This window comes from Octopus bimaculoides, chromosome 11 (assembly GCF_046866305.1).
Source record: "Octopus bimaculoides isolate indiv1 chromosome 11, ASM4686630v1, whole genome shotgun sequence".
Taxonomy (NCBI): Eukaryota; Metazoa; Mollusca; class Cephalopoda; order Octopoda; family Octopodidae; genus Octopus; species Octopus bimaculoides.
The window spans coordinates 67226509-67281508 of NC_142938.1; the positions used below are offsets into that span (position 1 = coordinate 67226509).

Below are 55000 nucleotides of genomic sequence, written 5' to 3' on the forward strand. Positions count from 1 at the left end.
CACAGAAAGTCAACATTTCCATCAAGTTTGTTATTGGTATACTAGTGCGTTCTTTTAGATGGGTGTCTGTCACTAGTTTTTCTTGAATCACCGATAGTGCTTCACCAGTTGGGACTTTGGTGAATAGACTTATCACATCTAGACTCACCATCTGGTTGGATTCAATGGGGGTATCCTTGATCAATTCTGTGAAGTGGATGGAATTCTTCACGTATGATGTTGACTTTCCTGCTAATGGACTGATTATATCCACCAAGAAGCGGCTCAGTGGATGACATGCTGAACCTCTACAGCTCACTATAGGTCTTAGTGGAATACCTTCCTTGTGAATCTTAGGGAGACCGTACATGTATGGTAGTTTACAGTAGTGTTGAGTCAGCTGTCTGTACTTCATTGGTGTGAAGTGATCCTTGTTCTTGATCAAGATCTGTGACAACTTCCTCTCTGTTTTCAGAGTTGGGTCTTTCTTTACTCTACTGTAGCTACCATCACTTATAAGACTTGCCAATTTTTCGGTGTAGTCAGACTTGTTCATCACCACTGTAGCATTTCCCTTGTCCGCTGGGAGAACTATGATGGAATTTTCTCCTTGTAGCCTTTTGATAGCGAACTTTTCTTCCTTAGTGATGTTTGGTTTGGGAAGTTTCGCTTTCTCACCTTATTTCATCTCCCTGAGCTTTCGGTATCTTTACCGCTATCTCTTCAATAGTATGGAATGCGCTTGATGGTTGTCGCAAAGTTGAGACCTTTGTTCAGTACGGCTTCTTCGGAGTCTTCCAGACGTCGGCTACTGCTTTCACAGGTGGGTGATGGACTTCAGTCTTCATTCTCCGACCTTTGAGTTTCATAAACTTCTTAATCTGGCGTGTCTTCACTGTTTCAAATTCTTTCATGTACGATTTTCCTAGATCTTGTTGGATTCTCTTTCTGTCGTCATCTCTAGTTATTTTCCTAAGTAATGAAGATTTCGTTATTTTGTTGATGTTTTTTCCAACGGTTGTAATGGATCCTCTTCTAGCTTTATATGAATCTACTGGTGTCATTATATTCAAGCCAGGTGGTATTAGCTTTATGTCTCTACATCTACACAGGAAAGTTAGATGGTTTGAAAGACGAGCTAGTTGTTCTATATTTAAGAGATGAGGAATTATTTACATTTGACGGATATTCGTCCTCATCTTGTTTGTTGTTAACACAACGTTTCGGCTGATATACCCTCCAGCTTTCGTCAGGTGTCTTGGGGAAATTTCGAACCTGGGTTCTCATTCCTATCGATGTTACTATTATTATATTATTATTATTATTATTACTATTATTAATTAGGTCGCTGCCGTGAATCGAACTCGGAACCTTGGGGTTAGTAGCCCGCGCTCTTAACCACTACGCCATATGCCCGTGGGCAATTATGGGGTGAATTTTAAGGCTTATAAATCTATTATTTTTCTATCCTTCCTCAATACCGGTTCCCATATGCTATTCATATCTGCACTCCGTCTGCTTAGGAGGTTGTTGTGTCCTAGCATATGTGCTGCTTCTTTTAGTTTTCGTATTTTCCAGTGTTGTTCCCTGTCTATTATTTTAACTTCATCCCACCGGGAGAGGTGGTTTCCATTTTTCCATACATGATCAGCTATACCCGATTTATCGATATCTCATCGTGTCACAGCTTTGCGATGTTCTTCTACCCTTATTTTGAGGGGGCGTCATGTTTCGCCTTTGTATAACCTACCACAGCTGCATGGGATGGAGTACACGCAGATTTTTGGTCATATTCTCTTCTGTTAGTGGTTTTACCCGAAGGAGATATTTGCGAAGTGTTGTATTGCTCTTGAATACTGCCCTGATGTCATATGTCCGAGTTCGATTCACGGCAGCGACCTGATTAATAATAGTAATAATAATAGTAATATATTAATAATAATAATAATAATAATATTAATAGTAACATCGATAGGAATGAGAACCCAGGTTCGAAATTTCCCCAAGACACCTGACGAAGGCTGGAGGGCATATCAGCCGAAACGTTGTGTTAACAACAAACAAGATGAGGACGAATATCCGTCAAATGTAAATAATGTAAATAATTCCTCATCTCTTAAATATAGAACTAATAATCGGTGACCATAAATTTCATTTGAAGTAGCTTCGGTTTAGAAAAGTACTTTAGTGCTTTACCTCGCTCCATCTACAACGTGAAAAGTTGTGGACTATATATTATTCGTTTTTGCTATATTTTACAACACGGTTGATATAAATTGTTTGCTGCACTAAAGAAATGCTAAGTAGATTTCCTAATGGTCATTTTTTTTTTGTTCGATGTGTGCAGTAGCTACTTGTTGAAATTTGAATGCGATGCTAATGTCAGGAACCTGTTGAATGTCTAACGTTTAGTTCTTCTGCAACCCCTCGATTTATTTTGTGTGAGTCTGTTACAATAATGGCTACCATGTGAAGGCGCCTGGCTTAGTGGTAGATTACTCGGCTCACGATTGTAAGGTCGTGAGTTCGATACCCGGTGTTACGTTGTACTTGAGCAAGACACTTTATGAATGATACCTGTGTTTCAAAGGGCCAGCCTTGGCACATTCTGTTCCACTTTGAATCTCCCAGAGAAGCATGTTAAGGGTCCGCGTGTCTGTGGAGTGCTCAGCTACTTGCACGTTAATTTCACGATCAAGCTGTTCCCTGGATCGGATCAACTGGAACACTTGTCGTCGTACCCGACAGTGCTAGTTTAGTTTATATATTTATTTATTTTTTTTTTTATGACCACCATAATTAATCGTTGACAGTCACGGAAACCGTGAGGGTTTGACAGATTGCAAAAGGAAAGTGGAATTAGAAGTCACAGTGATATTAACATTTGTGTGCAAGCAAAAACGCACATACAGACATATACGCAACCTTTCCCATTTTCAAAGCTTTCATCTGCACTACAAAACTTTTGGGCCTGAAGTTGAGTAGTTAGTTAAAAGCCCTCAGTAGTTTCCATGCCTCATAAAATAAAATCTCTTTTGTCCTATTTCAATTTGACAGCCTAAGATATGCAAAAAGAAAAAAGAAAAGCAAAACGTTTGTCATGAATCAACAGACTGAAATATATGCTTCCAACTTGTAAATTGAAACGCAGTTTAACAGATTTTTTTTTTTTTTTAATAGATATAAAAGTTTAAGATAACATAACACTTAACTACGTCATAAAACCTGAATGCCTTCCATAGTCCTCTTCGATAAGAACTAGAGCGAAGATACAGAGCAACAAAGCTATATTGATTTATTAAAATAAAGTGACAACCATGAGACATATAATGTTTATTAAGTAAATAAATGTGAAAAGTTTGTCATTCTCAGTAATTCTTCTTGAAGTAAATATCAAAGCGTTAATATTTGGTTGACTACGGTCATATATACACACTACCATCTTCGCAGACCAGCGTATTGCATGTAGGCATCACTATATATAAGGTTTGATTTTGAGAAGAAATATATTTAGCCGTGATCGTGAAAGTGACAGCAACATCAGAACTAATGATGGGTGCCTTCATATTTCAATATTTTACAGAAATCATTAATGTTCAGTGCTTTTTAATCGGATTAGTTACTCTTCTCATCGCACGATGGTTTATGGCACGATCAAAATGCACCTACAATCTACCTCCGGGTCCAACATCTTTTCCAATAATAGGAAATTTACCTCAGATAATTACAGTCACAGATCTTAGTGTGAAAATGAAAGAACTTCGAAAACAATATGGAGGCATTTTCAAAATCGATGTCGGTTTTGACACTATGATAATGGTATGTAAAACAGAATGGATTTTGGAAGGATTGGTCAAGAAAGGAGATCAACTAAAAGGAAGATCCAATTGGTTCTATCTTTTTGATAAAGTATTTCAAAAGAAAGGCAAGTCATACATTTAACAAATGTATTCTTTCTTTTTTTCTCTTCATATGTATATATCTAGATGCGTGGACCTTCCGATTTCTCCAGTCCGATCCTACCACCCTCTTTGTTTTCTCTAAACCAATTCTCCCCTCCTTCAAACGCGGCCGAAGTCTACATGACGTACTAGTTCGTAGCTCCCTCCCTCACTCCCACCCATCTTGCATCTTTCCCCTGCTCCGGACCTCTATTCAACACCTCTCTGTTCATCACCAATATCACATCTGTCACTGGAACCAGCCAACATACTATTCACATCCGTAACTCATTCTCTTGTATCTCTTCTAATACCATCTATTGTCTCAAATGTACCTTTTGTGGTTCTTTACATGCTGGACTGTCTAGCCGACAGATCTACAGAACAATTACGAGATATCCGCCTTCAAAAACATACCCACGTCGCTCGTCACTTCTGCTCGGCCAACCACTCCCCTGAACACCTCAGTGTCTTCGGCCTGGTCTTACACCAGGGAACTACCACCACCAGACTTCGCTAGGTGCAACGGTACATTTTCATGCTAAGAATCCATACACCGTTTGGACATTACAGCCTTCTTGTAACAGCTTCCAACTTCCTTCTTCGTTCTCCTTTTCTCTCTCCACTTACCTTTCACACACTTCCACACACCTACATAGGTAACTTACAACTCCAGCACTCAATTCAATATACATATCTACTGTACACAGACGTACAAGAACATTTACCTATTATCATAAACACGTACAAAAAAGCTCCTCATCGACACAAATACGCAAATACAGACATACACTCATACACACACACACACACACGTACAAACAGCGATGCACACACATTCACCCGCACATTACCCATCCTCTCAACCCCACGTCCGATTACTGCTGAGTCTTACACTGTTATTCCCTTCAGCTACTAACCTGTTACATCTATTCTTTCATACATAAACACAAACAAACACCCGCACATATACTATCATTTCACGCAGCACTCGCTAACATACAAACACGCTACATGAAACGCGCGCACGCGCACACACACACACAAAAGACGTATATACACATATACACACACACACTCGCACACAATGGTCATTTTTAGCACTGTCTTGTCTTCAAAGACTACATTCCCTATCTCTCCAACTTCCTGTCAAGATAGAAAACTAGGAGTGAAAATGAGGTTTCGAGCTTAGCTCTTCGTCGGAAAGAGTCCAGTTAATGTAACAACGCATGTGCTTTGCTCCAGACTATTTGCTCCTACCGTTATTTCCTCCTCTCTAGAATTTTCCTCTTTCCGACGAAGAGCTATGCTCGAAACGTCATATTCACGCCTATCATTTCTTTCTAAAACTTTCACTGAACATTAATCTAATACATTCCTCATGTACGTCCAATTGATGTGTTTACCTATCTGTTGTTTTGTTTTGGTGGGGGATATTTGCCTATATATATATATATATATATATATATATATATATATATAGCTTACACCTATTGAAGTTCGGTAAATAATTTCTTGTTTCCCTGTTTCCCTGACATTAATATAATCCCTGATTTCACTTTGTACTTAGTTAACACTTTTTTCTGAAGCTTATGGATATTGACATCTGATACCAAGTTATTAGCATTGCTATGCCTAAGCAAAATATTAATATGTGTGTGTTTGAATGGACTCATTTATATGTATGCGCTTTCTTGTATTCTTATGTCCTTTCAGTAAACAAAGCGTTTGCTCAGCATCATAACAGAAGAAATATTTCATTTTTCGGAAGAAAATAAATATACTCATCTATGCAATACACAATTCGACATTTCATCATAGATTCATACAAACACACACACACACGCACATGATATCCTGCGAGGGTGGAAAGATGTGATATTTCCAATGCAGCGCTCAACCTGAGCCTGAGCCTATCTACACTCTTTAATTGTAGTCTTAAGTAAGATCGAAATTTTCAAGGTGTAGAAAATCCAGGTGTCACAATGGTAAAACCATTGTGTGGGTTTAGGGAAGTGTAAAATATAATCTAAACTAAAGGACAAAGAAAGAGTCTAGCACATCTTTAATGACCAGTTACATTTGTTTCTGTACCAACTCTATTTTCAAAGGCAGTGTGTGTATGTATATTTATATTCTCTTATTCTTTTATACGTTTTAGCCATGAGGCTTCAGCCATGCTGGGGCGCCGCCAGTAAGCTAATAGCCACATTAAAAAAATAACGTAACTCAGTATATTATACAGGGTGTCCACAAAGTCTGGGTACATGGAGTAAATAAAATCATAACATAAACAAATAAATATAAGAAATAATAATTTCTTAAAGTATGTGTTAATCCACATGTACCCAGACTTTGTGGACACCCTGTAGTACGTGAATTCCTTCGAATTACGCCTTATTAGGAAATGACTCATTGGTTGGTTAATGTAATTCTGTATATTAAAAAAAACAGAAAGGCCATAAATATGTGTTTATATATATGTAGTTAACACTACAGATAGTAGTAATCTACTATCACAGCGAGTTGGAATTACCATGCCTTCACAACGGAACGAAAGGACCACGTGCGCATGCAAGAAATAACAGTAAACTATGAATGTCATTCTCAATTTTAATTTCAATTTTATTTTATTAATAGCCCTCTTCTCTTCTCACATATTTTATACTCACTTTTGATAAGGTTTAAAAAAAAAACCCAAAACATGTAATGTAAATTAATTAAACACCCAAAAACGTTTTTTTCAAAAAAGTAGCATTTTCATTTTTATTTATCTTTAATATCTACTTACTCGTGTGGTACTTTTACAAATCTTTTCAAATATATATATATATATATATATATATATATATATATATATATATATATATATATATATATATATATATATATAACCGGCCGAAATTGCAAGGAGAATCTGGATCTCGACTGAAGAGAGAAAACTCCGAATGACCTGTCCGTGTTTTCTTTGTATCGTCTATCTGGATGTTTTGTCCCTTTCTTGTATCACCTAACTGTCTGGAGGTTTTGTGTTCTTGTCCCATTCTGTATTATACGTATATATATGATGGATTCTCTTGTCGTGAACGACAAACGGGGCTTCAATAACATAAAGCGTTAATGATGTTCTATGGACACGAATGTGTCTCTTGGGGGCCTGCTGGTGTCTTGCAAACCTTTTGGCAGATAGAACAAGTAGAAGTCTCAGTTTGCTTGTGTGCTTGTGGATCATTTACTATGTATTTTCTTGAGTGGACAGCAAGGCTTGCTTTGCATTACGCCAGAAAACCACAACGACAGGTAAGGTTTTCATTTAGAGAAGTAGCGTCATATATATATATATATATATATACATATGTGTGTATGTATATATATAATCACAAACCAGAAGGAAACTACTAAGAAGGCATTGGTTCTATTATAATTTAGGATTTGACAAGTTGTAATTCCAAATCGCTAAAACTCATAAACGTCACTCATGTCTATTTTCTTATATAGTACAAGTCTTTTCTGAGCAAGAAAAAGAAATAATCTTCTGTACATATTTGATACATACATTAATCTAATATCCATGTTTGAATTTCCCTCTTGTGCGTAATTTATTTATATTTTCTAATTTTCTTATCAGTTTTAAAAATCCACCCCACCAAATAAATGTTTGAACGTTCTTTTCTTACCCTCATAATTGTTTCAGGCATATTCTTTGGCATTGGAAAAGAATGGAAAGATGTAAAGAAGTTTACCGTTTCAGCGTTCCGAGATTTAGGAGTGGGCAAGAGAAAACTAGAAGAACAGATATATTTGGAAATTCAGGAATTGGGTAAAGCTTTTGCCTCCTATAATGGTAAACCGTTCTCCTTGAAAACACAATTGGCACAGTTCACTTTGAGTATTATACATCATATAATATTTGGTGAAAGGTGAGTAATATTAAAGGTCTTGAAACAGAAATTTACTTGCTATAAATAATTGTTTCAGTTACATTTCTTATTCACGAAATAGTTCACCCCTAGTATTCCCACCAACACACAGACAGAAATGAAAATTCTATTCAAACAGACAAACAACAAAAAGAATTTTTGATACCAATAAAAGAATAGTTTGGAAACCGGTTTTTAGCAAGAAACTCAAAACGGGTTCAGTCCCACTGCGTGGCACCTTGAGCAAGTGTCTTCTACTATAGCCTCAAGCCGACCAAAGCCTTGTGAGTGGATTTGGTAGACAGAAACTGAAAGAAGCCCGTCGTATATATGTATATACTAGCAGAAATACCCGGCGTTGCCCGGGTTAAAGAGAATAATGAAATCTAAAAACGCCGTCTAGACTACGCATCATCTTTATATATAGAGATGTATATACACACACGCACCCAAACACACGTATATATATGTATATCAATATAAATATATGAAAGTCAATGAAGTTTCGTAAAAGAAGGTGATCATGTACATACTTTCTTGCTGTTGTGATTATAACACCTCATTGTAAACTATGTTCCTTGTTTTTCCTTGTGGAGCATATACAAATAGGTTTTTTGTTGCTGCCCACTCTTGAGCAGCCAACATACAGTTGTCCATGTGAGAAGCAGGGTTCTTCCAAGAGAAGACCAGCTACAGACAGTGTTTGACCCTGATATTTGTTTATGGACATGGCAAAAGTCACACGAAGGGGGAATTGTAGTCTTCTGAATGTAAAAGGAATGTCTGCTCCTGATGGAGTAAGGGGAATTCTTGGAATAAAGACGTCATCCCCTTTTGCACATCCAGAAAGAATGGTAGCCTCGATAACGTGTGACATCATTTTCTAAATAATGCTCATCTGTTATGTTCGGGTTAAAATTTCATCAACATCAAAAATATATGAATTTTCATGGGAGTTATGGCCGTTATGCAAAGAATATAATTTCCAAATTTCATAAAGATCCATTCAGTACTTTTGACGTAGTTTTGGATAAGAAAACAAATGACTAATGTGTGTGTTTGTGTGCATGTGTATGTGTGTGTGATGGGTGTATATATGTATAGATATCTGTATGCATGTATATATGTATATATGTGTACATATTACATGTACATCTATATATATATATATATATATATACATCTACACATATGTATACATATACATGTATGTATAGATTTATATATATATATATATATATATATATATATATACATATACGTGTACATCTATATGTATACATATACATCTCTCTCTCTCTCTCTTTCTCTCTTTCTCTGAAAGTATCTGTCATTACAGTATCGAAATGGTGTACATATACATCTCTCTCTCTCTCTCTCTCTCTCTCTCTCTCTCTCTCTCTCTCTCTCTTTCTCTCTTTCTCTCTCTGTGAAAGTATCTGTCACTACAGTATCGAAATGTGATTGTTTCAGTTAGTGGAATAGTTTCTTTTTTAAAGTGAAAGTATTTGACATGAGTGTTTTTGTTTCACTTTTGACACGTAATACTTAATTAGTGGAGGAGATATTATGTTGCCGTGTGCTCGAACTCTGCAAGAAGTTAATAATTTTTTTTTGACTAAAACACAACTGGAACCCTAAGTAAGGCATGTGTAAAATTTGAATGAAATTGGTTGCGTAGTTCTCGAGTTTTAGGGATTCACACAGACAGACAGACAGACACACATTCTCATTTATATATATATATATATATATATATATATATATATATATATATATATATATATATATGTGTGTGTGTGTTTGTATATGTTTGTGTGTCTGTGTTTGTTCCCCCAACATGGCTTGACAACCGATGCTGGTGTGTTTACGTCCCCGTAACTTAGCGATTCGGCAAAAGAGACCGATAGAATAAGTACTAGTCTTACAACGGATAAGTCCTGGGGTCGATTTGCTCGACTAAAGGTGGTGCTCCAGCATGGCCACAGTCAGATGACTGAAACGAATAAAAGAGTAAAAGCGTAACCTTCTACGTCAATAAACCACTATCGTTCATGGAAGCTGTTCTTTTTTATACCTTCTACAGACTGCTGGAAACTCACTAACTTCCTAAACTTTGATCATTGGATTTTACCTTTGCACACACATACACACACACACACACACACACACACACACTCACACACACACGCACACACATGTGTGTATGTTAGTATATACACACGAGTAAGCACATAAATGCAAAACAAGGTGGAAAAAATACTACTCAAATACCGGAAGATTTTTTCCGCTTTATATATATATATATATATATACATATATATATATATATATATATATATATATATATATATATATATATATATATATATATGCTGGACCGCTGAAATCTACAAGTTTTTTTTTTCATCCTTTTTCTCTTTATTTCTCATGTTCCTTTCTGTTGAAGAGCGTAGGTTCGAAACGTAAAAGACCTTTTTCATTTTCCCCGAGCGTCAATCTAACACATTTGCTTGTTGGTAATACACCTGTCTTCATCTTTCGTTTTTCTATAAATTGCAACTGTGTATGTGTGTGTGTGTGTGTGTGTGTGTGTGTGTGTGTGTGTGTGTGTGTGTGTTAGTGTGTGCGTGCGTGCGTGCGTATATTTATGTTTATATTTTGTTTATTTTGCATTGGAAGGACCAAATTTGGTGATATGGAGTTTCAGAAAATCCTTGATGACACTAAATTCTTCTTCGAGAATGTTAGCGCATTTGTACCAGAGAATTTCCTTCCATTCCTGCGATTTCTTCGATGGAAATCTCCTGTAAGTATAAACATTTCATAAAGTTATTTAAATATTCCTAAATCAATTTTTGAGCCCAGATGATGTGTTTTCAAGAGCCATGATTTTGTTATTGTACTCCGACAGTGCCGGAAGAGTACGATTGTCAATACAAGCGGCCGAAATGAGGTTCTACCGAAGAATCGCTGGACTAAGATTTCTCTCGAGAATGCGTAGCTCTAAGATCAGAGATTATCACAAGGTCAAACCTTTACTTTTTTGCATTGAGAAGCCACAGCTGCGATACTACTGACGTGTCGCAGGAAAGTGTCGTAAGACAGATTCTTCAAGGCGAGCCAAACTGCAGGAGACTTAGGGGTAGACCAAAAATGAAATGGATAATATCCACTTAGTTGGCCATGTTTGAGAATCCTGCAGGAAAATGTAATGGCTGTTGTTTCTAATATGTTTGAGGTACCTGAAGTACCCCAACGATCCCACCAGAAATAGTGACGGAAAAGATGGATGGAGTGTAGTGATTTAAGGGGAAAACTGCTCAGTAAAAATGATGTTAGTTAATAGGAAAGAATTTCATATATTTTCCATCAACACTTTTGTTATGTCATGCTTTTCTCAATGAAAAACATGACATAAACAAGTGTAGATAGAAAATATATCATTCTTTCATACTAACTCCTAACATCATTTTATCTTTAAAGTCTCACGTCCATGCTATATTTCTTCCATTATAATTCGACATCGCCTATCAGAATAATGGAATATTACATACTCTCTAAGGTTATATTTACAAGGACGTTGGGTAGAAGCATGAATAACTGAATTAGTCTTTAGTGGAAAAAGTTTTCAAGGTTTTATGCATACACTTCATATTCTTCATTCACCGACAGCACAATTTATTTTTTTATATCTAAAAGTTCATTGTTAAAGACAGTTATAGGGCTTTCAATGATGTGGTGTAAGAAAATCGAGGTCACAGTTATTGTTAGTGAGTGGATATGGTCTTTGAATTCATACAGTATAATGATTGAATATATTTTATTGAGGGAGAAAAGTCGACTCTAACTAGATTTAATTTCAACTCAGAAGGTAGACTGATGTAACAAAATAATGTAAAATATTTCTTTGAATTGAATACATACATTAGCGTTACTTATAGGTAGAACAACTTATCCAGAACGACAAAGGTCTCCGAAATTATACAAAAGAGAAAATCGCAGAACACAAAGAAACGTTTAATGCTGAAAACATAAGAGATTTCGTTGATTTGTACTTGCTGTCTCTTGAGAAGGAACCAAACAGCGAAACTTTATCAGGTGAGTTATATATGAACTGTTAATTACACTGTAATAGTTTCTTTCATCAATTATATTTCTGTTATTCCTTTCATCAATTATATTTCTATAATTTCTTTCAATTTTTAATTAGCTCAAATTGACGCTTATAATTTGTCTCTACACAAGCACCTTATTTATCTCGTCTCTCAGAACATGATTTATATTTTCATAGCTATTTAACCATCAACTGGATCTACAAAGATACTTACCATTCTCGTGTGAGAGACGAGATACATAAGTAACATGGTATGCTTTCTGAGACGAATTGGGTTGTGGGCGTTAGCGATAGTCGGCAATCGTCTCTACGACAGTAATTTCTGTCATCTTTCCAATCTAATAATGTTACATGTAAAAGCTAGAATCTCTATTTTGACAATAAGTCTCGATTATGCAATTTGCATTATGTAACTAAAACATCTTATAAATAATCTCTCGTATTTATATATATATATATACACATCACCGAGGTATTTCATCTACTTTGCTTTGTGTATATATATATATATATATATATATATATATATATATATATATACATACCATACATACATACATACATATATATATATATATATATATATATATATATATACAAATATAAATAATATATAAATATTATAAATATATAATCTAAAACTAGAATTTCCGTTTATAGACACAAGATTGTATAGGGATGACGGCCTTATAGTCACCCATAATTTAAACGACCATGAATTAGATAAGCTTAGGAAGGATCTAATCGCTTTCTTCCAAAGGATAGGCTTGCGGATTACAATAGATACTAACCTAAAAAAAAAGTAGATTTCTTAGATGTAAATTTAGACTTGAACTCAGGTATATTTAAACCTTACCGTAAGCCTAATGATAAACTATCTTATATTAGCAGAGAATCCAACCATCCGCCAGTTATTCTTAGAAACTTAGTAACGGAGGTAGGCGAATATCGTCAATTTCTGCGGATGAGGCAACATTCCAAACGGCAGCACCTTATTATAATAGTGCTTTAAGGAATAGTGGATTCTCTGGGAGGATCCAGTATACCCAGTCTAATGCTAGCAGCAACGCAGCACGTTGAACTAGGACTAGGAAAGTTCTGTGGTTCAACCCAGCTTTCAATATGGCCGTAAGAACTAATATTGGTAAGGAATTTTTAAAATTAGTCTGAATATTCAATAGAAGAACGCTTAAGATCAGCTATTCTTGCTGCAGAAACTTCGCCTGTTTGATTAGCCAGCACAACAAGATAATTGCCAAAAATCATAATGCCGACTCTTTCCTAAAAAGCTGCAATTTCAAAGATGGAACCTCCTGTCCGTTGAAAGGGAGATGTCTAGAAAAGGGTATCGTGTATAGAGCCAAAGTCCAGATAGAAGGCTCACACGATTATAGAATTTATACAGAGGCTACGGAAAATTGATTCAAAACCAGGCTTTATTCGCACAAGAATTCTTTCAGATACCCCGAAAATAGAACAAAGACTAGCCTGACAAAATACGTCTGGCAATTAAAAGAAAACGAAGTCCGATATTTCAACGTGACATGGAGGATTTTAGGTAGATCATCACCTTACAGGCACGGTGCCCATAAAAGACCAATTAAATGCGAGTTGTGTTTATTAGAAAAATTCCACGTTGAGACCTAAAAGTATTTTATGTGGATGTCTGTGTTGTAGCAATGCATATGTATTCGTATGTGTGCGTCTATGCTTATGTATAGAGCCTATGTTTATACTTGCGCACATACATACATCATTTTGTGTGTGTGCGTCTTTGTGTATGCATGGGTAAGAGTGTATGCTTATATTTACACATACATACATTTATTCGTGTATGTGCGTCTATGTTATATATGAGAATGTGCGCTCAGGTTCACACTCACACATACTTGAATGTGTGCATACGCACGTATACAGTTATGTTTGTGTGTATTTGCGTACATATCCCTATATATCTGTATACGTGATGTTAATATACATCTTTGTATACACATATATACGTAATCCAATTTTGTGTACGTTTGTTATATACGCTACACTTCCTTCTTTCTCTCTTTCTTTCTTTCTTTCTCTATTTCTGTCTTCGCTTCTTTCCTCCCTTCTTTCTCTCTTTTCTTCCTTTGTTTCTTTCTTTCTTTCTTTCTTTCTTTCCTCACGAAAACCACACTTTCTCTCTTTCTGCATTAGTAACGTCCTTATCGATACGTTCCTCTTCCTCCCCCCACTCCGTAAGTTTAAGATACACCTACTGTTACCAACGCTGAATAATTTTCGTGCGCGAGCATGATTGCGTGCATATGTGTATGTGTATACATCCGTATTCGTGTATGTATTTATGTCTTACAAATATATACCTATATATGTCTGTACGTATGCATCTGCGTATTTTGATGTATATATGTATGTTGTAGATAGTCTAGTATACGTATATACTGTTGTAATTTTATTTTTATTTTTAATGCAGCGTAAATTTTATTTTAATTTTAATGTATTAATTCGAATATAATTATTTACAATATGTATTTTGAACCCATCTTTCAATTTAAGGATTTCTTCGATTTTTTAAAATATGATGAATCTATATTGAATTCATTTGTTTTGTTTATTTTGTTCATTGAACACCCAAGACCGTTATTTGAAACGACCAATGAAACAGATCCATGTTATATTAGTTTATATTAGTTTTGATTGCATCGTCATTCCTTTCCCATTTCTAACAAAACTGTCCGATGAACGGGAACGTGAAACACCGAGTAACAGTTTTTTGTTATACTTCTGCTGCTTTTAAATAAAGTATATACAAATATATATATATATATATATATATATATATATATATATATATATATATATATATATATATATATATATATACATACAAACAACAGCTATTTATCCTCTCTGAATTATATTGATCATTATAAGTCGAAGCCAATTAAGGTGATTAGGCTTCAGTGAGGAGATCTACCAAGACCGAAACATATCTCTAACTTTTCACACGTAGTGTAAGAAATATGTTCCACTCTCAACAGCATTGTCCGTGATTCGCAAAACTTAGTAACTAATAGAATTTTAGTTATCCCACTTGTTTGCTACTTTAGGTTTTGAGCATTCTTACTTCACAAGATCTTCAAAACGTAAGGACAATCTCAGTTAAATCGAAATTTTACAGCTGACTTATTTTATATATGAGACTTAATCCTATGCATTGTGGAGGCACATGGCCTAGTGGTTAGAACAGCAGACTCGTGGTCGAGGGATCGCGGGTTCGAATTTCAGACCGGGCGATGTGTGTGTTTCTACACAGTTTCTGTTAATGATATTCACTCAAAAGGCATTGGTCAGTCTAGGACTGTAGTAGAAGATACTGACTCAAGAGATTGCACAGTGGGACTGAACCTGCTACCGCATGGTTGCAAAGCGACTTTCTTAATCACACAATCAGGCCTAGTTTTAACTGATGAAATTTTAATAGATTTTTTTTCCATTCCTTTGTCTTTTTGTTGTTTTGTTTTTTTTTGCAATCAATCGTCATCTACTTGTCCGTTATTTAATACAATTATACAAAATTATTAAGTTGATTGAGTCTAATTATTCTTTGGGCAATCTTAGACTCAAACATGTTCCGTGCAATCATCGATATGTTTACTGCAGGAACCGACACAATTGCACTTTATCTTACCTGGGCCTTTCTCTTTATGGCCAAATATCCTGATATGCAGAACAGGTGTCGGGAAGAAATTAAACAAGTAAGTTATCTCAAATTTCTTTATTATTATACGCTTTGTTTTCCCTTCAAAGTATTTGATAGGATGTGGAGGCGCAATGGCCCAGTGGTTAGGGCAGCGGACTCGCGGTTTCGATTCCCAGACCGGGCGTTGTGAGTGTTTATTGAGCGAAAGCACCTAAAGCTCCACGAGGCTCCGGCAGGGGATGCTGGCGAACCCTGTTGTACTCTTTCACCACAACTTTCTCTCACTCTTACTTCCTGTTTCTCTTGTGCCTGTTATTCAAAGGGTCAGCCTTGTCACACTGTGTCACGCTGAATATCCCCGAGAACTATGTTAAGGGTACACGTGTCTCTGGAGTGCTCAGCCACTTGCACGTTAATTTCACGAGCAGGCTGTTCCGTTGATCGGATCAACTGGAACCCTCGACGTCGTAAGCGACGGAGTGCCAACACAAACACACATTTGATAGGATGCCAGAAGATTTAGCGGTTAGCATGTTTCCACGTATTGCTTTCTTGATATTAATTCTTATCTTTGGAACGCGTTAGCCCAAATATTTTTGTAACTAGTGATCTGAGAGCTGACCTACACATTCTCTCTCTCTCTTTCTCCCTCTCTCTGTTACTTACTCTATCTTTTTTACTTATTCTCTATCTCTCTCACAAACACACACACACACGCATTCATATGCACGCATATAGATCGAAAAACACATGGATAAGTCCGTTGTAATGAATTTTCTATTTCAGGTCACAAATATGAGCAGGCCTGTCACAATGGAAGACAAACGACACATGACATACGTTGCAGCAACTCTTCTAGAGGTCCACAGAATTGCTCCCGTTGGTAAGCAAGCTGTACGATAAATTGTATTTTTAAAAACCGAATTTTGTATATAATGCTAAGTTTTTGTTTTGAAACCCTATCTTGGTTTCTGTATTGGGAGGGTGGGTCTGAGTGGTCTTAGGTGGGATGGAGTTGGTCTGGGATCCCACATCACACTGACGGTTTTTCCTCTTCTTTTGCTTTTTCCTTTTATTCTCTGGCACTCCTCCTTGTTCTTTCCATCTATCTGCACTTCTTCCTTTTTCTCCTCCGTCTCCAGCACCGCTTCTTCTGTCGTTTTCCTCTGTAGAGGGCAGTGAGCTCTAATGTGGCCTTTTTGGCTACATTTAAAGCATCGCGGAACTCTGCCCTCTACACATACTCTCAATACTATTTCTCCCAACGTCACCGTCTCCGCCAAACTTTCCAGCTGCTTCGCCTCTGCTTGTATGATAATTTCCAACGTTTTCCCTTCATATCCTCTTTCCTCTGTCTCTGTGGCTTGGAGGACAGCCACTTCCTCCTCACTTCCAACGAGGACGGCTGCCGCAACCCAAGCCACTTCTAAATCGGGTGGAAGTCTTTCTTCCAAGGTACGTGGGTAGAAGTACTACTTCCTCCGTTTTTACAGTTGTACTCGCCAGCCTCTTTGCCTCCTCTGCAGTCCTAAACTGGATGACCACCGTCCCGTACCCATTTCCTTTCGCTATATATGTCACTTCCTTCGAAAGCCCCTCCAGAGCTTTTTCTACTTTTTCCATCACCATCCGCTCTACCTTCCTACTCTCCACTGAGTACACCTTGTAGGTAACGGTCTTCTTCTCCATATTTACCATGACCCTTTTCGGGGGTAATAACTTTACGTCACCGCCCACCTACTGTGTCATCTTACACAGCTCCTTCAGTCCGGTTAGGTCCACTTCCCTTTTCTTCACCTCTGCAGCCTCAGCAAAACTCTTTACTCTTTCCAAATGCTCGTCCATTCTATATACCGCCTTAACGAGCTCCCCCTCTGCTGAGGACAGTTCATACTCGCTAAGGTCCGAATACATTCCTTTCCACCGGTACAACACTCACCGACAAACCGCTGCTAGGCAGCTCAAAAAATTCCGTCCGTCTCGTCAAAAATCAACACAACGAATAGACTGACGCATGCGCGGTAGCAAGCTTCTTACCACACAGCCACGTCCGCACCCTAGCTATGCCATATATAAAATAACCTAATTTTAAGCAACAGTATTATATAAACTCAGACTTTTAATGTTTTACCACACAACTTTATATACATTCATAATCCTAACGAACGCAACAGTGTTTTCATCGTCAATAGTACATATAATACCAATAGCAACTCATTCGGTTTCAATTTGTCATTCATTTTAAAAATTCCTAATGTTTCAAATAATTCTTTTATCAGCTCCAATAAGTGCTCCACATGTCGCTGAAGTAGATACAACTCTAGGAGGTTATAATATCCCCAAAAATACTGTTGTTTCGTTCATACTAAAAGATGCTCTTCATGATCCAAACCATTGGGATAATCCGGAGGAATTTTGCCCTGAAAGATGGATTGAAAAAAATGAGATAAAGAAAACTGAGGCTTTTGTTCCTTTCTCAGCGGGTAAGTAATATGAGACTCTAATGATAAAACAGACATGTGTGCAAAAATAAGCTGTGACTACCTGAAATTTGGAGAGATCTCAATGGCTACATTATCTAATGTTCTCGTCATCTTAGGAGGTTGGGATGTAATCTTAAAGAAATTAGGCTATTACACGTATCAAATCGAACACCTTATAGAAGCTTCCTTGTTGGTTAGACATTCGTATAGTTGACCGAATGTATAAAGCACCAATCTAAATACATTTTAATATAGGGCAGCGAGCTGGAAAAATCGTTAGAACACTGAGCGAGATGCTTAACATTTCGTACTTCCTTACGTTCTAAGTTAAAATTCCGCCGTGGTTGACTTTGCCTTTTATCCTCTCGAAATTGATAAAAATAAGTACCAGTTGAGCATTGCAGTCAACTTACTTTCATCTCTGAAATTACTGGCCTTGTGCCAAAATCTGAGCCCAATATTTAGTTACATTAAGGCGGCGAGCTGGCGGAATATCGTTAGCAAGTAGGGCAAGATGCTTAGTGGCATTTCGTCTGTCTCTATGTCCTGAGTTCAAAATTGCGCCGGGATCGACTTTGCTTTTCAACATTTCGGAGTCGATAAAATAAATACAAGTTGAGTACCGGGATCGTTGTAATCGACTTACTTCCATCCCTGAAATTACTGACCTTTGGAAACTGATACTGTATTAACTGCCAAAAATTTTTATTCATATTTTTTGGCTTTGCCAGGTATCTTAGGAGTTAAATATATAGTATTTAAATTTTCTTCATTTGTGAATTGTTTTAGAAATTATGATAAAATTCTCGAAAAGTCCCAAATGGGGATCGCTGAAAAATAAGCAATAATAAACATTTTAGTTTTTTTTTTTTTTAAACTATAGTATCAGATGCGAATGCGTATGAAATATCAATTAATAATATAGATGGGAAATGCAAAAACAAAAAAAGGAAAACGTTTTCAAAACGGTCGATATTTTTGTAGTTCAGAAATTGCGATTTATGACATAAAATGTCCTCTAGAATTAGCCAGAGCTAATAATGACAAACTTTAACTGCTAAATATTGCTAAACACACCTCTGCAAATGCAATGTCCATAAGCAATTCACTTTAAATACAACGAACAACTGGCAGTGAGCCTGTTTTTAGCAGATCCTCAGATGGGGTTTATGGTAGGTAATGGGTTAAGTCTGTCCAATTGACAAAACCTCCTTACAAACTTGCTCTTTTATTCTCTTAAAATAAATTATCATTTCGATCAACCGACCTTTACTGATTTATCCTGTCTTATATATTCATGAAACTATTTTAAAAATTACTTCCGAAATACGTAGATGTACTCGCATAGCATGTGTTTTGATCTGAGAGTGTGTGCTGCACTCGCCAGTTATGAAATGTTTAGAGTGAAAAGTAAGATCAATGCTACTTAAAATTATCCCAGAGACCTTTTCTTTTACTTTTCCTTTACACTAGTTTCAGTCTTTGGACAGCGGTCATGCTGGGATACCACCTTGAAGGGTTTAGTCGAAAAACTTGAGCCCAGTACTTTTAAGTCTGGTACTTATTTTATCATCCCTTTTACCGAAATGCTAAGTTACATGGATTTAAACAAACCAACACTGGTTTTGTCAAGCAGTATGGCGTCAAACACGGACACACATACGCATACATACTTGCATGCACGCTCACACACACACACACACACCCGCACATATATATATATATATATATATATATATATATATATATATATATATACGCACACACGACGCACTACCAGTTTCCGTCAACTTCTGGAGCTTTAGATAAAGACAGTTGCTTAATGTGCCATCGAATGGAACTGAACCCGAAACCACATAGCTGCAAAGCAAACTTTTTAATCTCAGGGCTATTTCTGCACCTATATGCATGTATTTTGTCACAAATTATATTTCATTTGATATATTTAAACCATTGTATTGTATCACATGTAAAGCATAGTGTTTAATTTTAATTATAGGTCCAAGAATATGTGCAGGAATGTCATTAACCAATTTTGAAGCCTTCGTAGCTTTTACAAATATCTTACAAAAATATAAGATGGAAAAACCTGACGAAACACCAATGACAATGGGAGGTATACAAACAGGAATTACTTATATTCCAGTGAGCGATAATATCCGTGTTGTACCACTTTGAAGTACATCGTTCATATATGTTTGAAGATACCTCTTTAAACTTCACTGGATATACCCGAGGAAGAATATTTTTTTCATCAGCAGCATACTTATTTCAATGGTATTTCTCCGTTGTACGCAAGTCATACTTGAACGATTATAATACTTTGACGTGCATATTAATATATGTTTGATAATATTTGTGTGTTAATATCTACAGATGTGCCTCATAATATCTAGATAATAGAAATAGACGGACCAGTAGAAGCATGACAGATATAGTGTCTAACTTTGTCATTTAAGGTCTTGCATTGTAATTTCCTTTGGTTATATATCATTTATCAATCTATATGTTTTTATAGTCATCTAATCATCTTATAATTGATAGAATGTGAATCGAAAATAATAAATTCGTTGCAATCATAACTTTAGTTATTGTTTGACTAACACGATAACCAAAATCTCAAATTCTGCATTCAGTAAGATTATGGACTGGTATTTATTTGTAACATATCTTCGTTGGCATCCATTTTCAGCAACTCTGCCATACGTCGACTACAGAAAGAGGATTTAAAACATGCTTACAAATATGCCGGATGTGCAAAGATATAATCAACGATTGCGGAGCAAGAACCAATAGATTAAAACGCTGAATATTTGGCCTACAAAACATAGAATAAATAACGAATACTTCACACAACCCCGAGAGACCACTACGTACGGGGAACACAGTAACTCTAAAACATTAACCACAATCCATTCCAATTACCTACTTTAAACTGTGTGCATTGAAATTGAACGTTAACTTATATCTACATTAGCCAGCTTTAAGTGTCCTACATAATCTGACCTGATTTCTTCTATACCGATAGACCATTGACAGGGTCCCTTATAGTCGCGAATCATTCAAAAACGCTTGCTATTCTACAGTACTTGTTACATCTTAGAGTCAACAATAAATTGAAGAGGCTAGAGTTATTTTGTGCGGTAATTTCAGCCTCTTGCTTACCTTTAGTCAGGGCTCATTTCTTTGTTTTTTCACTTTCATCTTTCCTTACTGTCCTGAGTAGCATCCCACGTTTCTTGAGTCCTCATTTCTTTCCCCTCACTGCAAGTACCGCTACGCAGTGTCTATCATAAACTGTACTCAAGGAAAAGAAATATCCCACATTTCGGTCATCAACCCCTGGTGCGGATGGAACTCAAGGTGAGGTGATTTATTTCGCCTCTTCTTAGACAAAGACAACGCATGGAGTTTTGTCATTGAAACTCTGGAAACAGCGACATCAGTAATTATGTTTTTCTCTATGAAGCCTACAGATATTAATAATGCGGTCGTCTCTGTCTACTACTCTTTCTTTTCCTAAACCATTCATTTGCTTCCGGAATGATGACCCCCATACTGTAAATGGAGTTTCTGCTATGTGTCACCAGTCTAATTAATCTCTCACCAATCTCAGCGAGGTAAAGCTTCAGGATAACCTAAACGTCACTGAAGATCATCAGATTCTAGAGGTGCAAGCAAACCCACCAGACATGTTGTTGCAGTCCCCACTCGTGATTGTGATGTTCACATTTCAAAGACTCAGCTTCCCTGCACCATTTTGTGTGACTCGGTTGGTTATGCACTATTTATACATGTCTCCTCGTCTGATTCTTGGTCGTGAAAACCAGACACACTCTCAAACAATCTGCTTTGTTTGATGCAGTACACATACTGCTACAAATTGACCAGGGTCTACCTCTCTCCAGATCATTATTTGCTTGGCACTAACACATTTAACTGAATTTACATACAAATTCTGTGGGAAGACAATCAAATATTTTCTTTCATATGAGAACGATTTCAATTTGTCTAGTGCAAAAGGACAAATAGCTAGAAACACTGCTACAGACATAACTCGGTTTTACAAGAAGAATTGGTACCATAACCGGATTGGAAGAATGTACTAAGCAACGTGGAATAGAGAAAAATTGATTAAGCGGGCACACATTATTATCGATAAAGAAAAGGAAATAATAGAATTTGAACGTACACAGATTTTTGTATTTAAAAATCAGGGAGGTAGAGGCTTTATTCAACGAGAAAACTATTAGAAAATATTCACTGTTGGTTACGAATATTTTATATTTGTTTCAGCCATTGAACTGTGGCTATGCAAAGGCACCACCTACAAAGGTTTAGTCGAAGGGATCGACTCCAGTACTTATGTTTTTCTTCAGGTCTGATACCTATTTTATCTTTTACTGAACCGCTAAGTAATAGGCACGTAAAGAAGCCAACGCCAGTTGTCAGGCGGTTGTGGGCGGCTGACAAAACACACACACACACACACACACATATACATAAACACACACACAATGGTCTTCTGCGTAGTCTCTGTCTGCCAAATTCACTCACAGAGTATTGATGTGCCCGCGGTTATAGTAGAAGACATTTGCCAAAAGTGCCGTGCAGTAGGACTGAAGTAGAAACCACGTGATTGCAAACCGAGCTGCTTAACCACAAAGCCCTGCCTGCACCTATCTAATAAAAAAAATTAAAAACATAATACAAATAGCTACAAGCATGAACAAACAAAACAAGAGAAAACAACATTTTCTGTCTTGAAGGAACCTAGTAAAAGGTAAAATAAGAGTTTAATTGGCAGTTGTGAAGAGAAAGGAAAAACTAGTTAATATGAGAAACTTAAAAACAAAGCTAAAACTAAGACAAAACGATGTCAAGAAAAGCTCACATATGATCAATGACTGAAAAATTGAACAGAATGAAAATGTAAAGAAAAATAGTGCAAGAATCAATGTGGAAAGGCAAAAGTTTCTATGTATTGCTTATCATCAGTCTTGTCATCAGAAACAACAAACGCATATATAATAATAATAAATCAGGATGTGTTGATTAGATGAAAACTTAAGCCCGAAGCAATGCAGAAGGAAATACGAAAGTGAAGACAGAACAGCAGTTGAAGTTTTACTTTCTTCGATGTTTCGAGGTTAGGACCTCTTCATCAGGATATATGAAGAAATGGAATACGGAAGAAACTTACTACCGTTGTTCAGGCATGTGGGAGAGGGTGGTGACATCTACAGAGTGGTACTGATATAGTAGCCAGTCTGCTTTGCGTGGTGCTTGCTTGTCGTTAAACGCTGGTTTCAACTTATTAATTATGAGAGCTTCATTGATCTGAAGGTTGCCTGTGTTATGCTTAGAAACACAGGACGTAAAACAGGCAACCTTCAAACCGAAGAAGTACAAGGTAAAACTTCGGCTGTTTTTTTTTTTTTGCCTTCAACTTAACATTTCACTGTTTCGGCCTTAACAAGGTTTTATCCAGTTTATATCGTACGATGCTTCATTCAAACTAGAGCATACATTAAGCTCAGAAAATGAAGAGGTCGGGTAGATACAATCACCCACTTTCTTTCTGGTTGCTACATCGTAGCCATGAAAGAGTACAATATAAGAACGGAACTTTCATACTCTAGAAGTCATACTAGCACAATAACCAAACAAGTTAACGTTATAAACAAAGTTTTTCGACTTGATATTGTTGTCAAGAGCAAATAATAAAATGGCCTGCCAATCGAAATATGTCCGGACTAATAGCAAGTACTGTCAAAAGAAATGGGGAATTTATACAAATATAAATAGAAAAATTATTAGAACTCTAGAGTAAAGATTATTTACCAACATAATGTGGCAGTCCTGCTTAGGATGAATGTTACTGTTACTTAGTCCCAGGTATCATCGTCTCCAGCTGGTTGTCAACGCACTATCTGCGTCCTTATATTTTCGAACAAGAAAGTTTAGTGTCCCCACTCAGCTCTAAAGCAATATCTGTGTACCAATGATTTCTGGGTTATTTCTCTTCATCAGAAAGAAACCTCTGATCTCCAAGAAAAATCAAAAAGTCCGTCTTCGTTTCACTCACGAACATGTCATTTGGACAGAAGAACAGTGGTCGTAGGTTCACTTTAGCGATGAATCGAAGTTTAATGTGATTGGTTCCGATGGTGGGATGTGCGTCCGACGAAGAGATAGCGAAAGGCTATCTCGTGCATGTGTGAAGAAGACAGTGAAATATGGAAGAGGCAGTGTAATGGAACGGGAAGTGATCTCTGCTACTGGTCCTGGTTCACATTCGCCTACAAGGGACTGTCAATGCTGAAATCTATAAGCAGATTCTTAGACAGCATGCTCTTCCACATCTCCGATCCTCGTCAGTTCAATCTCCTATCTTCGTGCAGGTCAACGCATCCTGTCACACTGCAAAGAGAGTCAAAGGTTTTTGAGTGATGAAGGGGTTGTTCTCATGGGCTGGCCACCTCAAAGTCCTGATCTCAACTCTATAGAAAACGTTTGGAAGATTATTGGAGGTGGGGCGCGAAAGAGAAATCAAAAGAACCAAGATGAATTCTGGGAATGATTGAAAACCGAATGGAACGATATTACTCCATCATTTTGCAAGAAATTACTTTAGTTTTTTGGTAACAGATGCCTGGAGGTCATTGATAGTAAAGTGATGTTCACAAAATATTAATAGTTAGGGTTTCTTTTTTGTTCTTGTTCCATTTTTAATTGTTTTTCTAAATGACCCTTGACTTTTGGATGTCGCAGTTTGGAAGATTATTTGTTCATCTCCTCATAACTTACGAAATAATTTTTCCATTTACTAGGAATTTTCGCACAAGATAGACATTAGATATATCTAAATATGTGTAATGTATATATAATCCTCTATAATAAATATTTCAATGCACTTGTTCTTACGGACCCTTGCATTATGGCGGCTACAGCATATTTCTGTCTTTAGGTTGTAAAATTGCGAATTAGCCACCCATATTATATATAGAGAGAGAGAGAAAGAGAGAGAGTGAGAGAGAGAGAGAGAGGGGGAGGGAGGGGGAGATAACGTTTATTCTATAAATAATACAGTTTTTTTTACACTTCTTTTATTTTTCAAAATTAAGATAAACGATCCTCTTCCAGCTATCTGGTTAACTTGCAAGGCCTCTCTTCAAAAATTCATTTGTCCGTGACGAAAAATACTCCTCCACTACTATTCTGATCTCATCCACAGAATTCATATTGTTTCCGTCCAAATGATTTTGAAGTCAGCGTAAATAATGATAATCAGATGGGACAAATTCCAACGAATATGGTGGGTGGGATATCGTTTTCCATTCCAACATGTTCTAGTCTTTAAAATACCATCCTCGCTGTATGTGGTTGAGCATTATCCTGATGAAAAAACACCTTTCGTCGTGAAACCAAAGATGGTCGTTTTTCTTCTAGGGCAGGTATCGATGAATGTTTGAATAACCAAATCCAAGCTCCTCTGCTAGCTCCTCAATGGTTACGATGGTATTTTGTTCCACCAGAGTCTACTGGACGTCCTTGTCGAGCTCTACCGATTTTCCAGGACGAGGCTCGTCTTCTAGGTTGTAGTTTTTGGCTCGGATACCTGGAACCACCGTTGACACTGACTTACGCTTATCGTCTGATCTCCATATACTGCATTAATATTCCTCGCCCTTTCCCTTGCGTTGTTGTCTTTATTGAACTCAGAAAGCAAAATATGCCGAATATGCTCCTTTGTTACTTCCATTATAGCTTTGAAAAAATAAGTGATAGAATCGAACTGCACTCTTCAAAACGTGCACTAAGAATAAGGGCAAGGTAAAATTACTACTTGATTTTATAGCAAGTTAATGCAGGTAGTTTTTTTCCGTCCCCACTCCGACTTTTAGCTCATGCATTTGAAAAGACCGCATTATTTATGGGATGACCCAATATATATATATATATGTGTGTGTGTGTGTGTGTGTGTGTGTGTGTCGTTAGTAAACCATAAATCTGAAAGAAAAGCACACTCTAAGTTATAGAGTAAGTAGGCTATTTAGAAAAAGATAGCTATGACCGGTTCAAAGAGTTACCCAGGTTCTCGACCCGGAGAACATCTTAAATTCCTGAACGGAAGACTTCGGATCCTGTTTACACTTCAGGTGAATCCTATTGAAAATCTGGAACCCGAAAGCTGACTGAGTGGATTCCGGATCGTGGTCTAAGGGAGACAATCCCTTGCGCTTCACCTTTCTGTGTTCAAAGACTAGCCACGAGCTCTTTTCTTCCTCTATTTTGAAGATGGGTTATAGGCCACCGGCGATTAGGGCTTAACGAGACGTATATAAAGTTAAGCGCTTTATGAACATGAAACCATGGGTACCTCTATGAATCGGTCATAACTATTTTTAATCTCTCTCTCCCTCTCTTTCTAATGGCAAGATGCAATTAGCTGGTTTACCGACATTCACGGCAAGAAAAAATGCAAATTCATCCAATTAAACATTAATGACTATTACCAATCAAATAACCCAATTTTATTAAATTAGGCACTAATATTCGCTAGAAAAACAGTAATATTACATGAAGGCAAATACTGGACAAGAAAGCATACACCTGATTGCTTCGATATGCCGATGGGCGCAGGTAGTAACCGACTTGGTTGGTATATATCTTCTACACAAATTTAATGAGGAATTCCCTGAATTCGAAGGCGGACAATACCGAGACGACGCCCTTTTCTTAGTAAGGAACACTTCAAATAGAAAGTTAGAAAATTACTACATACATTCTTTAAAAACCAAGGACTCTCAATTTCTATTGAAAAAGTTGACATCTCCGTGAATTTCCCCGACGTCAACTTCAGCTGTAATATTTCAATTTACCAACCTTATCATAATCCTAACGCCAACATAAGATACATGAACGCAAACAGTATCCATCTACGCGATATTATAGAAAAACCGAGAAGAATAAATTTGCTATCATCTAACGAAGAAGTATTTAATAAACTGAAAGACTGCTACAACGTACGACTTACGAAGGCAGGATATAAATATGAAATTAAGTAACAATAAGGACTACAAACACTAATAAAAATCATATTAAATATAATTACATAAATAATAATGTTAAGACTAGAAACTTAAATACCTAAACAAACAATTATAACTCCCAATACTATTCATAAATATAACAATCATGTTAAACAAACCCATCGTTATAATATTAAAATTAAACTTAAGCATGATGAACGTCACGTCATAGCATAAATAAGATTCATAATAAGAATAAAAATTATTATCACCATGTAAATAACCCTAAAAATACTGATAGCATAAAAAAAACTGATAGCGTAACACTATAAAGATAAATGAAAATAAGACCATATATTTTCCTCCTTATGTGTTATCTCCCCTACACTTTTCACAATTCTGATTTTTTGATTTTCTTTTAAATTATTCAAAAACTCTTTTCGATATATCTTTTCTATACCGCTTTATAGATCATTCATAGTTTATAGCAGCGGATAAAGTAAGCAAATACCCCCTCATTTCCATATACTCTTTTACTTGTTTCAGCCATTTGACTGTGGCCATGCTGGAGCACCGCCTTTAGTCGAGCAAATCGACCCCAGGACTTATTCTTTGTAAGCCTAGTACTTATTCTATCGGTCTCTTTTGCCGAACCGCTAAGTTACGGGGACGTAAACACACCAGCATCGGTTGTCAAGCGATGTTGGGGTGGTGGGGACAAACACAGACACACAAACATACACACACACACACACACACACACATATATATATATATATATATATATATATATATATATATATATATGTCTGTGTGTGTGTGTGTGTGTGTGTGTGTGTGTGTGTGTGAGTAAAAATAAATACCAAAAAAAGGGGTTTTGTATGATTGTGTATGGAGGAATATATTATTTTGTTTAAAAGAGTTCCAACTCTGTCTGTTTTTTATGTTTTATTTATATTCTTGTAAAATTAATGTGGGATACAGAATATGGAATATACAATATATAATATAAAAATGGATGGTACTATGAAATAAAGTATTGAATGTCTTATTGAATATATGGAATATGTCTTATTGAATAGATGAAATATTGAGTGTTCAATATAAAGGATTAAATATATAAAGGCGAATACATATTTTCTATACCTTGTGGTATTTCATCATGGCCGGTATCACAGACTTTAACAGACTGTAATAGACTGGCTGGTTTTCTGTCTTTTATACCAATTCCTTTGGACAGCAGCAGTAGGTGTTCTAAAAACAAATTTGGCATCAATTCTAAAAATAGCCAAACACATACTGCTGCGAGTACTACTAGTTTAACCCCAGGCAGATTCTCGGTGCAACACTCTGCACCTTTGCACCCTTTGATAACTCGATTTACTGTTAAGGATACGTTACTAACTATAATTCTTCTTGAGATTTAATAACTAGCTACTTTGGTTTATATATATATATATATATATATATATATATATATATATATATATATATATATATGTATATATATATATATATATATATATGTATATATATATATGTATATATATATATATATATATGTATATATATATATATATATATGTATATATATATATATATATATATGTATATATATATATATATATATATATATGTATATATATATATATATATATGTATATATATATATATATATATATATATGTATATATATATATATATATATATATATGTATATATATATATATATATATGTATATATATATATATATATATGTATATATGTATATATATATATATATATATGTATATATATATATATATATATGTATATATATATATATATATATATATATGTATATATGTATATATATATGTATATATATATATATATATGTATATATATATGTATATATATATATATATGTATATATATATGTATATATATATATATATGTATATATATATGTATATATATATATATATGTATATATATATGTATATATATATATATATATATGTATATATATATGTATATATATATATATATGTATATATATATGTATATATATGCATATGTATATATATATATATATATATGCATATGTATGTATAAGTTTGTCTGCCTGTATTTGTCCCTCACCCCCACCATCACTTGACAACCGATGTGGTGTGTTTACGTCCTCCGTAACATAGCGGTTCGGCAAAAGTTACCGATAGAATAAGTACTAGGCTTACAAACAGTAAGTCCTGAGGTCGATTTGAACCAAATGACTGAAACAAGTAAAAAAATATATATATATATGTGGGGGTGGGGGTAAACACAGACACATACATACACACACACACACACACACACATATATATATATATATATATATATATATGTATATATATATATATATATATACGACGGGGTTCTTTCAGTTTCTTTCTACCAAATCCACTCACAAGACCAGAAGCTATAGTAAAAGAGATTTGCCCAAGGTTCCACGTAGTGGGATTGAACCCGGACCCGTGTGGTTGAGAAGTAAGCTTCATACCAAACTTCCACGCTTGCACCTATATTATATTACATATTCTAAATATGTTTATGAATATATATATATATATATATATATATATATATATATATATATATATATATATATATATATATATATATATATGAGTGAGACAGAGAGAGATTGAGACAGTGAGAAAGAAACAGAGAAAGGCAAAGAGAGAGAAAGATAGACACAGAGAAAGAGAAAAAGTGAGATAGAGAGATGCACACATGGGTGCACACAGATGCAAAACAAGGTTGAGAAAATTATATTCGAATACTAAAGGAAGAGTGACACAGCGATTTATTGAAGCTAAAACGACTTCACAAAATGAAATTTGAGTTTCACGTAAACAATCGTTGTATTGTTTAACGATCACTTACTTTAAAACTCTGAACATCAGCTTTTGAAATCTTTCAAAAATAATATATATATATATATATATATATATATATATATATATATATATATATGCATATTTCGTATGTGTATTTCGTGTGCAAGATTCTTGATGTGGATACGTGTGTTGAAAGAAATACAATTAAACCTTGGGAGAGGCACTATGCCGGTAATAAACACACGCACTGGTTCAGTCCTTTATTAATTTATATAGTCTTTTGTTAAATTATTTCATTGCACTCTTGCAATCTCTTCAGTAACTTGTCTCTCCACTTCCATTTATTTTGAATATACATTCAAAATAAATGGAAGTGGAGAGACAAGTTACTGAAGAGATTGCAAGAGTGCAATGAAATAATTTAACAAAAGACTATATAAATTAATAAAGGACTGAACCAGTGCGTGTGTTTATTACCGGCATAATGCCTCTCCCAAGGTTTAATTGTATATATATGCATGTATGTATGAATACATACAGACAGACAGAAAGATGCGTAAAACACACACACAGATAAATGCTATATATGTATGTATATGTAGATGTATGTATGACTACATACATACATACATACATACATATATATATTTTAGTTTATTGAAACTGAAACATATTTATTTGAGTGAGAAAGAGTTTTGAGTGCAAAAAAAGAAAATGTCCCTAATACGTACAGATTTCATTAGCCTCATCAAAGCTCTAACTTCGTTCCTTTTGTTACTTCGGCATCGTTGTTACTTTAACACTTTAAGAACGGAAACTTGGACGAATTCATATATTTATATTCTTTTGCTCAAAAATTTATTAATAATGTACGAATCATAGTGAAGGTTTCCACGGAAGATGTTTTAATACATTTTTCTATCTGTTTGTATTCGTTTAAATTTTATTTATCTCGATTGTCATTCCTTCATTTATTCGTTTACCTTTTAACCGTATGGCGTAAGTTGTTTAATTCTAATTCTTTTTTCTTCTTTCCCACGGGTGAATATGTTCCGTGCAATTGTTGATATATTTGGGGGTGGAATAGATACAACTTCTACCACTTTTACCTGGTCTTTCTCTTTATGGCAAAATATCGTGATATACAGAACAAGTGTCGGGAAGAAATCAAACAGGTAAATTATGTAAGATTATTTTGTTTATATGTTCTCTTTCCTCTTTTAAGTCACTGTTTACATTACCAAAAGTCACTGAAGCCGGTATCCTGACAAGTATTCTCTGTTACGTTTACGACCTTCTATTCATTGTGTTCAGTTCACTGAATATCTTAGCCCCTGTAGTTGTAACCAGTTTCTAAAGCGAGATGAACTATTTTAAGTGTAACGAGAGTGTTTCTAGCTTACTTTGTGGTGTTCAAGTATGGTGGTAAGTAACGAAGCTCAAATTATACCACTTCTCATTGGTCCACGGATCTTAGAATCAATGCTGCAGAGTATCTTGAAGTGCTGGGGACAGTTGCTTAGCCCTGGTTTGATGAAGTATGTAATGTAGGTCATACGAGTTGCACCAAATCTCAGCACCTTTTCAGAAAGCTCACATAACCCGTGAATGGATATCAGACAAATCGTTACAATCATGTAACGCCAAACTTGTGACCACCAAATTGATAATCTATTCCAGTTAAACTGCACGCGTGGGAACAAGATGACTATAGAGTGAACTTAATATGTATGCACTTAAAATTAAAGTGACCTCGATTATAGAAATAGATTTTGCATACAACTTTGTTGTTAAATTACTAACCTACTTATATTCGGTTGACTTCAAGCATAATAATCTCATGTTACCTGCACAAATCTGTGTATAGGTAGTAAACCACACTAGTCTTTAAGAAAACTGGGCTCTTAGCGAAAATACAAATACATTATTGCAACAATAACATAGGATTATGGATGTTTCAGCATCGTATTTTGTAGAAGCTATTAATATACAAAGTCTTCTGATTGGATTAGTCACTTTATTGCTCGTACGATGGCTTATAACTAGATCGAAATATAATTACAATTTACCTCCGGGTCCAATAGCTTTTCCAATTATTGGAAATATACCTCAGATGGCTACAACCACAGATATTAATTTAAAGATGAAAGATCTTCGAAAACAATTTGGAGATATCTTCAGACTCAAATTTGGTTCTGAAACCTTGGTGATTGTATGCAAAACAGAGTGGATTTTAGAAGGATTGGTAAAGAAAGGAGATGAATTGAAAGCAAGACCCCACTGGATGTACGTACCGAAGAGATTAGCCAAAAATAAAGGTAAGTCATTTATTTACGTCAACAAATGTTATCGCTTTCAATCCCCCACCACACACACACACCTTACATTTTACCCCGTTTCCACAACTAACACAGAATTCAGTTCTGCATCCACATTTCCCAACTTTCTCTGACGATTTTACTCTGTGCTTCTTTGTTTCTTATTTCGGTGTCCCGTTGGTCGAACAACTGCCTACTCGATCTATTTACTTTTCTCCTAGTTTTCAAAGAAAATTGTGCAAGCATATTACCACTATATTTCATTCTTCTTATAACATTTCATTCTTTTTATGACATAAGTTACCAGGTTTATCTGCTGATAACAACACACCTAGTGCGGTTTTTAGTTTCTCTAGTATTTTTTTTTTTCGATCTCTTCTGGTGTTAGTTGTGCCTCTTAGAAAATTTCCTAAATTTTGTATTCTTAGTGATATTATACAGAACTTTTCAAGCGGTCCCAGATGTCGATTAGGTGGGGCGGGGTCCTTAGAAATTTAAATTCACGCTTAAGCGTTTGTATGGAGGATGGAGACTCCAGTATTCAGGTGTGGTGTCAGGAATAACGGCACAGGTTAGAGTAGAGATACTCACAAGTCTCCAGCTATCAGAATGTTTTATGGACTGGAACCCATTGGCTGAGAGCATTTGCCTCTCGAATGTTGAATCCGGTCACAACAATATTTTCTGACGTACATAATGTGCATCTAGGAGCGATGACTAAACTCTTGGACACTGAGGTGACAAGGGTAATTAAAGAACTGTAGAGAATGATATTTGGTCCGAGATATTTAAGGGCCTTTTATGGTGTTATTATCTATAACTATCTCTTATATTTTCTTTTTTTTTTCTTGTTTTCAGTATTAAACTTTCCAAAACACGTAAAACAGTTTATAAGTACTTATGTTTTTTTTATATCTTCACTATTGTTTTAGGAATCTTCTTTAATACAGGAAAAGAATGGAAGGAATTGAAAAAGTTTACTATTTCAACACTGCGGGATTTAGGAATGGGTAAGAAAAAGCTAGAAGAGCAGATATACTTGGAAACCCAGAACTTAGCCGATGTTTTTCAATGTCAGAATTGTAAACCGTTTTCCTTGAAAGACCCGCTGGGACACTTCTCTTTGAGTATTGTATATTATATGATATTTGGTGAAAGGTTAGTAGAAATCAACACAAATAGTATGTATTTAATATGTATGCATTGTATATTAACATATATTCATATATATATATATATATATATATATATATACATATTTGTTTTGCAACACTTTTGATGTGAAATCGTGTGTTGAAACAGATGTTGTTGTACTTGGGGATGGTCATATTGCCAGTTTAGCCAATAAAAACACACGCACTGTATATTTGGTGTTAATTTGCTTCAGCTTTATATTACATTAATCTTAATCTTATTTCGGCCAGAGTTCTTTCGTCACACTTCTGTGACCTCATCAGTGGTCCTTTGTTTCCTTCTTTCTTATGTGTGTCTCACCTTGCTAACTATCAGCCATTTTGTATTTTGTATTCCTATTGTATGTGTCTACGCATGCGTGTCCTTCAATGTGTCTGTGTCTTTTGTAAGTGCATGTGTGTATGGGGAGTGTCTGTATCACCTATATTCTCTGTTAATATGTGTTCGTTTGTATTTGTTTTTATTTATTTATTTGTTCATGTGTGTGTTTTTTCTTTTTTTTGTGTTTAATTAAATTTTGTTAACGTATGTAGTATTTAATTCCATTTGTTTATCTATGTATTGTATTATACTTTGTTCATATTATTATTGGTTTATGGGTAACATGTTGTCACATGCTGTAGTTTGTGGTTTGTTAGTGGTGTGTGTTAGTGTTCCATTCTAGTTTCCTATTCAGGCTAGGTTTCTCTTCTATTATGTATGTAGCTTCAGTAATTTGTCTAAGTGCTGCATCACTGCTATGTGTAGATAAGATTTTAATTTCTATGTTGTTGATTGAGCCTCTATGTTCTTGCTCAGCGTGTTGGTACAGAACTGATGAGTTCTTCCCTTCCTTAAGTTCCCTCCAATGTTCGTTTGCCCGCTCCCCTATGCTCTTTCGCCTACATATGTCATTGTCTTATTTCTGCATCGTCCCTCTGTACATCTTATACTATAGACCACATTTCTGGTTTTGCAGTTCGTTTGTGGGCTAAATCTACATACGATACAGTTCCTACCAGTGCAGGGGGTTCTACTGAAAGGGTATGTTCTACTGATAAGGGATTTAATAGGGTTGCCTGGCCTTTCAACAACCTTAATTCTTAGCTTAAGTTTGTCTAGGGCCCTTCTAAAGCGGTACGCCAGTTCGCCTCTAGGGGTGGTGTCGACCAACATGACGCTCTGGTACTTGTGGCTATCGTACCATGAGCTTGCCTTCCCTATTTTCTTCTTAGTCCTTTCTATGGTGTTCCATGATTTGCTCCTATAGAGTGGGCAAATCCCATTCCTATCGTTGCGTTTGATTGTTTCAAACTTCTTCATAGCTCCTTTGTATACCCTGATCCTTTCTTTATGGCTGTAACCTGAGAACTGCATGCGGTGGACGAAATGTTGTATATGTCTCTTTAATTCTGTAGGGTCGCACATGCAGGAGACATTTCGCATTACTCTGACGAGGTCTGCCATCAATATGTTGAATTTGGCATTGTCCGCAATAGCCGAGTTCCGGTGGATCAGGTATTTGGAGGCCATAGGTTTTGTATAGTGTGGATGGAGGATTCTGGTTTTATTGTTCTTAGTTTCTAGCCAGAGTTCAGTATCTAATACAAGTAATCTATGGTTAGGGTGTTTAGTAGGGTAGTCTATCGTAACTTTAATATACTATGGTGGATGGAGTTAGCTATTTGCTGGATGCTCTCCATAGTCTTAGTTTCTATTTCTATTTCAGGGGTACTCTCTTGTGGGGGTGTCTTTACCACTAAGTTGATATCATCGACATATCGAGAGTACACATTCACGAGTATGGAGTTCTGTGTCAGGCGTTCCTTAAGCCTTCTGTCCCACCATACCATGAAGAGATTGGCCACATCACCGGCGATACTAACACCGATGGCTGCCCCCTCGTCCTGGGCGTATAATTTGTTGTTAAATTTAAAGGTGTGGCCTTTTAGGGTGACCTTTATACTAGCTCCTAGTGCATGTGCGATCATTTTCTTTATCTGGTGGATATTAGTGAGGGTCCGTATGGCTCTGGTCCATCCACTCCATCTCTCTATAGGGGTCTTCCTAGCCATAGAGGTAATTGTGGGTGGTCTACCTCTTAGACGTCTACTAGGGCAGAAATCTCTAAGGTCGTATCTATCTAGATATACATCGTCATATGTCAATCTAAGTAGGAGGCCCAGTTCTTCTGTGTTGACTTTTTGGAACTCTACTTCGCTCTCGTTGATCATCTCCACGCACTTTTCCACTGCAAAATCCTGTGACAACATGTTACCCATAAACCAATAATAATATGAACAAAGTATAATACAATACATAGATAAACAAATGGAATTAAATACTACATACGTTAACAAAATTTAATTAAACACAAAAAAAAGAAAAAACACATGAACAAATAAATAAATAAAAACAAATACAAACGAACACGTATTAACAGAGAATATAGGTGATACAGACACTCCCCATACACACATGCACTTACAAAAGACACAGACACATTGAAGGACACGCATGCGTAGACACATACAATAGGAATACAAAATACAAAATGGCTGATAGTTAGCAAGGTGAGACACACATAAGAAAGAAGGAAACAAAGGACCACTGATGAGGTCACAGAAGTGTGACGAAAGAACTCTGGCCGAAATAAGATTAAGATTAATGTAATATAAAGCTGAAGCAAATTAACACCAAATATACAGTGCGTGTATTTTTATTGGCTAAACTGGCAATATGACCATCCCCAAGTACAACAACATATATATATATATATATATATATATATATATATATATATATTTATATATATATATTTATTTATTTCTTCAAATGAAGGATTAACATCGGAAACAGGACGACATTTCCTCTTTCAACTAAATCTCTAAGCTAATACCTTAGGCAGTGTTATTATTGAGAGCCTCTTCTACCTCTAATATGCGGCATTTGGAAGGCGGCGAGCTGGCAGAATCTTTAGCACACCGGGCGAAATGCATAGCAGTATTTCGTCTGCCGCTACGTTTTGAGTTCAAATTCCGCCCACGGGCATATGGCGTAATGGTTAAGTGCTTTAGGATAGTTAAAATATATTTGTGACATATTTCAACTGCTAAGAGCAAATTCACTACAGCACGGTAGCTGCTGTGAATTTGCCTTTATCAGTTGAAATATGACACAAACATATTTTAACTATCCTAAAGCATAGCCACAGTCTGATGACTCTAATAAGGAAAGAATAAAGGATACACGCACGCACACACACGCACTCACACACACACACACACACACACACACACACACACATGCATTAACATACAGACACACGTATATGTATGTATAATATATTGTATTATATTATTTTATATAATATCATGAAATATTATATTATGTAACGGTATATTATATATTTTGTAATTGAAGGATCAGATTTGGTGAACCTGAGTTTCAGGAAGTAGTTGACGACTTGAGATTTATCTTCAACAATCTAAATTCATTTATGCCAGAGAATTTCTTTCCATTTCTGAGATTTTTCCAATGGAATTCTCTCGTAAGTATAAGCACTTCATATTGAAATTTGAATGATATTAAATCAAGTTTTGAACCCAGAAAATATAGCTTTGCCAAACTCAAAATTCTATCTTAACCTTATTGTGACTGTTCAATGTGTTAGGAGAAAATTGCCAGATCAATATAGTACCAGAATTTGATTTTCAAGTAATAAAATTAATGTCTTATTTAAACCTTTCGACATTTTTCTCGGATATGTTGATTTACCTTTACACCTCTCCTCCATGTTAAGTTTCTTCTATGACCATTCAACTTTGCCTAATAATTATCACTAATTCTCCAACGAAGTTGGGCCTACAATGAAGACAATAGTAACGTTTGCATTTTATAAATACCCACATATATATCTGTAAAAGGTTGATAGTTGCAATAGAGACATTAGTCTCTCTCTCTATCACCTTTCAACGAAATTATATATTAAGAAACAGTAGGACAATTAACAACATAATAAAAATAAGTTCTATTTTTGGTGATGCTTGGTTTTACAAATCCTGTGTCATTCAGCCTGGTAGTCGCTGGTTAATTTGTAATCAGCATCGGAAGGTTAAAAGCTTCGTTGAGGGATCTGAAAGGAGCAAGTTGTTGTCACGTCGAAGGTATCATGCTGAAGAGGCTTAGAAAACGAAAGAAGCGCTTTAAGTACTGGTTTTACTACGCATGCGCACTCGAGGGGCTTCCGGGAAGGCAAGTCCCTTGCGCATGCGTAGATTGTACTTCCTTAATGGCGGCCATAATTTCGCGCCACTACATATCAATATAATTTATAATACTTTTATACTTCCACAAAACAATTTGTTTAGTAAAATATCTTAATTATAAAGAGTTTTGTTTGTAAATAATATTGTCTTTTACAGATGTGGCATAAGACAATCGTGGATACAATTTGTATTAATTAATGAATATAGCTGATTGATTTGGCTTAGCATAACGATTATATTTATTCTGTTGACTACAAAAGCAGGAAATTCGAGTCCAGCGTAGAACGTTAATGAATGTAGATGAAAACAAAATGCTATAAAACGCTTAGTTGGATACATAGGCCACTGATGCTAATTTTTTCACAATAGCTAGAAAAAATTATCAAGACGAACAATAAGATCCGAAATTATGTAAAAGAGAAAATCAGGGAACATAAGGAAACATACAATGGTGACTACATAAGAGATTTCGTTGACGTCTACTTACTCACACTTGAGAAGGAACCAAACAATGAATCTTTATCTGGTGAGTTACACGAACTGTTATGTTTCTCTTGTTTCGTTCAAGATATTACATATAGAAAATAAAATTTATTTCATACAAAAAGAAAAAGAGAATATTACGTAAGTATAATTGTTGGCACTCCGTCGCTTACGACGTCGAGGATTCCAGTTGATCCGATCAACGGAACAGCCTGCTCGTGAAATTAACGTGAATGTGGTTGAGCACTCCACAGACACTAGTACCCTTAACGTAGTTCTCGGGGAAATTCAGCGTGACACCGTGTGACAAGGCTGACCCTTTGAATTACAGGCACAACAGAAACAGGAAGTAAGAGAATGTTGTGGCGAATGAGTACAGCAGGGTTCGCCGCCATCCCCTGCCGGAGCCTCGTGGAGCTGTAGGTGTTTTCGATCAATAAACACTCACAACGCCCGGTATGGGAATCGAAACCACGATCTTATGACCGCGAGTCCGCTGCCCTAACCACTGGGCCATTGCGCCTCCACTCGTAAGTATTATAAATAAACGTTATATGGAACATGCAATAAATTATTACTGAAAGAACGTATCATGATCATGACTAATTATAAAAATAATAAACAGAAGCATATATATTTTCTTTCTGCATTTATCTACACACAGACAGACATCCACATATATTCATCCATTCATAGATACATTCTTACGTACGGACGTACATAATACACACTCACACAGACATATACATATATGTATCTCTCTTTCTCTCTCTCTCTCTCTCTCTCTCTCTCTCTCTCTTTGCAGCATACATACATACATACATACATACATACATACATACATACATACATACATACATACATACATACATACATACATACATACATGCATACATACATACAACAAAAGAGATACAAATGCAGGAAAAGCCGTAAAATGTGACAACCAATGCAGACTTAGTGGAGTTCACACTGAAGGTATCACCCACATCATAAGCAGTTGTCCGAAAATGTCATCACGATATTACATACCGATGAGATATGACGTTGTAGCTAGGACACTCTATGTTGAAATCCGTCGGAAGGATAATCCCGAGGACAAAGAAATAAAAACCCACAAAGTGGTAGAAGCCATAGCCACTCGTAATGAAAAGGAATACTGGTGGAATGTACCACTGATGACCTCAATAAAATGTAAGCACAACAGACCTGATATAATGATTTGGGATTGAGAAGAGAAACTGTGCACAGTTGTGGAAATTAGCTGCCCATCGGATGTTAACATAAAGCTGAAGATCAGTGAAAAAGAGATCACCTACGCTGAACTATTGAGAAATCTGCAGTTACTCTATCCAGATTACAGGTTCAGGTTTATACCTGTAATTCTTGGAGAACTGAGATATGTAACACACTGCCTAAATACCAATCTTAAGAAATTAGACTTCTCAAAACCAGAAAGGAGAAAATTAATTGGAAGACTAAAGATTCAATCCATCACTGGAACAGCAAAAATCAGTAAAACTTTCCAAAGGTTTATCATTTAAATATATATGAGCATGTCTAGATACGTAACTATATGCATGAGAAGACATACATAAAACATACAAATCTGTACATACATACATACATACATACATACACACATACAAACAAAAATACCTGTTGTTGATGTTGAAATTCCAATAAAGGAACCTTGGATCTAGGTTAGAAACTGGTTCTTTCTCTATTGACAAGAAATCTTGAAATAAACTTAATAATGACATACATACATACATACATACATACATACATACAAACAAAAATACCTGTTGTTGATGTTGAAATTCCAATGAAGGAACCTTGGATCTAGGTTAGAAACTGGTTCTTTCTCTATTAACAAGAAATATTGAAATAAACGTAATAATGACATACATACATACATACATATACTTTATATTGTTTCGATTTACACAGTTATTAAAGTTGTTTAATTTTAATTATTTCTCCTACTTTTGTAGAAGAGAATATTTTCCAGGCGATTATGGATCTTTTTACGGCTGGAACAGACACAACATCTACCGTTCTTAACTGGGCTTTTATCCATATGGCCAAATATCCTGACATACAGGCCAAATGTCGAGTAGAAATCGAGAAGGTAAAAATGAGATTCTTTCATTTATATACTTCGTTTATTTTTATTAAAAATATTTCAATCTGTGCTATAAGATTGCGTAGTAAGTATCTTAACACTTACGTCGTTTGCCCTTGATATGTGCCAACGACGACACACAACCTTAAACTTTAATACTGTGTGTGTGTGTGTGTGTGTGTGTGTGTGTGTGTGTGTGTGTGTGTGTGTGTGTGTATGCGTGTGAGATTGTGTGTGTGACTCACCCTCTTACTTCTCCAAAATATTACTAAAAATATTAATAAAAAGTGCACATATACTCATATTCTTCCTTCTTGCACCAATATACATATATACATATACATACATACATGCATGCATTCATATATACATACACACACTCACACACACATATATATGTATATACGTAGACATATATGTACATACATAAATACACACACAAGCAATGTATATATGCAAACAAAATGACACACATTTGCATCCATAAGACGTTGCGTCAGATTCAAACATAAATATGCTAAGCCCTGTCATATTTCACCGGCTGAGAACAATTCATTTCATAAATAAGACCCAGTTTTCTTAACTAGATCATCGATTTAGAGCTAGCTTTGACAGAAGAGACAAAACCAGACCGAAATTTTGCAGTGTCATAACGTCCCATTTCCATCATGAATAGAGCACATTGTGAACGCACATTCCTTTGAAAGGATGTGTTCTCCGAATCAGAAATACAACAGTGATTAGCATACTCATGTCGAATTTACCAGACTGTATTAAGAATGAATGGATTATATACACACGCACGCACACACACACACACACACGGACACGCGCACATATTTAGAATATTAGAAATATAGATATTCATTGTAACGAATTGTTAATTTCAGATCACCGATCTGAATAGACCTGTCACTATGGAAGACAAACGACACCTGACATACGTTGCAGCGACTCTACTTGAAGTCCAGAGAATTGCTCCTGTTGGTAAGCAAGCAGTGACATAACTTTTATTGTTGAAGAGAAGCTATTCCACACGCCATACTTTCTATATTTTGTCCAATAACGAAATGATTTTAGCACAAAAGAGAGAAAATGAATCATCACACATATAATGTGGGTATCAAATTATTAGATCCTTTGTCAAAGAAGAGTCAAAGAAGGGAAGTCTGTTAGAAGGAATTAATCATTTACATATTAGCGGACGCTCAATTTTATGTCAGCTGAAATCTATAGTTACATTACGATTTTACATCCATTCAATATAGGTTTTTACATTCATTTTCCTACATTTATCATTCAACTTGGTAATCGAGCCATTCAAAGTCACGAAGAAAATTAGTACCATGAAGTTAGTCATTCAAATTCGTTTTTAGATCATTTAATTTCTCACTTCGGTCAAAGAATTTAGTATTTACATCATTGAAATTAAAATGTGAAGAAGCATCTTTTTGAGCATTCAAATTCGCACGTAAACATTCAAGTTCGGAATAAGTCTTTCCCATTTAGCTCTGATTCTACATGTGAGTTTTCACTAACATTCTAAGAAGTGAATTTTATAAATGTCAAGTTTAAATGCCATGTTTTGTCATGCAGATTTTACTATGATGTTATAGCTACAAGGAAAAAATAAATCATGTGATTCTTTTGTCCACGAAAGTTTTTTACATTGCAACATCCGTAATCGGCTGGTATCAGTTGCATTTTATATACCTTTCTATTACAACAACTTGCAATCATGGAGCCATGCGTAAGGTACATGCGTATATAGGACGAAGACAAAGCAAGGCTGTATGGCGCCTTCAAGGGCTATCAAACTGATTGCCTGAAACCAGCAGAAACACTTGTCATTAAAAGGAGTACTGCCCATTCCATAATAGCAACATACCTACGGTCTGTGCCCACCACATTAATGTTGGTGAGGAAATGCTTCAGGGGATTATTGATGCCAACCCACTTGCAACTCTTCAACAGATGAAAAGGGACTTAGAGGTAGTTTTGCCCGGAAAGCCGCCTGTTTCCGTGTCTGCAATATCACGGGCTCTAGATGGAATATTGAGATAACTATGGAGTTGGCTCAAGAACACCGGAAAAGCGTTATGAGTACGCGCATTGGTTTATGGAAGAGGGAGTCGTCAGACATTGCGTATTCATTGATTAATGTGGGTACAACATTTCGACCGGGCGGTCTTTTGGTCGAGCCCCTCAAGGCGTTCCTGGTCGTCGAGTTGTCAAACGCCAGTGTGGGAAAAACTGCAACCTCACTTTCGCGGTGTCGGGAGAAACCGGTCTGGTTCACCACTCCATTGGTTACACGAAACTCTTTCGAGGAGTTCTTGGCGGAAACAGTTCGAGCATATGCTGACATGTTTCCAGTGGATGAATCTCTCTACTTGATCTACGACAACGCGTGGCCACACGTTCGTGCCGAGCTCCCAGCTGACGTCGATCCACGAATCAATCTGGAACTCCTGCCTCCCTACTCACTGTTTTTAATTATACGAAAATGGCGCATTCCGTCGAGCGGAACCTTGGCGACCGGGCAGCTGCAGAAGAAGCCGGCATGACCATGGCGTGCACATGTCATACAACAGGTTGTAAGGCGTAATATCGACGCTATCACTCCAGAAAATTGTGTTCATTGGTATAGACACACCCAGAACTACCTCCCGAGATGCCTCGACCGCCAGGAAATAGACGGCTAAATCCTCTCAAACGAACTCTCCTTATCAAGGCTGTAATTCAATAGCCATCTTAGCGTACATAGCACCCTTTCCCCGATGAAAGAAAAAATGCAAAATCAAAGAAATATGTACTTTTCTCAACAAGACATATGCATATCACAACATAGTGTATTCAAAATCAAAGAAAATGAGTGTTTGTTGTAATTGTGAGTTTCTTTAAAAGATTGAAAAGGCTGGATTGCAATTTCATGAAGTCTTTAACAATAAATATATGTGCCGATGCAAAAATATAAGAAAACATAAAAAAAGACACGGATACGATAGAGTGCTTAAAGCATAAACAATGATGAAAACACATGATTATGATAACATGATTATGAAAAAATCAAACATGATTATGATAAAATCAAACATGATTATGATAAAATCAAAACTAGTTAAATAGATTGCTCCGAAACGAATTTGAATTCTCGAAAAAACGCTTCCTCGCATTCCGACTAATTTGAATGCTTTCGATGGGTATTTTAATTTGAATCATATAAATGCTAAATTCTTTGATCGTAGTGCGAAATTGAATGATCGGAAACCGAATTTGAATGACTAACTTCATGGCACTTTTTTTTTTGCGATTTTTTTAATGAACCGATTATCAAATTGAATGAAAAACGTACGAAAATGACTGCAAAAACCTATATTATATTTTGTCAGCTTCCCAACATGAAACCCAGGTTTACAGCGACATAAACTAATAACCTTGCACTACAATGTTACATCACCAAACGTACTCTCATATGACAACAGCCGATATCAAATTACCATTTATCTCAACATTGTTAATATTGAGACAAATTCTTTTAACAGCTCCACTCACTGCTCCACATGCCTCTACGGTAGACACAAAACTAGGAGGTTATGATATTCCAAAAAATACCATTGTTCAATTCCTTTTAATGGATGCTCATTATGATCCGAAGTATTGGGATAAGCCAGAGGAATTTCGACCTGAAAGATGGATTGATGAAAATAATGAGTTAAAGAAAAATGAGGCTTACATGCCTTTCTCTTTGGGTAAGTATTGTAAATAGATTTTAATGATAGAGCACGGATATTCAGGAGGGAAGACAATAACATTATCCTGTTACTGATGGTGCCTTCTTTTTTTTATAATCGCAATGTCATTTGGAGATTGTGGTATCCTGTTTGAGGATCCCACGAGGTCAATTTTCTAGGTAATAGCTAAAAGCTTATTTGTTAGCATACAGCCTCCTGCTTCGAATCGTTCTTAGGCAGCTATCACTTCAGGGTAAATAAAATAGCAATAGTCTACTGTTTTTTATTAATTCATTATTCTTTCTTACGAAAGTTTGGTCTTTTGATCACTTAAAATTAATCATCATTCTATTAGCAAAACTTTACCTCTTCATGTTATCTTAATTATTGATAAAAGTTCATATAAAATTTAATTCAGGAAATATTTTATTCGCTGAAATATAGGAAGAACTATGATATTTAAATTTATTCTTTGTATAATAGAGAAGTGACTTGTATTTTATGAAAATGTAAACTTTATTTTATTCTATCACATTTAATTACGCTATTTATTTTATATCTTCTGTTTTATTTGTAGGTCCCAGAATATGTGCGGGAGTATCACTAGCCAATATTGAAACTTTCATGGCATTTTCAAATATCTTACAAAGATTTAGGTTGGAAAGTCCTGACGAAACACCAATGATAATGGAAGGCAAACAACCAGGAATTATTTACGTTCCAGTGAATGATAATATCCGTGCAATACCACTGTGAGATATATTTGCCTTATATATTTGAGGGCACCACTTCACAGTACACTGGCTGTACAGTTGAAAGTATATCACTTTGATGTAAAAAGATATCAAATTCTAATAGAATACTGTTAATTTTTAAACGGTATTTAACGAAATTACATAAATTTCAGTTCATTAGTGGTATTACATTGCAGTAATATCTACCTATAAACTTCATAAAATTTAGAGGATAGAAATAGACAAGACAATAACTAGTCATATGATAGTTGTAATGTTTAACCTAATCAATAAAGCTCCAGTATTGTATTCTTTTCTCTGAGTCACAATTTTCTTTATTAACCTAATCCAGACTTTGATATAAATCGTCGAAATACACACCAAAAGGCTGTCTATTCTGTTATTTTTGAAAAAGGTTCAGCACCATGGCACTAGAATGTGCTGCTTTGAGGGTCCTGCTGGACCGAGAATGACATCCCTTATAAGTATTTTGTTTACAAAAGTCTTTCAACATAAAACCAAAACTATTTCTGTTCCTACTTTTGATGATTTAGATAATACAGTTATACACCTTCCTGGGTCTGTGATTGTTTTATCTGCTTTCAAGTTCCAATACACTCGGTGCATAATGTTTCACTGCATTGTAAAATTACCAGGGATTAGAGAACCGAGTGAGGCTTCTTAGATGCCCGGTGATTGTCTGGAGCGAACGTACAATAACACCAAACGTGCTGTGGAGATCATGGAGAGAATACTGCAGGACTTGCATGACAGTAAATAGTGAATGATGAAGCAGAATAGGAATGGTGTTTTCATGTGTCCTCTGTCAAACCCTGTCAGCAATCCCCAAATAAACAAAACATGGTAAAACCCATGCTACCTTTAATCGCCATCGCTTTGGACAAAATTTATAACTATTTGCAAATATAGATTCTATACATTCAGAGATCAGTTGTCAGGTCTTTGAGTAAGAAAATGTTACAAGTAAGAGAAAGATTTCCTTCCGGATGTTATTGAATCGTGGACAAACGCTTATAAGCATAGTGTTTAAGATAGTTGGTGAATAGATGTCTTTCTAGCTTGCAACATCATTATCTCAACACACCTGTGCGTCTGTGCTGTGAGCTCAACATCAGTAACTGGTCGCCATGGCAGGCGCTGCCAAAAATAATCATAACTACAAAGCAAATCTTCAATAAAGAAGAATAATTCGCTATCCTGCTGAAAAATTTCTCTACCGAAAACTCCAGTTAAAAAGAAAACAATCAGTCTCCTTAGAAATGCTGCTTCTCAGTTTAGTCACGGTTATGCAATCGCACAATAACACTAAAGACAAATAATTATATGCCACAGGCAATATGACATATGCTATTCTCAGAGTGTGTGCCAAAGGAAAAGATGCAAATTTACGAAGAATGCGCGCATATCAACAAGTGTGCCCTTTCTATTTTGAGGACTTCTGTTTCCAATACACCTAAGCTCTACCTTATCAATCAATAATTTGGAGGGCAAACATTAAAGGTACAGGACATCGTCTTGACGAACAATGTCCTCATTTAGCTGAAGTTTAAATAAGTTGTAATCCCCTGTAATCTCTTTATTTATACATCTGCTGGTAAAATCCAAAGCGTGAAGCTTAGGGTATTGTAATGCCATTGTTGAAGATTGTCAAAGCTGTAATGAGCCACGTTAAAGCACATCGCAATTCTTAAATTGATTTTTTTTATTGCCACCTATAATACTCCTGAGTAGATTATGGCTTGTTCTAGGTAACGTCCCCAGGTTTGGTACTTTTTTCCTGGGAGATAGTTGGAGAGATTGACACATAGAGGCAAATATTATGTTTGAATACAAAATCCATGCTATAAATTTGAACAGACTAAAATCTTACTAAAAAAAATAACATGAAATACGAAAACAACATGAAATACGAAGGCACACTTGGGTATGCGAACAACAAGTGAAACAAATGGAAAACAAGACAAGTAACATAAAGAACGACCCTTCATCTGTTGCCGGCTGTTCATCTACTCCGCATTTCGAGCAATTAACGACAATATGAGGCTTCGAAAAACAGTTGCTCCCGCGAACCAAAAAAAAAATTGGGATTTTCCGGAGGACGAAAGTTGGTAACAAAGACACTGGGGACACATAACATACCAAACGAAGACAAACATGGAGGGCCGTTAGGCCAGAAGAGGTAAGGTAGCAAACGCTGGAGGAATATTCTTTGACAAGAGAAAAGACAGGAGACGAGTCATCCTTTACCTTATTTCCGACGACGGGCTGAGTATATGTGTGGAGACAGCCAAAAGAAGCATTTGATCCAAACTGCCTTCTTCCAACCGTTAAAGATGGAGGAGGATCTGTGATGATCTGGGGCAGGGGCTGTATCTTGGAATCTTAATTTGTGAATTAGAGCTACGATTGTTTTCATGTGAAGAAAAGTAGGAAAATATCCAAGTATCTTAACAATTTTTCAAGCCGATCACACGGCGAAAGGTGTTCGCCTCCATTTTAGAAAACAATCTTATTTCGTTCACTGGATTTCTCGTGAACTCGCGTAAATGAAACAATGAATCAACGGACGCTACTCGAGAAGGCACTTTTTGGAGTTTGTCTCCCTTGGATTTTACAGTTCTATATTTAAGAGATGAGCAATTATGTACATTATTTACATTATTTACAATTGACGGATATTTGCCCTCATCTTGTTTGTTGTTAACACAACGTTTCGGCTGACATACCCTCCAGCCTTCATCAGGTGTCTTGGGGAAACTTCGAACCTGTGTTCTTATTCCATTATTATGCCTGTAATAATAATAATAATAATAATAATAATAATAATAGCAACAACAACATCGAAAAATACCTTAGGAATGAGAACCCAGGTTCGAAATTTCCCCAAGACACCTGATGAAGGCTGGAAGGTATATCAGCCGAAACGTTGTGTTAACAACAAACAAGATGAGGACAAATATCCGTCAATTGTAAATAATGTAAATAATCTCCCTTGGATTTGTCTTTTCGGTAAATTTCTTAATTTTTGGCATTATTTTGTTTTGGCCATGGAGTTTTGTATTTGTATGTTGGTGCTTAATTCTTGTTTGTGTGGAGTTTGTGGCATTTTTTCTTTGTTGTGTGTGAAGTTTGCGTGTTTTGTGTGTTCACGTTTATACAACTCTTCTTTAAAGTATTTGAGTATAAATTATTGCTTGTGTATGCAGGGAGAGAAGGTTTCATTCCTAATGTTTATGATGATGTCTGTTGATTGAATAATATTTAATTTTCCAGTAGTGCAGAGTTCGCATTTGATGCCCCGACCTCTGTATATTTTGGCTTTAGCAATAATTTTCCACTTCCTCTGGCGGTTACTTATCTTCTTTCAATGTCCATATTATATTTGATACGGATGTCACATGTTTTTTGTTTTTGTCTCAGAATGACGCAGGGTGTTGCGTATACCTTTCCTTGAACGAGTTTTCCGTCATTCCGATATACGTCTTTGGTATTCCATTGAGGTCCGTGACCTTGGCCTTGTACACGAGTTCTTTCTCGAGACAGTTGTTGTATAGAGGGCAGCCGTTTGGAAATCTTAAGTTTCTCTGTCTTTCTGGGATAGGGATGACGAGAGTTTGGAGTTGGGACTATTGGTGTAGCTGGTGTGTTTGTGTTTATAAATCCCGTGAACCAAACGAAATCGTTCTCCAAAATGGAGGCGAACACTTTTCTCCATGTGATCGGCTAGACGATTTTTTAAGATACTTAGATATTTTCCTCTCTTCTACACATGAAACCAATGATAGCGTTAATTCACAAATAAAGAAATTATTTATCCACCAATGCGGTGTTGAGCACTTATTCCAACGTTCTACATTTACGTATATGTATATATATAGTTTAAATTTACAGAAATCAAAAGACAAAGACAGAAGAGGGAACAACAAGTAGTGAAAATTGGAAAAGTCTTCGACGTTTCGAGCCTACGCTCTTCGTCCGAAAATGATGAGAAGAGGGAAATAATGACTGAAATAAAAAAGACAGAGAGAGAAGGAAAATGTGTAGGGATTAACAGTTTAACATGATAAAATGACCAGAAGAAAGAGGCTAAGTGTAAGGGAGATAATAACTGACCCACCTGAACTATAAATGGTGTGCGTGATTGTATATGTGAATAGAGGCGAATGCGTGTGAATGTATGAATGGAAAGCTTAAATTATGGGAACTTGTGTGTGTGTATGGCAGCGTGTGTGTGTGTATGGCAGCGTGTGTGTGTATGGCAGCGTGTGTGTGTATGGCAGCGTGTGTGTGTATGTGTATAAGTAAACCACTGCATGCGTACTGTGAAGTGAAGTGTGTTCAGTGAATTGATGTACGCGTTTGTATGGATGAGTATATGTATGAGGCTATCAGGTGAGTGTGTGTGTACGCGTGTGCCTGTTGTGTTAGTGCATGAGTGTATGTTTGGCCCTATAGTGTGCGTGTGTATATAGTCTGTTTTTTCATGTTGTGTGCTTGTGTACTCTGTGCGATTTTATGAGTGACTGGTGTGTGTCGTGGGGAAATACATGGAAGTGCAAAGTGGAATAGGGATTACGAGAGTTTGGAGTTGGGACGATTGGGTGCTAATGTGTGTGGAGAGTGGGAAAGTGTGCGTGGGTGTGTACACACACACACACACACAGACACGCACACGCACACACACACACACATACACACACACACACACACATATATATATATATATATATATATATATATATATATATGTATATATATATATATATATATATATGGGAGAATTTACGAAAAAAACAACAGACGAAGACAGGTGGTGTAAACAACAAATAGACGTATTAGTTTAACGCTCGGGTATAGAGAAAGTCTTTAACGTTTCGAGCTACGCTCTTCAACTGAAAGAAACACAGACAGAAATAAGGAGAAAAACAAGGGGAAAAAAGTATAAATGTATATATACATACATATATATGTGTGTGCGTGTCTGTGTATGTGTGTGTCTGTGTATGTATGTATATGTGTCTATAAAGTGAACAAGGCGAATAATTAGCACCAGTACTACTGGAAATAAGAGTGAAAACAACTCAATAGTCACAAAAACATCATCATAATGAGCTGAGAAGGGAGAAAAGCCTCCTACGGTCACAGATTAAGCTAGATCATCGATGACTTTGCATTTTAGTGCTTACGCACATTAACGCTCATCAGTGGTTCTCACCGCGCCTAGGTTTAAACTCTTCTCACCTTGTCAGCTCATAAGATTTCCATTGAAATCAAATGTTGATTCCATAAACGGTAGTGTGAGAATAATAAATAATATGGCTGGCTAATTCGCAATTTTAAAATCTAAAGGCAGAAATATACACGTCACTAAAATGAACAACGTCACTAATCAGCACCATAATCACTAAAACTAAGAGTCAAAACAAATCAATAGCCACAAGAAGCACTACTTTAATGAGCTGACAAGGGAGACAAGCCTCCTACGGTCTTATTTTTAGCAATAATGGTGCTGATTAGTGCCCTTGTTCACTTTAGTGACATATATGTCTGCCTTTAGGTTGTAAAATTGCGACTTAGCCACCTATATTATATGTTATATATACATATATATGTATATATATATATATATATATATATATATATATATATATATATATATATATATAAACATTACTTCCACCGTACCAAATTTCCTGCCTCTTGTCAGATAAACTACGTCGCTCCAGATTGGCTTCAGGCACCTCTCTATCTTCTCCTCTGTTATTCTCTCAATTTTTCTTTTTGCAAACAGTAAGTTTTAAATATTATTGTTTTCTGTTTTTCTTCTAGTAGTAATTTCTCCGGTGGTTGTATTTTAACCACGTTATCATTTATTTGCATCATTTCACTGTATTCATAAAATCACACTTTTTCGTCGAAAGCAGCCGGATTCCACCCCCAGCTGCCGACGCAAAACTTTTTTTTTTTTTTTGTTTTTTGTTTGGTTATTCAGTTTGGATGCTAGGTGCATCAATTATTCTTTTGGACACAATACTTTTGTTTTTTGGCAAACTCGGGTATTTTTCTAGTGAAAGTTCTGACGAGCTTTCAGACACATCTCCAAATAACTCATACGTTTTGTTATTCTTTTTTGCAACGCGGGAATTAAAAATTCCATTTTCGGAGGAATTCATTATTTCTTTGCTCGTAGTTGGCTCCTCACCAGACAACATGCAATTCTTCACTTTAACAGGAAAAACAAAAATATCTGTTCCAACGGTAGGCCTCTCGCTAGACAACATTCTTCCCCTCAACGGGAGAATGAACAACGCGTGTTTTCTACAAGCACTTAGCGTTTTCAAATGAAAACTCCAACAGTTACGAAATTCACCAATTTAACAAAAACAGCAGTTCTTATAAATAATAACACTAAGAAACAGCAATTTTCACCACGAACACATGTACGACGTGTAAGAAACAAAAAAGACAGACGAAATACCTATTTCTTTATTGCCCACAAGGGGATAAACATAGAGGGGACAAACAAAGACAGATAAGGGGATTAAGTCGATTACATCGACCTCAGTGCGTAACTGGTACTTAATTTATCGACCCCGAAAGGATGAAAGGCAAAGTCGACCTCGGCGGAATTTGAACTCAGAACGTCACAGCAGACGAAATACCGCTAAGCATTTCGCCCGGCGTGCTAACGTTTCTGCCGGCTCGACGCCTTAAAACTGGGAGGAATATTGCTAAGCATTTTATCTGGCGTGCAAACGATTCTACCAGCTCATCTTCTTTGTACTAGCAATATAATAATAAAACATGCGCCGAATCACTAATTTGGAATGGATAGATTTCTCATATTTACTGTGAGGTCTTTGAAAATGCGGGACCCATACAATATAGTATTGCAGTAAATTTAGTCTAACACTGGACCTACCAAATCTTCTCACATACAGGGGTTGGACAAAATAATGGAAACACCTTAAAATTTCAAACAAATTTACTTTAATATGGGTTAGAACCGCCTTTAGCAGTAATTACAGCTTCAATTCTACGAGTTATGGACTCGTACAAAGTTTGAATTCTTCCCAAAGGAATTTTTGTCCATTCTTCGGCTAAAATAGTCACCAATTCTTGTCGTAATGATGGTGGAGAATATCGACTCCTTACTTGTTTTTTCTAAAATGAACTATAAATGTTCAATAATATTGAGATCTGGGGACTTCGGTGGCCAGGTAAGATGTTCAACTTCACTAGAATGTTCCTCGTGCCATTCAATAACAACTTTAGCTGTGTGAATTGACGCATTATCATCTTGAAAGATTGCATTTTCCTCCAGAAACAGGTCTGCAACCAAAGGATGAATTTGATCAGATAAAATACTTAAATAGTCTTGACTATTAATTCTGCCATGAAAGGAAACCATTGGGCCGGCGGATTTCCAAGATATAGCTCCCCAGATTATTACAGATCTTCCTCCATGTTTAACAGTTGGAAGAAGGCAGTCTGAGTGAAATGCTTCTTTTGGCTGTCTCCACCTGTATACTCAGTCGGAGGTCGGAAATAAGGTAAAGGATGACTCGTTCGGGAAAATAGCAATCTTCCACTGCTCTAAGGGTCAATTTTGTAGGTTTTTACTCCACTCTAAACGCTTTGCAACGTTTGTTTTTGAAAGTAGTGGTTTTCTGATTGCAGTCCTCCAGTGAAATCTGGATTTGTGCAGCTCCAGGTGAACAGTTTTTGTGGAAACTGGGTTCTCGAGGTGGTCATTAAGCTCTGCAGTAATTTGGGGAGCTGTACTTTTGTGATCCTTTCTAAAAGTTCGCGTAAGTGTCCGACGGTCCCTATCTGAAAGTTATGGTCTTCTTCCGGAGTTTTGTTTCGACGAGTTTTTTCCATCTTTCTTAAAGGCTGTCATTACTTTCGAGACAGTTCTTATTTTTTTATTGCCCACAAGGGGCTAAACATAGAGGGGACAAAGACAGAAAAACGGATTAAGTCGATTACATCGACCCCAGTGCGTAACTGGTACTTAATTTATCGACCCCGAAAGGATGAAAGGCAAAGTCGACCTTGGTGGAATTTGAACCCAGAACGTAACGGCAGACGAAATACCACTAAGCATTTCGCCCGGCGTGCTAACGTTTCTGCCAGCTCGCCGCCTTTTTCTTCTTGATACACCAAACATTTCAGCTGTTTTCATTTCGCTAGCGTCTGCCATACGAGCACCAACAATTTGACCTCCTTGAAAGTCCGATAGATCTGTCATTTTAAAATAATTTTAATTATTTTTTTCTGATGATATCTGAAAAAGAAACAGCAATTTTAGCAAAACATATTAAGCAACACTAAAAATAAATTAAAAAAACATAAAAATGAACAAGATTTTGACAGTTATATAGATATTTCAAAATTATGATGCTATCATGCTAGGTGTTCCCATTATTTTGTCCAATCCCTGTATGATACAGAATATGTCAGACTGCTTGTTTATATTATTTTAGCTTAATCATTGCTGACTTGGTATTATATATCACCAAGAAAAAGCTATTGTAAACAAGTAGTTACATGGTGATGTTAATACATTGATAATCTATTCCACCTAAACTGGAAGCGTGGGAACAACATGACTAGAGTAATAGATAAAAAAACTTAGTACCCATGCGCTTGAAGTTAAATTGACCTCGATTACAGAAATAGACTTAGGATACAACTTTGTTGTTAAATTACTAACCTACTTATATTCGGTTGACGTCGAACATAATTATTTTGTTATCTGCACAGATTTGTGTATAGGTAGTAAACCACACTCGTCCTTAAGAAATCTGGGCTCTTAGCGAAAATACAAATAAATTATTGCAGCAGTAACATAGGATTATGGATGTTTCAGCATCGTATTTTGTCGAAGCTATTAATATACAAAGTTTCTTGTTTGGATTAGTCACTTTATTGCTCGTACGATGGCTTATAACTAGATCGAAATATAATTACAGTTTACCCCCGGGTCCAATAGCTTTTCCAATTATTGGAAATATACCTCAGATGGCTACAACCACAGATATCAATTTAAAGATGGAAGAACTTCGAAAACAATTTGGAGATATCTTCAGACTCAAATTTGGTTCTGAAACCTTGGTGATTGTATGCAAAACAGAGTGGATTTTAGAAGGATTGGTAAAGAAAGGAGATGAATTGAAAGGAAGACCCTACTGGATGTACGTACCGAAGAGATTAAACCGAAAGAAAGGTAAACCATTTATTTACGTCAACAAATGTCATCGCCTTTATTTCCTCCCCCTTACATTTTACCCATTTCCACAACACAGAATTCAATTCTGCATCTACATTTCCTTACTTTGTCTGACGATTTTACTCTGTGTTTCTTTGTTTCTCATCTCGGTGTCTCGTTGGTCAGACTCCTGCTAACTCGATCTGTTTACTCTTTTCCTAGTTTTTCAAGAGAAATTGTGCAAGCATATCTCCACTATATTTCAATCTTCGTAGCGTAACTTATGACTATAATTCGCTGTAGTGTTACTTTTAGACCGGAATATCACCAATTTACTTTGATGCTATATTTTCTGTTCTTCTCAACATAACGCCTTGAATGCTATTCACAAAACTGATGGAATTAGTGATACTATCGGTAGGTTTCTTAATCTCGTAAACAGCAACCCGATAGTGGATGAAGGGAATTCCGTATTTCTGTTGGATTCTTTGTTAAGACAAGCAACTTGTCTTTTCTTAACACAGAAAACACAGTACTAACACTGCTATAAATCCCTCAAATAGCACACAGATTTACAGACGTTAGTATATACTGGATATTATAAACTGTGATAGAGAAAGATATACTTCAATAGTCATAAACGAACGACGCATTACGTATATAAAAAAAGGGTGACAATTATGAGAAGAACGTTATATATTGTAGATAAAGATGTAACGAGGGTTAAGCAACAACTACGAGAATATCCTCGCGGCAACAATCTGACTATTCATTCGATGTGCTTGAAATAGCAGTCAAGAATATCTCAAATTATACAGTCATAAAAAGAAAACAACATTGCATAAGGTAGTCGCTGATAGACCAGATAGCAGGAAGGGCATGGTTTGGAGGCC

The 55000-nt window shown here is 36.0% G+C and overlaps 3 protein-coding genes across 5 annotated transcripts in view; all 3 read left to right on the plus strand.

Annotated features, from left to right (window-relative positions):
- Positions 1-3179: 3179 nt before the first annotated feature.
- LOC106870255 (cytochrome P450 2B2) lies at positions 3180-20716 on the plus strand. 2 transcript variants are annotated; one of them, XM_052971997.2, is made up of 8 exons: positions 3180-3904; positions 7615-7840; positions 10523-10649; positions 11785-11941; positions 15570-15706; positions 16438-16534; positions 17931-18134; positions 20134-20716. In XM_052971997.2, exons 1-8 carry the CDS (start codon positions 3529-3531, stop codon positions 20310-20312), a joined length of 1503 nt encoding a protein of 500 aa, XP_052827957.2. In that variant the 5' UTR covers positions 3180-3528; the 3' UTR covers positions 20313-20716. The 2 variants fall into 2 exon arrangements, with proteins under 2 accessions (XP_052827957.2, XP_089216365.1); XM_089360239.1 differs by having other exon boundaries at positions 3224-3904; positions 15612-15706.
- Positions 20717-31351: 10635 nt separating this feature from the next.
- Positions 31352-45187, plus strand: LOC149133386 (cytochrome P450 2B2-like). 2 transcript variants are annotated; one of them, XM_089360234.1, is made up of 8 exons: positions 31352-32352; positions 33285-33510; positions 36949-37075; positions 38163-38319; positions 40274-40410; positions 41295-41391; positions 43950-44156; positions 44716-45187. In XM_089360234.1, the coding sequence occupies exons 1-8, from the start codon at positions 31983-31985 to the stop codon at positions 44892-44894; spliced, it is 1500 nt and encodes a 499-aa protein (XP_089216360.1). In that variant the 5' UTR covers positions 31352-31982; the 3' UTR covers positions 44895-45187. The 2 variants fall into 2 exon arrangements, with proteins under 2 accessions (XP_089216360.1, XP_089216361.1); XM_089360235.1 differs by lacking the exon at positions 43950-44156 and having other exon boundaries at positions 31710-32352; positions 44716-45039.
- Positions 45188-53279: 8092 nt separating this feature from the next.
- LOC106870256 (cytochrome P450 2J4) overlaps positions 53280-55000 on the plus strand; it is a 16177-nt gene continuing 14456 nt past the window's right edge. Inside the window, exon 1 of the mRNA XM_089360236.1 lies at positions 53280-54125. Within this exon, the coding sequence (XP_089216362.1) occupies positions 53756-54125 (370 nt within the window). The 5' untranslated portion in view covers positions 53280-53755. The remainder of the gene's footprint in view (positions 54126-55000) is intronic.

Bases quoted from the DNA above. Each gene is read 5' to 3' on its own strand.
- LOC149133386 (XM_089360234.1), top strand. From the start codon at position 31,983: ATGGATGTTTCAGCATCGTATTTTGTAGAAGCTATTAATATACAAAGT. The intron at 38,320-40,273 runs GTGAGTTACACG...CTACTTTTGTAG, and splicing joins AAACAATGAATCTTTATCTG to AAGAGAATATTTTCCAGGCG. The intron at 41,392-43,949 runs GTAAGCAAGCAG...TTCTTTTAACAG, and splicing joins CCAGAGAATTGCTCCTGTTG to CTCCACTCACTGCTCCACAT.
- LOC106870255 (XM_052971997.2), top strand. From the start codon at position 3,529: ATGATGGGTGCCTTCATATTTCAATATTTTACAGAAATCATTAATGTT. The intron at 16,535-17,930 runs GTAAGCAAGCTG...TTCTTTTATCAG, and splicing joins CCACAGAATTGCTCCCGTTG to CTCCAATAAGTGCTCCACAT. The intron at 18,135-20,133 runs GTAAGTAATATG...TTTTAATTATAG, and splicing joins TTTTGTTCCTTTCTCAGCGG to GTCCAAGAATATGTGCAGGA.